Here is a 72089-nt window from a genome sequence, read left to right on the forward strand (position 1 = left end):
AACAGAAGAGAGAAAGGGGAATATTTTCTTCACTTTCCTTACGTTTTTACATACTTTCAAGCTATTTTTCCGTACATTAATTCCCTCGTTCCCCCCACTTATTTCCTCTATTATAAAGGAATATTTCCTTTAATTTCCTTACATTCTTCTCTAAATTAATTCCCCAATTTTCCCTACTTATTTCCTTACAGTTTTCCTAATAATATTGCATTAAAATCCATTTGGAATTTTGCTTTATGACGCAATTAACTACAATCCATTATCACTTAAGATCCTTTATTGTAAAACGTTCGCATTACGAGATGATGCAAACAATGTAATTCGGATCAAGAAAAGATTATTTAAGTATCAAATTATTAAACAATTTTATCTTTTAATTCTCTTCGTGACGATATCATTTAGTTTTAAACTAATTTAAATGTTTTGAACATCACTTTTGATGCAGATGCAGAAATAAATGGAGTCAGTACAATTGATCCTAGTGACAAAAGTAATTAAATACATCAGACAGGAAACAAATCTGATTAAAGTTTAAACATTATCTAAATAAGATGCGATAGTTTGCATAGAAAAGTACCCGTTGTATTCACTAAATGTTGTTAATAAAGAGAAGCAAGCTTATCAAACGAAATGACAGCTAACTTGTTTACTACGATAAACGTGACTGAATTGGGAATTGCTGTATATGACTTTAATAAATATATTTAAATGAATATTAATGCAACGAAGTTAAATAATTAATCACATTTTGAGTATTTCCCATTTAAAATACTCTCCTGTACTGTACAGTACGTTTATTAAATATTAGATTAATATTTTTCTACTAGAAAAATTAAATAGTTTTCTCCCGTTTCTATACAATAATAATTGAATCATCATCGCTTGTTACCAATGATAAGAAGGATGAATGAGTTGATTCGGAGAGACAGGAAGATAGTAATAACCAACAGAATGCTTGGGTAGATACGAATATGAATAATTAGAGAGATGAATCAAGTGATATGCCAGTTGCAATGTGAATTAGGGAATTAACCAAAGAACTCATTGCTTATTAATATCTGGGTTATACGTCACCGTTAGTGGAGAGAGTCGCAAACACAAAAATCCATATCGGGTTTGGGTCAAACTTGTAATAGCTATTCCACTAGCAAAATTGATCACGCGACAACGTTGCATCAAAGCGAATGTCAAATAAATCACAAGTTTCTTCACTTTTGTAACATAATTAATCACACGGTAGAGTTTAACTGCGATATAAATGTTCACGTGACATAATGCATCATAGGATACTTAATCACACGACAGCGAGTCACGTCAGTATTGAATCTCGTTACAATTAAGACCTTACATATGTACTAATTCGGAAAAAAAAGAAATCTTTAACCCGGCAATCAGCTATAAAATTTTGGCAAATTTTTGACGATTCGACGTTGTGAGTCACAAAACCGGAATTTCTATATTTAGTAAGGATTTTTTTAGAGAAATTTATATATTAAAACAATAGAATAATAGGTAAATAATTAATTCGAAGCATATACTTGTAAAGTAGAAGGAATTTTCTTGATTTTATAAATAATTTTTATTGTTATTCGCTATTGTTTGACAGTTTGTACAATGTTTGTTATCTACTGTTTATATGCCTTCGAGGATACTGAAATAAATAAATAAGAGAACTAACAAAGTTACTAGAAGATAAATAAGGAACACCTAATACAATTTAATAGAATAAAACTAAAAGAGGAGGGTATTTTTTCTTCTTATCCTTCTTCTCTTCTCTCTTTCAGGATCCATGTCTAAGGCTGTTAAACGTTGAATTATAACTGAAAGATTGAATAATTTGTTTAAGTTTTGCTTTCAGAAATAATTAAGAAAATAATTAATATGAGTAATACTTTCATTTTAGTTCTTTTTTTTAGTACTTTCTGCTTAAGTAGTGAAGCAACGAGCACACACGGTTTATACGTCCAACCATAAATTTTAATGAAGCTAGAGATACACAGAAGAAAGTTGGATGGAATAGAAAGAAAATTACGACATTGAATAGACCTATAAACTTCAATAAATGGATATATAACTGCAATAAAAGATGTCACAAAAGATTCTCTACGAAAAAAACTCAAGGTAATATCAAAAAAAACCTTTTTTTATATGTATAATTATGATAATAGACCATAGGTTTATAGACTCTGAAAATAGTTAATAGGTTGGAGATAAGATATTTTTTTAAATTAAATTTTGAAAATAACATTAAAATATTTCATTTTTTTAAAGTTTAATTACTTAGTTTTATGTCGGATTTAAATTTTAAAGTGATTCTTACCTCACTTTTTTCAAGTTTCTCTTCGAAAAATAAATGAAGTTTTTATTAAAAGCCATTCCTCATTTAAGTGTTTGATCGAATTTTTTTAGATGCTAAGCAATTTTTTTTTGTAAAAAGTGGATTTTTTAGTATTAAAAGTAACTATTTTTTTAAAAAAAATATAAGTTCTAGAAGTTAATAACTCTATAAAAGTTTTCAACTGTATTCTAGAACTGGCATAGAACTTGTTATTGTTTCAGATACTAGAGTAAAAACAAACTGTTTCGAGATAATAGGCTCTCTTTTTTTATTATAATTAAACATTTTATTACTTTAATAAACTTAGATTTCGGTTGTTAAATCAGTTTTAGTATTGTAGTGATGCTGTCATTGAAAATAATATACATATATTTTTGAAGACAATTAAATATAATTATTTATTAACTTAAAAAATATTAATTGAATCTTAAAAATTAAATTATTAACTTGAAAAAACAGCATTATTTTAAATTTAGATGAATCTTTTTCGTGTATTTTTTTTAGCTTAAATTTAGAGTGCATCAAGGAGTTCTTTCTCACTCTGCAGAAAACTTTTGATGAGTGATAAATGATATTTTATATGAAAATTTATATTAATTAATACATTTTCTGTGATTAATACACTATATTTTCACTCTTACATTTTATCATATCTCTTGAAGAGTGTTAAATAATACCCTAAATGAAAGTTTACGGTGATGAAAGTAAGGAAAATTTTATACTATTTTCAACTTTTTATCAATTACATCTTATTTAAAAATATTATTAAAGTTTTAACTCTTTAATAAATGATTTTAAACTGTATTTACCTCTAATTATCATCCATTTCGCCTGAAAACTTCTTTTAAAACGTAGAGATGCGCTTAATCGAGTAACACACATACACACACTTCATAAATTCGCTTGAATTTTATATTTATTCATCTTTATAGCAAAGTTTTAATTAATTTTATTAAAATCTTTTATATATTTAACGTTTAAACTATACAAATATTACTTTAAAATCCGCATTTTATATCAAAGATTCAGAAAAAGCGATCTCATTCTATAATCTGTTTATATAGTCTATAAATTCAAGCTACTGTATATACAGTAGTGGACCTATCACTACTGATGCATACAGTTTCGGAATCTCTTCTAAATCCAAAAAACTTAGTATTTTATTAGTACTATACAGCCAAATCTACGCAGTAAGCGTTATAAATCCGAGACTTTTTGTAGAAGAAAATTTATCAGAATTTACTTCTCTAACATTGAAATAAACGTTTCTTTAATGCTCTTACTTATCATACATCACCTCACTATCAGTAGCAGCACACATTATAGAATTCACCCTTTAAAAATATCCAAAATATCATCCAGATATACATATTTGTAACAGAAGAGAGGTGTTAATTATAGCTTAATTTACAGCCTTTCTGATTTAACAAAACAGATGAAAACTTTCAAATATTTAACTTTACTCCATTTTAAAAGAATTTTTAAGTTATTTTAAGAGAAAAAAATAATAATAATAATAAAATATATTTTCTAAAATATCATTCGTTAAGAACTCGATTCAGTTCAGGACCACCTGTCATCTAAAAAAAAGGAAACAAAATGCAGACGATTGGAGACATTGGCGTTAGAGTCACAAACTTTTGTTAAAAGTAAAGAAAAAAAGAGCAAGAAGAGACCTTTTTTTAAAAAAATAGTATATATATATATATAATACATTTTCTTAGGTTCTTGAACTCAATATCATTTCGTGAAGTTGAACTTTAGATGCAGTCATTTTGCAGTAAAATTATACGTCTGGAGTGCAATGGATTGACGCCCCTAGAAGGTGAATTAGGGGTTGCACGAGTCAGTCAGTGAAAAAAAAAGAAAAAATATAAAAAAAAAATAAATCGAAAATCATCGATTGAATCCAACTGTAGACAAAAGAAACTGAGAATGGAAGAGAAGACAGCTTCAAATGGCTAAAATTCGAGTCGGTGTTTGGTGAGATCCTTTTTAAGAGTCTTGAGTTACTCGCTGCTATTCATCTTTTATTTTATTCTATTTTTTTATATGTTTGAGAAAGGGCTTAACCTTTTACTAGGATGAAAAGTCAAGATTGAGAATGATTAATGAGAAACATGTCGATAACTTTTACATGGTTTGAAATGTGTCACCAGTTCACACGAACATATACTTTTCTGATATTGCCTTAACTCTAGCAAATTTTTTTGGGATATATATATATATATAAGATCTCTTGCTTCTTCTACAACGAAATCTTCAGATAATTATAGTATTTTATGATTTTAATGATTAATTTTTATTATATCGAAAAGCGAATTTTACGCATGGACGAGTGAGTAGTAACGTTAACAATTATGATTTTTTTTAAAAATTTGGAAGGTTTAACTTAAATTTTATTAGAATAAAATGATGTTTAGACAGATAAACACGTAAAGAATTATATAAGTAATTGCTATATCTGCCAAAAATTTTTGTTTGGAGTAGTATATTTTAAAATTCGATAAAGTAGAAAGCAATCTAAGCTGTCAAGTAAGACAGAAAATGAAATTGGCTAAAGTATAATGAAAAATTCTGATTAATTTGATGTCGATGTTAATTAATATATAAGTTAATTAGTCAAATCTGTCTTTTACACGTTGAGTGCTGATTTTGGAGAGTTGTCTCAGTTATCGACATGGTTAAGACGATAGAATGAAGTACACTTCAACTTTATGTTTGATTCGAGTGGTATTAACTTGCAAAAGATTAAAGAAAATAAACAGAGTTTGAAAATTTTCATTAGAATTTTCTATAAAGGTGACTCTTTCATTTGTTAATTATTCTTAAAAGTATAAAAATTTCGATAAATTTATTTATGTTTAAAAGATTAAAAGGCTTTTTACAAGGTTACAAACCGTTAAAAAGCGGATGCTTTAAAACTATAATATATCGGGTTTTTTTTATGTTTTAAGCCTTAAAATCTATAAATTTAAATGTAAAATATTAAAATTATTCTTAAAATATTTATAAATAATAATTCACGAGGTTAAAACACCTTAAAATATCACGAATCTTAAAGGTAGAAAGAGAGAGTATAAATGACACTATATCTTTCTCTTTCTTTGTCGTTTAAAGTCTCGATTTTTATAAACTTTAAAGCAACATATTATAGAAAAAAAATAACATTTTTATTTTTTAAAATTAATCGCTCCTGATAAGGAAAAAGTGAAGTAGAATAAAAGCTTTACTTATCTGGAATCAAACTCTAGAAAAGAATTGATGATAGTTATCACTCAAAAACGAAATAGACTAGAATGAAAGATTTTGGTAAACAGGAACAAAAAAGTAATAGAAACAGTAGAAGAGCATGAAAGCTTTGCTTCTAACAGTACATTGGCTGTAGAAAAGGTTTTTAATATATCAGCAAGAGCAGTAGAAGAACTTAGAAAACCTTTATCGCTTGGAGAACTTTATAGTTAAGAGCGTGAAAACTTTGTTAACATCAATAACAACAGAGTATATACTTTATAAATTAATTACTTTAAAGAAATAAAAGTCGTATAAATTTTTTAAAAATTCCGTACAGGTTTTTTAAAAATAAAATTAAAATATATGTGCAATTACAGAACTTGTATTGATCGAATTAATCTGATCATTCGGGACTTGATAATACCTCGAATAATAAGATATTTTAGGATGTAGGAACCTAAATCCTAGATTTTAGGTATTTTTTGTATTTTCTAACAATAATAACTTAATATTTTAGGTGTTAAAATTAGATTAGTGTTAATTTTAACAGCGGAAAATAGTATAGGAACCTGAGTTACTAACTCAGGTTCCTATACTAATAATCTTTAAATGACTTTACCCCTAAACACTATACTAATACTATACCAATTCCTATACTAATAACTCGTGTATATAAATTAATTTTAAAATAATAAAATAATGCAAAGAACATGGATAAATAATGATATAATTTTCAGAATGGAAAGATGAAAGTTTATAAAATTCTTGAGATAATTTCTATAATTTTAGAGTAATTTTCTAGTTTTCTAATGTAGAAAATAATGTAAAATTGTGATTTCTTTGAGTGATAAATGTTTAAGAAAGTCAATATTTGAAAATTATAAATGGTATTATTTAAAAACATGACTAGATAGAGAGGGTTCATCAAGGTCATTTGGTCTGCGAGCCAATACAAAAGGGCCCCCAAAATTTAATCTTTTATGTAAAAAAAAAAAAATAAGGTACGAAAACGTGATATAAATTAATATTACACGAAAAAACAATTTTAAAATTTATCATAATTTAAGCATAATAATCATTACATTGTGTGTACAGTACATACAACCAGCAAACAAAATCATACAATGTATAATATGCATCATGTTTATACTATTTTAATAATTAAAATAATTAATTATTTTAAATAAGAGTTTTAAAAAACTAATTATGCTTTATTCTAACTTATTTTTAAATTTTTATATTATAAAATTACTATAATTTACAACTCAAGGGGTGATAGATACATTTACAAACTTCTGTGTTCAATAGCAGAATAGATAGAGCGAATAAAGAATGATTGACTTGATAGTTGCTCGAAATTGACTTTTTGTAACTTGACTTTTAAAATATGTCAAATTTTATAAAGATAAAGTTTCAGAATTTTTTCAGGTTCATACATTTTTTCAGGAATTTATACGTAAGCTTATATACATAAATTCCTAAGTTTCTATATAAACTGCGTAAATATTTATGAATCTATCCTCCTTTTAAATAAAATTATCGAAATTTTATGCTTGAAATAAAGAATATAATTAATTTTCAGACTTCTGAGAGCATTTTTTTAAAGGATTTTATGCGGTTAATACATATATAAGTTTTCATAAAAGTCGGCAGAAATGCTCGTATAGACGTTACTACATAAATATATTAATATTACAGGCTTTAAAATTGTATAAAAATGACTTTAAAATTTAATTTTAAAGATGTAAGAAGCTTAAAAAATATTTTTAAAATTCATAAATACAGTATATGTAAAGTTAAACTTGTGAACAACGGCCACTGACGGAACGTAAAAAAATGGCCGTTGTATAAAGGTTAGGGTATTTTGTATGCATTTCTTTTCAGAAAAAAATGGCTACCTCTAAAAAGCTTAATAATTTAAATATTATAAAATCCTTTTATAAACTAAAAATAATTAAATACGAGTTATAATAATCTTTATAAAGGAGCCAGGTAAAAGTCGAACGTGTCGACGACTTACAAAAGCTTAAAACCTAATTTTAATAACATAATTAGCAGTTTAATTGGCGTATTTAATAAATAAAATTATAATTTTTAATTACATAAAGCATTTAAAATTAAATATTTTACATGGTTTTGAATTTTACATCGAACTATAATTAAATAAAGCGTAAGGATATTAAACAATATTTTCAACTTCATTCATGCGACGGGAACTAGTTATGGAAATGATTAATGAAAAGACTAATTTAGATAAAAACATTTTACAAGACGTTAGATACTAATTAACGTACTGAAAGAACAAGTAATAAGAGGAAGAAGAAGAAGAAAAATTAAGAAAAAAGATGAAGAAGAAGGCCATACTTGAACCACTTTAATATCTTCATTTTCAAGTGCAACTTCATTAAACATAATCAAATATGTCGCCATTTTGTAAACAGGTAGGAACTAATTCAAAATTTTATATATGTATTTAACCTTAATTCGATTTTATGTTAAATAAGCTGGAAAATTAAATCGGTTATTTGTTCAATTTAATTCAGTTTATTGCGCCTTTTAATTCATTTTATGTGGTGTGTAGTTTGATGTTTACCAGCAAGTAAGGTTAAATAACATTAGGATGGAAGTTATCCCAACTTGTTATTAATGAATAGTTGATAAGGGAGATTCTTTATGAGTAAAACGTGATACTTACAATAGGTTCGTACAATAGGGCACTCTTAATGATGTCTTTCCTATCTTTATTTTAATTATCTTTGTAAAATATTTAAGAATTAATTTTCGTACTGTACAACACAGTGATAAAATTATATCATATTTAATTTCATTTACATAACGGCAATTTGCTCTTTAGTAATTATACGGTACGGACTCGCTTCGGCTAAATTTAATTGTTAAACAATAAAAATAACCTAATTTGTAATAATTTAAATGGTTTTTTTAAATAGGAAATTTAATGTATAAATTAAAATTTTATTAATATTTATCGCGATTTTATGGCATCTCTAAACTTTAAATTTGTGGTTCTTTTACGCTTTTCTATGCTTAATTTATTCGTTTTTAATGCGTAAATTCTTAAAATTTACGTGTTACGTGGCTGAATATTTAAGAAAAAATATAAAAATATCACTGAAAATCTACTAAAAAATGCGAAAATTTACATAAGATATATAAATTACCCTACTAAATTAGCCCCATATTTATGTAAAAAACCGCCGTAAGATGAGTTTAAATTGTTTAATTTATTAATTAGATTGATTTTTTTACAAAAATATACCTTATATTGTAGAAAAGAATGAAATTCTCTCAAGCGAAAACATCACTAATTCTTATATATACACAATTGATTTAGAAGGAAATTTGAAAGAAAAATAAATAAACTAAACGAGTAACAGTAATCTATGTCAATCATTCTATGTTACATTCAATGGACAGTAAAAGAAATAACCTTTAAATGTCATCGAATCTGTCTTTTTAAGGCATTAAAAAAAGATTTCCCGAATTCCATTCGGTTCGTAATTTCTCCGGACACGCTATGACGTCATTCCACTTCACTTAATGGAAAAGAGCGAGGATGTGACATGAGACTAGTTTGACACTATTTCCCCCACTTAGTTAAAGTGCTGACAACCGTAACTCAGTTACAACCTCTGCTAGACAGACCTAGCATCAGTATCCATTATCATCGATCAGTTTGAAGTCCCTTCATCTGACACCATCAACGATATCGCCCACAGATTTTCAACTTATATTTAAAACTCTTCTTCAGCTTTACTTTTCTGATTATTCTCTTCTTTTTTCCTCCTATTTTAGAAGGATTTTTTAAAGATAAACTCTACTTCTTATATTCACAAAAGACGTAGTTTACCATTGCAGCATCCCTACGACTCCACGTTATCACTTTACGATTCTCTCCATCCTCACTGATATTTTTTTCGTTAATTTTATTAATTTACGTTATATTTTTTTTTAAAAATGATTAAACTTATTAATTAATATACTCTTTTTTAAATAGAATTAGTGAGTTATTTAATTGAATTTTATCTCATGTATTATTGAAAGAGAGAGAGAGAGAGAGAATCATTGGAATTTTAATCATATACATTATCCATTTCTTTCTTTTATTCATAATTTTTTTTAGCAATCTTCTTCTTCCTTTTTGGAAAATGAAAGTTAAAATAGGAGTAATCTCATCTTCATATAAACACTGTATTTATTCAGTTTAGTTTCAATGTTCCATACCGTACCGTGTTTGAATAGCAATGAATGGAATGGAAATAAAAATTATGCAAATTTATAAGCCAGTTTTTAAAGATAAATACATACGAAATCCCGAGAACAAAAAATGAATATGATTAAGAGAACCAAGTGAATTTTATTTCTTTGAGTCTCCTCTTATTTTTCTTATTATTTTATTTTTTATTTTTTATTTTCTTCTCTCTCTCTCTTCCCCTTTAACTTGGAGGCAATATCATCCATTATTCAAATACTAATTGCCATATCGTTTTTTAAAAGAATTTATGAAAGTAGAAAAGAACCGAATGACAAAGTTTAAAGTACCTTAACCTATCTAATACCTTTTTAAGGTTTCATGAACTTTTAGATGATCTTTTATGAAATTTTATTTGGAGAATTTTTGCTACTAGTCAAGGTAATTCTCTTCTCCTCTCCTCTCTCTCTCTCTCTCCCTCCCTTTCTCTTTCTCTGATTTTAAATTGTAAATAAACCCTTAAGATATTTAATGATAATTATTATAATTATCTTTAAAAATAATTTTTATATTCTGTTTGTAGAATAAAATATTTAATTTTTTCTTTACCAAAAACCTAAGTTTATAGCTATTTCAATAAAACAATTTTTATGCTCTTTAATTCCTCGTGCTATTTTTCTAATTATAATTAAGTAATAAAAATCTGATTATATTTAATTTACAGAATAAATTAATGATATATATATATTTCATGTCTACAACTTAATTTTAACCAAATTAAAATTAAATTGACTGAATTATTGTATTTTCAGCATTGTATTGGACAATGTTGTTCTATAAGCGAGCTTTTACGCTGCTTAATTATAATAAGATTAATATTATTTTGCTTAAATATGTTTATATTTTATCTGTAAAATGAAAAAGTGACCTCTTTTCTGTCCAATAAACCGAATTTATTATCAATTAAATGAACTGAATTATTGTATATTAAGCTTTTATTTTATGATATGATTATTGAACTTTAAACAATTTTTATTCTCTTTAATTTCTTAATTATAATTAATTTATCTTTATTATTTTATTTAAATCCGTTTAAATGTCATCTATAGAATGAAATTATTGACTTTTTCTCCCCATTCAAAAACTGAATTTATAGAAAATTGAATAAACTGAATTACTGCACTTTCAGCATTTATTGTATGATGTAACTTCATAACAGAAAAATCAATTAAATTCCAAAGAATGTCTGGAAAATTCTTCTAAAAATTCCTTTATATTATCATTAAAATTAGTTAATTTTTCTTTATTATTTAATTTCATTTTAAGTAAATTTATTTAAGTAATAAAAAAACTATATACGATTAATTAATAATTAAAAATAAAATTAAGTTGTACTCAATTTTCATTTTATTGATGAAAGATAAACAGTTATTTCGAATAATTCAATTAAATAAAGGAATTAAATTACTTTAAGGAATCGATTTGAATTATTTTAATTTCCTATTTTCTTATGAAGAATCTCAAAAAATTAAAACAAAAAACAAAATAATAATAATAATAATAATAATAATTTTTAAGTTTACAAATTTAATTGAGTTATATGGAAAAAGTAATTATTTTTATGGTAAAAAGATGTTAAAATTAATTGATTTTATTGTCTTAATTATCATAAAATCAAAAAAATTATTAAGAAAAATTCGATTTATATGCCTTAAGAAATCGTTAAAAATTAACACAGCTAATAATTTAATTACAATTAAGTTTAAAAATGAACACAATAAAAATGAAAAAATAAAATTGTTTTTAATCAAATTTTAATTGTGTTCATTTAATTTTATTATTATTTATAAAATTAAAAACAGCATTAATCAATGTTTTCTGTAATTGAATTTTAAGCTTCACTTCCTACTTAACAGTAAGAAAAATTAAGGAATTTTCTTATCTAATTTAGTTGTAAATATTTTTTAAAAAATAAAATAAAAATTTAATTAATTATAAATTTTACTAAAATTAGTATACTTAAATCGATTTATTTGTAAGGAAATTATTTTAAAAATATTTTATTTTCTAACAATCAAATTAAATCCTCTTATCTTTCTTATCATTTCTGATTATTGTAAGAGAATGATGCGGTTTTTTTATAATTAAAATTTAATTCTAATTTATAGTAATTAATGAAAATATTTATTATAGATTTTACCCCATTTTTATAGAATTATTCGAGATTTAAGTGTAAAATTACTATAAGAAGTGTGCTTACTTTTAATTTATGTTAGAATCTATCCTTAGAATTACATATAAATTAATTATAATTATGTTTATATATTATTTAAGTAGCTGGAATTACTGAAAAAAGTCGTGGGTTCGTATTCGAATGCGGTCCGAACCCACTCCTTTCATATTTTAGTTAGTAAATTGGATATAAATTAATTATAACTTTGTATATTAAGTACCTGAAATTGTTAATGTAGATTATATAAGACGTGGGTTCGGACCCTATTCGAAGCTCAAAATATATTTTTTATATCCGGATCTATAGATGAAGCATGATATCGATTGAAATTATTGGTAAAAAATATAAAAGTTGTGGGTCCGAACCCACTCCTTTCATATTCCATACGTATATCTTGTAATTCTCATTAGAATCTCTTGAAATTGGATGAAATTACTAAAATTGTTGATGTAGAATGTGTAAGGAGTAGGTTCGGACCCCATTCGAAGTTCAAAATACCTATTTTTTGTTTTTTTTTTTTTTACTAGATTTAATTTGTTTCATTAACTGAATCGTGGTTTATGCACTATAATTGATACTTTAGATATTATTTTATATATTTTGTTGTGTATACGGAATATTTACATGAATCTATCTTGTTAATTTCTCATCAGAATGAGAAAATATCGATAAGAAAAGAAGTTATTAGAAGAAAAGTGAGAAGTAAACATTCTCTTCCATTCAAAGTATTGGTATGTGATATTAGTAGTAAACAATATTACCTTGAAGGACGTGATAAGAAACTATTTTACTTCTAAAGTGGTATTTCCTTTCCTTATTTCCAACCAGTAAACGGTATTTAGGTCACAAATGAAAAATAACTGATTCTCTCTGGGGATCTAGTTTCTTAGATGAAAGTAATTGTCCCGGTGACAAACAGACAATAGATGAAAGTTACACAGACGTTCCAACATTCTGACATAGATGGATATAGAGGACAGTTTGCAGGACATTTGCAGAGTCAGCTCCTCACAAAGATCCATCCTTCTATGTCAGGAAGGAAACGGTAAAATGCAAATATACCATTTTGATTTGACTATTACAAAAGGACGGAACATCGAATTTATTCCGTTTTGTTCTCTTATATTGATGTATATACATGTAATGTTTAAGTTTCGAATTATTAAATGTACTTATAAATGATTTGTCTTTAAGAAAATGGATGCTGTAACCATGGTTTCTGTCTCCTTTCCCAGTTGCGGAAATTGGGTAATAGATGGCGTGTCTTGTCTTAAATTAGGGCAATGATAAATGGATCACAGGATAAAAAATTCTGTATATTTTTTGTGTATTTATAGGCCTATATTAAGTTATATATGAAACTCGAATGTAACCTTTAACCCGGTTACAAACGTTCTAGTATATTAAAGATCTTCTATCTTAAGTTGAATATGGCTTCTTACGAAAAATATCGCATTGTTACTCCTTAAAAATATTTATCTTTAACGTTTTATGCTGTTATATAGTATTTCATACGATAAATTATCATTTTTATAAGCTTAATTATTACGTCTTCTAATAAATAATTATAACAAAATTTCAGTTGTTTTAGTTCATTTTACTGCATAATATTAATAAAAATTATTGGAAAAAAATTAATTCTTATTTTATAAACATGCTTTTCTTTTACAGTTTTTTAAGTATTTAAGCTTATTTTACTCATTAACATTTATAAAAATTCTCATTTTACAAGCTTAAAACGTTTCAAATTAGCAACTGCAACACATTTTCACTCATTAAACACTCTTTTCTTTCTCTACTATTTTAGTTTTTCTCATTTTATAACCTTAACGATGTATCTAATAAATAATTCTAACACAGTTTCAGTGCTCTCCTTTAATATTTTTTCTATTAATTTAGCTTAATTTACAGAATAATACTGAAAATTTCTCTTCTTGTAAGCGTAACACGACTTCTTTCAAGGAAGTATAACGTATATCCATCACTTAAACACGCTTTTCTTTTATTTGAGAATACTAAAAAATGATATTATAAGCTTAATATAATTTCTCACGATCAAAAATAATACATTTTCATCCTTTAAACACGCTCTTGTGCAAGTTTTGAAGGACACACTTCATTATCTACAATAAATGAAAGTACGGTATTGTAGATAATTAGATATTATCAAATTAGTTTTTTTCTTTTTCCCTCCATTTTCCAACGGAGAAAGAGAAAAAAATATATAATCTTTAATATTCAATGTAATGCTTTTTATTGTTATTTAGATTCAGAATAGATAGACAGACAATTACAGAAATTTCTAAAATTGTATTTACTAGAAAGTAACGGGGAAAAGTATTTGTCTTTATTACCAAAAAATACAGATAAGGAAAGGAACATAAAAGAAAATTATTTCGTATGTAGTTAAAATAAATAAAATCATTGCATTCAAAATGAAAATCACAAAAGATAAGCAGGAAAACAGACTCACAATTGTTTATATCTAATTTTAAAAAGTAGTTTGCATCTTCTTCTTCTTTCTCCTCCTCCTCCTCTTCTTCCTTCTCCTCCTCCTCCTCCTCCTCCCCTTAAGGGTCCCTACTAAAATGTTATTAAGATGGTTGGTCGGTAGCTGAATGTTTCTAGCTTTAAAAATAAATATATATATAAAATATAAAATTATATATAATAAGTAAAAACATTCTAAAGTCGTTTCCCTTTACGAATCAACTTACTTTCAAATAATAATTTAGTAAAATGCTTTGGAAATGCAACATCGTTTTATGGGCGGAAAAACTCGTAAAAGTAAATGAGGCATAAAAATTAAGAAAAATTGAGGTAAATCAACAATTCCGTTACCCTTTTTTTTTATAGATATAAGAGAAAAAATCCGTTATTTATGGATGAATATATCGATTATAGTCGTTTGAAAATCGGGCAATTGAATTTAGAGGGGGGAAAATTGATTCATTAGTGATTTAGAAAATAAAATTTTACATTTTTTTTTTTAAATTCTTTATTGATTTATTTGCTATTTTATAAAGCTATTTTAATTCTCTGCTTGATTTCTACTTGATTGATTTGTTAGCTAGTTATATATAGCTCTGCTCTTGTTTAAAATTAGAGAAATTAAATTTAAAGTGTAAAAATGAAATTTAAAAAAAAATTGATTTATTAATGATTAAGAAAATAAATTTTACTTCTTTTAAAGAAAAAAAAAAATTACAATTTGATTCTTTATCGATTTATTCGCCATTTTGACAACAGCTATTTCGATTTTTAAGTTGATTTCTTAGCCTGTTATTGTTCGAAAATGAAAGAATCGAATTTAAAAAATAAAAAATTAAATTTTAATTTACTTTTTATTTAAAAGGAGAAAAGAAAAAAAAAACAAGAAAAAATTTTTATATGTAACAATTTGATTCTTTATCGATTTATCCGCCATTTTGGTCGAAGCTATTTTGATTCTCTGCTTGATTGCTAGTTGATTTGTTATCTGGTTATCACTTGGTTCGGCACTTGTTTACCACATAAATTGCAGCTTGGTTACTTCTGATTCGTTGCTTTGTTTTTATTTGATTGGCTGCCGTTTATTTCATCAATCACTGATCGTTTCCTCGTGAATCTATCTGTTTATCACTTAATTCTCATACAAAACTTATCATGAATCATCAATTTGGTGTCAATTTAAGTGACTTTCTTTTGTTACCATCGACGTCATTTATTTCTTTTCAGCTTAATTTCTTTGCTCTAAGATTACATTTTATTAATTTTTCAGCTTTTTTTCTGTTGCCAGATCAATTTTTCTTCCCTTTTTTTTCTATTTTTTTAACTCATTTTATTGGCTAGAAGATTATATTTTTTATATTTTTCTTAGTTGCAAGATTGCTTTTTTTATAATTATTATTATTATAAATAAATTTTTAAAGTTATTGGCTAACAAATTATTATTTTTTTATTAAATTTTCAGTGGTTTTAATTAATTAAATCTGATTTTTTTATTCAGTTATTGAACTTATTTATATATTTATATAAAATTTTTTTAATTTATTTCTTAACCAAATTAAATTATTTGTTTTTATTAATTTAATGATTAAATTTGTTAAATAATAAAATTATTTTTATTAAATTTTATTTTAAGTGAAAGATAATTTTTAAAATTTTTAAATAATTTTATTAATAAGCAGATTATTTTATTTGTCTTTATTATTATGTAAAGTTAATTATTATCGATTAAAATATTTTATTTTATTTTTATTAATTTATAGAGAAAGATTTTCGTTCTAAATATCTGTAAAATATAATCAGATTTCGACTTCTGAGGCCTTAAACTGTAACATATAAGGCCCTTCACACTTCACTAAATAATAAAGTTAAAAACGTGAAGATCTAATAAGCTATATTCTTGTAGAGTGAGGCCCTAAGAATTTCATTAAAAATTACTAATTTTATGATAAATTGACATAAAAATTATTTTAAAATAGAAATAACTTGAGAGATGTAATTGAGGCCCCTTCTAGAGACAAATGTGGGCCCTCTTCTGCCTCCAAAGTTCAAAAATATATATAAATAAAGTCATTAAGACAAATTTTTTTAAAACTTTTCATTGAAACAAACTTTAATTTATATCACTTTAGCATTGTTTTTTTTTTAAATATAAAGTACTATATTTGGGACCCTCCGTGTTCGAGGCTTTGATCTAAATTGTTTTGTCGGCATTGATTAAATTAAAAAAGACTGATAAAAACAGTAATTAGATATTAACGAGCAATTATTTACTGTGACATCATCAATTTTAGTAGTCTTTCCCCTGCCCCTGTGCATCACACTTCCCCTGTTAACAACAGAGTTATAAGATTTTTCAATTAAAATAACGTAACTTTCGGTCTAGACTAGAAGTTTTTATATAGTTAATCGGGGCCTGTTGCCCCTAAGCTTTCCATATCTCGTCACGACTTTCATCGATCTAACTCCATTCTAGAGATTAAGAGAGGACAGACAGATAGACAGGCAGAAGCCAGTGGGAATTTATAGATCGGCAATTTTTGAAAATTGCAGCCCAAAAATGTTTAATGGCCTCGAAATTAGAAAAAAAATAATACAGCAATATTACTGTTTACATTGCTTATATCATAATTTATAATTATGTATAGGGCCTCAATCTTCTGTGCCTAGGAACTCCGTAAGGTCTCAATCCGCCACTGACTTAAAACCACAATAAATCGAAATCTAGCCCTAACTTTCAAGAGGGATGGGACCTTTTATTTACTCCTCTCCTAGGCCTTATCTCATATCTCTAATTCCTTAATTTAGAGTTTAGAAATGTTAAATTTGTTACTATTTGATGGAGAATGAAGAGCCTCATATTTTAGGGCAACAACAAGTTTAATCCATCCCTAACTTTGGGAAGGGTATAGGGCCCTTCACGTATAACTGATCCCGATCTTATATCTTAATTCACTTACTCTCTAATTTATAATTTGCGAGAAATTTTGAGCTTGAAAGCCTTGATAATGAAAATTCTTGATCTGTCGATTCAATTTAAAATTATTTAAAATTCATTCAACGTTTTAAATCGCACGACTAAATCTACTAATCTTCGTTTAGTAAACGTTATACAAACGAGTAACAAGAATCATTAAAGTTAATTTAAATTTATTTTCGATAACGATAAAGGTAAAAATAAATCAATAATCAATTTAAACTAATTCAAAACGAGTTAACTCCAACTAATCGCTAATTAATTCGATTCAATTAAATCTAATATAATTTATAACAATTATAGTCATTAATATATATTTTTTAAAAGTACAATTAAAACCATTCTAGAATTTTAAATCATCATTTAATTAACATTAATCCTTATAGTTTCGGACGAAACTCTTAATTAAACGTGATTAGCATTTGAAATAATTATTTTAAAAAATTCGTCTATTATGTCATTAAATGGATTAAATCACTTTAAATATATTTGGTGTATGTCTTTACTTAAAATAAAATGTAATATATTATATATATATATATATACATATATATAATATATTATATATATATATATATATTTTAATTTAAGCTTTAAAAAATCAATTTAAAAGTTTAAAAAATTTGCTTAAAAGCTTGGAAATTGGACCTTAGAAATTAATATTGAAACTTAGAACATTTAAGAAATTTGGAAATCGAAAATTGGTGTTGGAGCTTAGAAAATACGTGTAGAAATTTAGAAATTAGATCTTATAAAATTAGATTTGAAGCTTAGAAACTGGAGCTTAGAAAATGAAATTGTTTTAAATCGATAATTACTATAATTTTTAAAATAAAATTCGTATCATGTATAGAATTATCTTTATACGTAAGATGAGTTTTCATAAAACAAAGTCATTATACTTTCTGAAACAGTAAAGTCATTAAGCAACTTCCTTTTATTTCCGGCGGGAAAATGCTCTTAATTTGTTTTCTTTACCTTTTTTTTAATTATTTTTCTTGGTCTTTCTTTCTTATTTTAACTAACATTAAACTTAAAATAAATCAAATAAGCTTTTAATTATCGGTTTACTCGATTTGTTTCTTAAGTTTTTGAATGTTTAGAAATCGTTTTAATGATTAACTAAATCTTTGGCCTTAAGTTACAAACCTCTTCTCTTTTATTTAGTTAAAATAATCTTAAAATAATTTCAAAGGAAACTTTAAAATTAAAGAAGAAGAAGAAGATATTTGCAATAACCTTTAGGCTATCATTTATACAAAATGAATTCCTTTAATTGAAAATTAAAGGAATTTATTTTGATACTTAGGAATAAATTCAATGATAAACATTAATATTATAATTCTATTATATATATATATAATTTATTTACGTTTAAATTAATAAAAAATTGTTTTTAATTGGTAAAACGTTTAATAATTAAAAAATTCTTTTTTTGTACATTAAAAAAAATGTTTTTCTTAATATTATTTACATTTACGTACTGTACTTTAAAATATTCAATATATTCGCAATATTAGACAATGTTTATTTACTTTAAATCATAACAGACTAAACAATTTACATAAAATTACTCACTGATCTTCTAATTAGTCATCATTTAATATAAATATAATTATAAAATTACATACAGTTTACACTAGAAACTATATAATATAACCAATTACCAATTATTTAATGTTTGTTAATGTCGGGTGGGCCAAAGTTAGTTAATCAGTCTTCTGTTTTAGTGTGTTTCGGGTACATTTCATCATTTCATACATTAAACTTATAAGATAATCTCACGAAATAATTTAATAAAACAAATAGAAATGTTTTTTTTAAACATTTATTAAAAGAGATTTTAATGTAAACATATAAATTTCGGGACCGTTCGGTGTTTGGGGTGTAGCTTTCTTCCCCCATCTACGTGAGCTTGTTGACATATAAATGAAAAAAAATAATAATAATAAGTTAAATGTTAATAGAGATAAATAAATTAAAGTTATATAAAGATTAATTAGTTAAAATTCAGTTTTAAAATTTAAGAAATAAGCTAATAAAGTAATTAATTAAAATCTTTTGATTACATAAAACACACCCGCTTAGAAAACTTTAATGACCCGGAATTATAACGTAACCTATAAAATTATGAAAATCATGAGTAATTTTTAAGAAAAACACTCGAGTATAAAGTAATAACATTAATTAACGCCTTACTTATAAAATAAAACGAGAATTTATTCCAAAAATCGAATATATAATGCGCCACAACAGAGGAAAAATCTAACAAAATTTAAATGGTATTTGTATATATACGTACTGTACTGTACGTTTTAAGTATTTGAATTTATGAATGAAATTTTATCAATAAACGGAATAATTATTAAAATTGTATTGTCCATTTATATCAAATTATCCATCAAAGGTTTAGACTTAAGTTTAAAATTGAATTACTCTATCGTATGTCATTCGGTTAATTTTCTCACGTTATTATATCTCCCGCGGGTTACTTTAGTAATTGATAGCAACTTTACCCATGCGATGTTACGATCGTTACTCTTTCTACAAAGTCTTCGACACTCGTCTTTCGTCGTCCGAGTGCCAACATGGGAGATATAAGTGTCCAGATTTAAGCTAAGGAAGATGCAAGAGATGCTATCAACTGCAAATGGACGATGGACTCGTCTTCTACATTGGACAAAAGACTTTCCTCTGATGAGATTTAATCAAATTGTCTATCCTTTGCTTAATTGTTATCATAAAATTGTTCTTAATATAAGATTTAGTCTTTTCGTGACAGTCGTTAAGATCTAAATAACCACTCGGAAATTTATTTCGACTTTTATTGATTTCGAATAATTAACCCTTCATTCATTTCTATATAAATAAAAATTAAAAAAAACAATTATAAATAAGCCTAATTATATTATCAATTAATTAATTTTTATATGCTTTAATTTCTTTAATTATTTAAGTTTAATTAATATAATTACGTTTAAAATAACGTTAACTTGAACACAGATCTAAGCAAAATAATTATTATAATTAAGCAAAATAAAATAATTATTTTATAAATAATAAAAATAAATAATTAATTATTTATAAATTTAATAATTAAATTTTATTTTTTAATAATTTACTTAATTATTTATTCAAATATTCTTAAAATTATTAATACAAATTAAGTTTAACAATATAATTAAAATAAAAAATTAATATTAACAGATTTTTAAATAAATTGTTTAAAAGAATTTTTAAATGTAATAATTCATTATTATATAATATATTATTATCGTTTATAAAATAGTTAATTTTTATTTTCTTTTTTTATTAATCATTTTAAAATTTTCTTCTGGATCTTGAAACAAGAGCATTGAAGAACATAATTAAGTTTAAAATCATATTCAAATTTATAATAAATATTAATAAATTGTTAAAGAAAATGAAAAATTAATTATTATTTTATCAATTGTAATTAATAATATAATTAAGTTGGAATTTTTATGATTATTTTTCGTTAATTTATTTTAATTTCGATTAAAGTTTTATATTATTTTTAATGAATTATTGATTATAAAAATCATAATTAATTTAAAGTTAATTACAATTTTTATAATCAATAATTTATAATAATTAATTGACTGATTGAAATTTTATTTAATAAATTTATTAAAATTTTGTTTTAAAGTCTTATTAACTCTAAAACAAAAAAAAATTATTTAATTTTTTATTTACATTTTTTTACCTTAAATATTCTTATATTTATTTATTTTAAAATTTTATTTAAAAATTATAATTGAAATTTAATTAATAATTAAAATGAATTCGAAGACAATTTCGTTAACATTATTATAAAAACAATTCCAATTGTAAGAAATTGTTTATCTTATAAAAGTTTTGAAATTTTTAATTAGAATAAAATATTTTATCGTTGCATAATGAATACATTTTTATAATTAATTTTTTATAATTTATTTCAAATTTAAATTCTCTTTATTTCTTTTGTATTGTTAGATATTGTTTCCAATAATTCTTGTAATTGTTTTATTGTTTGTTCTAATTCTATTGTTGTAATCAACAATAGTTCCATTGTTGTAATTGTTTTAATAAATCAAACGTTAATAAATATTAACCTAAAAAGGGGGTCTACAGTGCCCGAGTGGATAGAACCACAAAACACTGGAAGTTGGTAGTGGGTTCGTGTTTCACCAATAGGCTGGCCACGTGGAGTTTTCCGGGTTTTCTAATAGTTATAAACCTAAATAGTAGCCGGTTTCCCTTGGGATAATAAGGGTTTTCTTAAGGTTATAACACCTAAATAGGAGCTAATTTCCATAGAAAGTCTTTCCGAGAGAAATCGCAAAGTGTCACATTGCCAAACAAACAATAAAATTAAAATTTATAATATTTCGATTTCATTTTAGCTTAAAACTTCTTAATTTTAAATATTTAAATAAATAATTTGATAGAGGTAAGAGGCTGTTTGTATGTTATAACTTGAGTTCTAATTAGGCCCAAGCAAGTCTTTTTCCCTTTCACTAAAGGATTGAAGCTTCAAACGGTGATACACGAGAGCCTCTATCATCAAAAAATTAATTGCTTGTTTAGCTTATAACTAAGCTAAAGCTTAGTTTAGTTTATACATCTTTATACACGCTTGTAGCTTGTATAAACTACAGCTTACCTTTATGCTACAGCTTATTTATCTTTTAATTAAGCTAAAAATACTGCATTGGATAAATAATTAAGATGTACAGTACAGTACTGTACTTATTGATTATTTTTTTATCTTTTATCAAAGTACAAGAAAATGTTTATATCATAAGATGATTTTAATTATGTTTTGTATGATAGATAAATTCTCTTTTAACTTAATTAAATTCGATTTGATAAAGAAATTTTTAATGTCACAGAATGTAATAAAATTCATAAATATTTTTATTAATTTACAGGATCATATTCTTAAAATAAATAAGAATTTAAATGTTTTTAAACGAGATATAAGGACTATAACGTATAAATTATTAATTTATTGTTTAATTTTAAATAAATTTTCGGTATATTAAACAACTTTAAAGGATTAATTCAGTTTCTTACAAGAAAGGTTATTACAGATGAAGGTGATTCCATTATTTTAAACGAATAAAGTTCCTGTATAAAATTGATATTTTGAGTGATTTTTTAACAATATAACCAATAAATAAATATATAAATTAACAAATTATTATTAAATTTTTAATATTCTTAGATAAATTAAAGAATAAATTGAGTTAGAACTGAAGAAAGGATAAAGGAGGATCCGATCCTATTTTCCTAGAACGAAAGCCCATATAGAATTAATAATTTAAATATTTTTAAGCAATATATAACCTGTAATTTAATAAATTATTAAATTTTTAATATTCGTAGATAAAATAAAAAGATAAATATAGTTAGCATTGAAGAAATGATGCCGATAAGGACTATTTCATTTTCCTAGAATGAATACAAACATATATAAAATTAATAATTTAAATATTGTTTAAACAATGTATATAATCTATAAATTACTGTTTTATTATTTAATTTTTAATAAATTTCTAATATTCTTAGAGAACTTAAAAGACAAATTTCGTATGCATAAAAGAATACAGACAGAAACGATTCCATATTCATTTATTTATTCAAAATATATATATATTAGAAATGGGGGGGAATCAATTTGAAATATTCTTATAAAAATAAAATAAATATTATCTAATACTTTTATACAGTTTGGTAATGATTTAAGAGCCGGTAAATTATTTGTAGTAAATCTGATTAAGGAACTTGTTCAATTTGCAAAATTGAGATTTAATCCAATCGTCTGGGTATCTTTATCCGAGAAAAGCCGCTACTTAATGTGATTTGCAATTTTTTTTCCTCCAGAAAGGAAATATAATGTCTGGATATCGTCAGCATCACTCCTGTACCTTATCAATATCTACAGAAACCAAACTGTTGAGTTATTTCAACACATTTATTTTACAAAGAACAATAAACAAATGTATCCTGGGGGTAGATAAGATTTAAAAGTGAAATTTTTACTTTAAAATCAATAAAAGTGAGTAGAGAGAATATTGAATAAGAAAGAGAAGGGAGGAAGAAAAAAAAAATTCTGTTTTAGTGTAAAATCTACTCCATAGATGGCTGGTAAAGTTTTAAAAAAAAATGTAGACCTATAAATTCCCACCATCTGTCTGTTTGTCTGTCCTTCCTTAATCTCGAGAACGGTTCTAGTAGATTAAAGACGAGACCATATATTAAAAAGTTTAGGGACAGGAGACCCCAATTAACTATATATAAACTTCTGATCTAGAAAGAAAGTCACGTGATTTCGATTTTAAATTTTTCCCACAACGGATGACTGGCATAACTATGTTGTTATCAGGAAAAGTATGATTTACAGGGGAATGACACTACGAATTTGAGATCGATAGCATATATTTTAAATTAAATAAATTAAAAATATGATTAAAAATTTCAGAAAAAGTAAATTAAAATTTTTTTCTCGTTTTATATGATTATAAATCTATAAAACTATATATATCTTTTATATTTTAAATGAATTTTTCAAGTGCTTTCAGTCAATTTTTTTTTAATTATAGACCATAATCTTTAAGTGTTGATTTCGAAAATTAATGAGTATAGATGCGGATCTGTTAGTTATTATCTATAAAGTTATTGTTTCTTATCTAAGACAAACGAAATAGTAAAACTGTAAGATGTCTGTTATCTATCTATATAGGATGTGGTTGTCATAGAAGTCTTATAAGATATCATCGATGGCAATATTTCTATTGAATTTCTTTTTTCGTGGGTGATACTGATAGAAAACTCATATTTCCGTCACAATTCTGCCCTTTGGCTAAATCATAAAATACTTTTCTTAATTACTACAAAGGTATTTTTCGAAAAATAAAGCCTTAAAAGCCTTGAAAACATACAAATAAAGCAATTAAAATGAAAGAAGACATTTTATTTTTCTAGAAGTATATAGAAAATTGTAATTCACAGTAAAACTTGTGTGAACCGAATATTTTTTCCCTCCGATTTAGGCAGGTTTCCGTTTTGAACAGGTTTTACTATATGTATATTATGTATATTCAAAATATTATGGCTTTAAAAGACTTTAAAATATGCAAATAATTCAATTGAAATAAGAGACGAGAGCATTTTATTCTTCTAGAAAACTATAATTAATATACATATATAATAGAAATTTGAAGTAAAATATTAACGTTTAATAGGTTTATTTTTAGTGTTTATGTTTGTTGTTTAGTACAGATTTAATAAGCTGTTTCCATTGTAAACAAACTATAAAGAGTCTATGCTAGTTGTTTGGTACTAATTATCCTTTACTGGAAAATATATATAAGACTAATGTAGATATATGTTTATGACTGTTACACAACAATGTCGTATCTGAAAGCGACATGTTTGAATTAGCATGCTGTATCTGAAATCAACGTGTGTTTGAAATTGACAATTTTAATATGACATTAGCATACTTGAAATTGGCATGTTTAATATGAAAGAGACGCATTAAAATCATAATATGACATAATTATGAAATCAGAATGCAGTCGAACCTCCAATAACGACCACCTCCTAAAGGCCATCTCTAAAATTCGGCAATTTTTTTCAGTAATTTTGAACGAAATGCGCATAAATAACCTTCAAACAACGGCCATTTTTCTACGTTACTGTCAGTGTCCTTTGTTCAGAAGTTTGAGTGTATACATAAGATTTATTCCTATTTTTAAAATATTATATTAATAAAAATAATTATATACTTAATATAAAAATGCACAGAATATTTTTTTAATTATTAAAAGTATTTACAATGAGAATATTAATTACGAAAATATATATTTAAGAAAAATCTAGAGATTTCAATACTAAAAATTAATTTAAAAAAAAAAAAACATTTTTAAATTACAAAATTTCATTGAAAAAATTAAAATAAATTCTGTATACAAGATATTTAATTTAAAAATATTTAAATGAAAATAAATAATTTATTAATTAAAATATAATAAAAAACAAATACTCATTTATATAAACAAGAATTTATTAAACAATTTTTTTAAATAATTAATTTATTTATTAGATTATCCTTAAAAAAATTAAAATTAAAATACTCCTGCACGTAAAAGTAAACCGAAAAAATTTATATTTTTAAATATTTAAAAAATTAATTATTATAATTAAAATTGTTAGAAATATATTTAGTTTTAAGATTTTACTGTTGCAGTTACGTAAAGTTCTTGCAACAATATGAAAAAGTAAGAGAGATCCTCCTCCCCCTCCTCCTCCTCCTCCTCCTCTTCTTCTTCTATATTTCCATCCCACATTTTTTATAGATTCTTTTCAAGAACGAAAGATTGAAGTTTGTCGAAGTACACTCGAAAAAAGTTGAAACTTTTGAAGAAAATCTTCAGGTTGTACCTATAACCGCTTTTATAGCTATAGTATCACTATCGATAAAATGCTAAACTTAAAAAAAAGAATTAAAAATAAAATTGATTTCTTTAAAGAATTTAATTGTGATCAATAAAGCTATTACTGTATAAATTTTTTTTTTTTAAATGGAGGGATAAAAGTTGTTGTTATAAAAGTTGTTGTTATCTGATATCTTTGTGAATGTTTGATTAATCAAAATTTAATATTAGATAGAATAAAAGATTCTAATTATGAAAAAAGGAGAGAAAGGGATTTGAAAAAAGATATCTTCCATGCAGAAATCTATCTTAACTCTACGTGATTATAGAGTTTTTCTTGTGAAATTTGACTACTTAACTAGAGAAAATGTTCTTCAAAAGTTCCATTTACTTAACACCGTAGAAAGAATGGAACAGTTTCGAATTGAATAAAGAAAAAACAGAATTCCTGACAGCAGTTATCTAAACTCTACGAAAAGCTAATTTTTATTTTATAATCATAAAAAAAAAATACATTTTAAAATTATCTTTTAAAAAATTGCTCATAAAATCAGAACTTATTCAGATATTTTTTATTATTACTTAAGTATTAAGAAAAATTAAATTTCAGTCGAACCTTTGAACAACGGCCACTCACGGGAAGAGAAAAACTGGTTGTTGTTTAGAGGTGGCCGTTTTATTAAATGTTATGCTAGATTTATTAGTTTAAACACTCATTTTTAATGTAAAATGTAGGTAAAGTTTGTAAAACAATACACACAAAAAAAAAATATCTGGACGTCATTGTAAACAAATAAATTTTGGCAATTTTCACACCGTAGAAAATAAAATCGACCATTAAACTATATAAATTTAGAAGAAAATATGATTTAACAAGAGAAAAAATATGGCATTTTTACGTTTCAAAAATCCGAATCTCATCCGAATAAAGGATAAGACGAGAAAAACTCTCGTTTTCGCCAATAGAAACCAAATTAAACCAATAGAAAACTGCGCCAACCAATAGAAAAATTTGATAAGACGACTCAATTTTCGTGTTTATTTTTATCTCCGCGCCATTGGTCGACATAAAACTCTCGACAAATTACTCACCCGCTCCACTTTCGATATATCATATTTAAGGGACGAATTCGAGAGGGGGGATCGATTATAAAAATATTAATCAAGTATTAAAAAAAAAGGTGGAGGGAAAGAAGGAAGAAAGCGAAACGATTCATCCAAATGTAGACAATGCATTGGCTTCGACCACATTGAGCAGACTCGACAACCGTTTACAAGAAAAACTACATGGTTCTTAGTGTCATTATTCTCACCCGTTACCGTGTACCATACAGTCGATATCGTTGCTTTTCGCTTCCAAAGTGGAAATTTAAACGTAGTCCTTCCATTCGATTTCCCAACGTTTTCTGAATAGTTCCATCGATTCCGAGTATGCTTGGAGTGGGGCCAAGCTCTGATGTGATAAATGAGATCTTCACTTGGCCGCCATATTGACAGGTTCCAACGAAATATTTCGACCTATTGTGTAATATTTTTACCGCTACGGGGTGGGTGACATTCACGTGTTACTGAACCCCCCTTTACCACTTCTTACCCCCCAGCGCTCTTTTATAACGACGGCTGTTCCTAGAATTGTACTGGCTTTGCGAGAATCGATGGCATACTGATGCATCTCCTTGGCTGATTTCTTTACACTTTTCTTCTTATTTTTGTATTCTTTTTATATTGTAAATAACAAATTTTATGTAGATTTTCATGGTTTAATATGATTATCCGAGAGTTCTTTTTTTCCCTTCTTCGTATCGTGCTAGGAATTTGGTTTTGTGATGTTTTCTGATGCTTTTATCGAATTTACAATGCTTAAATTATTGTTTAAATTATCAAATAATAGTTTTACAACTTAAAAAATATCTTATATTTTGTTTTTAGTATTTTAACAAGTTTATAAGAAGTAAAATTAATGAAATATAAAGAAAGTTTTGTTAATATTTTTTAGTAAATAAAACTAGAATAAGAAGCAAATATGTAAATTTAAACTCATAATATATTTAAAAAATACATTCTTTAATATACAGTTTAAAATTATAGACTGTAAACTTTACTTATAATTTAAAATAAATGTTGTAATTCCGCCATATTTGTGGTTTCACATACAAGAATGCAGTAGTGAAGTTTTTAAAACAATAAATAGCATTAATTAAATGTTAAATATATTTATAATGGAAGTTCTATGTCAAATATGTGTGAATTTAAGCTTAAGATAAGTGAAGTTGGAATTTCTTAACACCGTTAACACTTTCAAGTTTAACAATATTCAAAGTTGTAAATCAATTCAACAATGGAAACAATCAACGAACTCCATTCTCGGATCAATATTGGATGATATTAAAATAAACTTTCGACAAAGACGTTTCCCAGTAGCTCGCCTACTATCACAATGCCTATTGTGGAGAATATATATATTTGGGATCATTTCCGAAGATTGTGTATAGTAAATAAAATTTAAAATGTCCCGGTGGTTTCATAAAGTGTTCGACTACTTCCTTCCAGGGCTGTAGGATCGTAGTGCTGAGTAAGTTGGTCTGACAGCTGATTGTCGTTGGTCTGTCCTCCTGGGGACTGCGGCCGCACCACACAATAGACCCCAGGGTTGATTTTCAACTCCTTCCTATCGACAGCAGATGCCTACCAGCTGACAGCAGATAAGACCCCATCGTTCATGATAATCTGGATGTTTCACTGCAAGAAATCTACTCTGTGCCTCATCCTGCCAAACTTTTTGCCTTCTTTAAAAAAGTATTTATCGATTATTTTCTAAAATTTACATATATTTCTGATATATTTTCTATTTTCTAGACGATAACTTCAATTAACAATTGCTTAAATCTCGAGGCATTTTTCTCGTGCATGATGCAGGGATTTATGTAAACACTCAGTAACATTTTCGAATAATTGAAGTAAATTATAATAATAAATTAGATATGAATTTTAAAAAAAACAAAAATACTAATAATAAATTTAGAAAAGTCTGAAAATTCGTCGTGTAAATGTTAATTATTTTAGATGTAACCGAGATAATTTAAGTGAAGAAAATGAAGAAAATAATCACCAAGATGAGAATGGATTAAATAATAATTTATACTCCATTTAAATTATGAGTAATAACGTATATTTTTTCCCTTTTTTTAATGATAATTCACGTCTATTATCCTTATTAATAAAGGAGAAAGATAATGAAAATGAACATAATTAAAAAAGTATCATCAAAACACGAATTGGGTAACTTTCTTAATCCCATTTGATGCCAAGATGGATAAAATTAGAGCACCTATAATGAATAATATACTGTTTAATAGGGCAAAAATGAGAGATATTAATTGTTTAGGAGATGTAATGATTTGTATGTCAAAGAAATCCCCATCTGCTCTAAGTGTACCTCTAAGTAGCTTTATGTGGTTATAAAAAAGTGATTGTGCACATTACCAGGGATAGGTTTGATTTGTAGCTCCTGACATTATTAACGCTGTAGTCATTTATTAGAGAATAATGTGCTATGTGGACGAGAAATGAGGATTACATTCTTACAAGCAAGAGGATAATGGATCCTTTTGGATTTCTTCTGATGGTTTAGTGATCTGATGCTCCTCTTCCTGCGGATGCACTCGATAATTTATTTATTTATTTATTTTTACAATTATTTTCTCCATCTTTTTAAATATTTTATAACACTACATCTATCCTTTTACGCCATCTGTGGACGTTGTATCGAACTGTACAGTACCATGAATTTATGCATATAAAAAGAATTTATATATATATATATATATATTTATATAGAATAACGATCAATATCATCGTTTTAATGTTTAATAACGTTATTAAAAATCTATAACAGCTGCAGTTTACGCGTAAATAGTTCATATTTTCCTAGAAAGTGGTTAAAATTATATGCCTTTAAATATATAAAATTTAATTAATAATTAATATCTCTGTTATAATCAGTGCTGGATTTACACGTAAGCTTAGGGCCTCGCGAGGCCCTAAGCTTATATATAACACAAGACGTCCAAGAAGAGAAGGGAATGAGCCTCTTACTTGTTACATCTTAGGGCCTCGATAGTTTTAAATTTTAAATTTTAGATAATTTTTAATGGTAACTTTTTTAATTTAACTGATGTTAACCATTTTTTTTTAATTTGAATTTTTTAAGCAGGAATTTGAAGCACGTAAAAGAGGATACATTCCAGTCTTACAAATATTTTTACAGCTGTGGCCAACTTATTAAGGCTAATGGCGTTAAAGGCGCTAGAAGCAATTTATTCGATCATTACCAACAACATTATTTCTAAGCATCTATGTAGAATCAATGATGGCCGGATAGGTGATATTCAACTTCTGATTAACGATGTATGGATGCTAAACTGAGTAAGAACACTATACACTTTACCTTTACTAATATATAAATATTTTAATGATATACCAGTAAAACATGGTCGATTTGTTAGAGATTTTTGTTTTATTAAATGGTTTCCAACAATGGAAATTTTATTATTATTATTATCATCATTTTTTTAATGTTTCCTCCTCCCTTCTTAGCATCCTTCTCTTTCCAGTAATGATTGTCGAAGAATTCTTTCTAAATTCTAATTGCACCACGCCACGTTACCAAAGTAAGATTTTTGGCTTGGTTTCCGGTTTAATTAAGGAATTTTAAGATAATTATTCAAGAAAATTTTCAATTATCGCAATTTTTTAATTTTTGTTTTATTTTATTTTATTTATTTATAGTTTTTTTTCCTTGGCAACTCAAATGCTGAAATGGCTTTTCCTCCCTTAACGGAGTGCATAAAGAATTATCTAATCTGCATATTATATATTTTTCTTATCGGTAAGATTCTTAAAGAGGAGGAATGATGTCAAAATTAGAAAGATTTTAATTAAAATTCGAGTTTTAAAATCATTTGTGAGTTTTCCACTCTGTGAGTATCGTTTCCAATAAGCATCTTCGTTTCATTTATACAAATTGTAATGACGTGTATAAACGAATAGTTACTAAATAAAGTATTGTATTTATATTTACGAAATTTAACTAAAATTTAATTAAATAAAATATATAATAAGAGCGTTAGGGAAAGTATAACTCGCTTCCTTAAATAAGTTTGTGGTGAGATTAATAATAATAAAAACTAAAATTTAACTCTTAATTTCATTTTTTTTGGTTGGAAATGAGAAATAAAATTACATTTTTTCATTTTAAAATAGCTTATTTCCATGTTATTCATCCGAATTATTCGTTTAATTTGTATAAATATTCCGTATTTTTCATAAAAATAATATGCCTATTGTAACTTAAAGCAACGTAAAAAAATCTATAAATAATTAAAGCTTTTGTCATAATAAATATTTTAACATAATTTTAATTATTAAAAAATTATATATTTCTTGATTTTTATTGATTGAAATTAAGAAAGAGATAATTAAAAATGAGAAAAATAATGGAGTTTTACACAGGGAAAAAAATTAAATAAATAAAACACTCCTTTACACAATCATTCTTTTTTTTAATTAATTATTTGTATAATAATTTATTATAAAACAATTTAATATTTGCTTAAAAATTATTCATTTTTCTATACAAAAATTGTCAATTAATGATTCGGTGTATTACATCCCAAAAGAATCTGCTAAAACACACTTCAATGTTTTAATTATCAAGAAGAGAGAGAGAGAGAAGAGAGACTCTCTTTACATAATCAATAAGGTGATAAATTCATTTAGGAAAACATTCTGCCTTTGTTACACAAAGAATATTTTTGTAATGTATTTTCTCCTCTCTTAAAAATTACGATCGAATTAAAATGATGTTTTCAAAGTTTTTGTTCATTTTTCTGAAGCTTTCAACTTTAATTAGTTATAAATAAAGTTGAAATTATTTATAATAAATTAATTCTGTATATTTTAAAAGAAAATATTTACATCTTTTACAAAAATTAAAGTAAACTTTTACAGATACAATATTAAATAAATTAAATTAATTTGCTATGTAACTCCTGTTCGTGGGTGTGGTTGTTTGTCGACGTTAATCTAATATAGAAAAATAATTGAAAATAATTTTTAATTAATACGTTTATTTATATTTTTATAAACACTATAAATTATATAAATTTATAATTAAATCTTATAACTGATTACTAAAACATAGGAGAGAAATACAGAAAAGTCTATTAATTTGTACTAAATTGTACAGAAGATAAACGTAATATATATATGTATATTACACATATATAGGCCTATGTATATGATATGGCGAGGTCTGGACTTAGACTCGCTGTGGCCTTAAGCTATAACATATAACATCCACCAAACGATGATACATGTAAAAATGTGAGGCCTTAAGCTATAGATTTATAACGCGAGGCCCTAGGCTCCAGCTTGTTTAGATTACGTGTAAATTCGGGCCCGAGGGTGGCCCATAAGTCTGTGATTTGTTTCGTTTAGAGTACGTTTACGAATTTTTCAAAGCATTGTAAACAAAAAAGTTCTTACTTTGAACATAATTTACAGTGATTAACTGGCTTTAGGGCCACTCTTTACAGATACACACCTTTACCTTTATAAATAAAAATCAAAATACCGTACAAATTCAGAAATAAATATTAAAAAGAGAAAAAAATAAAATAAAATAATAACAAATAAAATTAATATTAAACGCACGAAAACAGATAAGTAAACATTAGACATTTGAGTTTACAAATATATAAATCTTTTCTTTTGTTGAAAAATTTGGTCGTATATTTATTGTTGACTTCATTTAATTTCTAAACAATTTCTCATTATGAAATTATACGCCGTAACTTATACATATCATTAATTATTTCTAAATAAATAAATTACTGAATAGATACCAAAGGTATTCAACAACAGCATGCTTTTTAAATCTGTTAATTAAACAAACACTACGCTTTATTCAATACATTACTGCCATACACTACATAAACAAGTTGAATTCTTAAAGTATTAAAGGGGATAGCTATATTCCAGACAACTCGACTAATGTTGTTTACCAGTTCTACATCATCTAGGGAATTTATAAATTTTACAAGTAACCTAGGATTTTCGAATTAGAACACATTGGAGCAAAGCAGTTCGAATTATTTAGAGTGGGAGGAAAAATATATTTCTAGCCCAATAAAATTCTATAAAATAATTGATTTATTTTAGAAATTTTAATATAAAAAATGTTTTACTCCACTCTATAATTATATAATTAATATATAAATAAAAATAAGCGAAGATTTTCCTGATTTAAATACGTTGGTGCAAAGCGATTCGAATTATTTCGAGTGGAAAAGAATAATTGTGGCATTATAAAATATTGATTTATTTATTATCTATAAAAATCGAATAGATTTTATATATTTTTTTAAAAAGTAAAATTAAGAAATAAATACGTGTTGTTTTTTTTATAAATTTATAATGTTGAAAAGGATGAAAGTTTAGTGTAAAAAAAAATTTAAAAAAGTAATTTGTGTTAGGAACAATTTAAATTTACTAAAGAGATTAGAAATTGCGGTTTTGTTTCGTTGTAATTTACAATAAAAATAATTGAAAGCTACAACGTAATAATGAAATTTCGATATGTGATTGTGTAGATTACATCCAATGAATTTAAAATTTGCGTTACTGAAATTAATGACGTAATTTACGTTTTCTGTTTTCGAAAATAACGATTTTATAACGTTATTTTCGAAACAAGTTAGTATAAACTACCATTAAAAAAAGTACAGGCTTGTAATTTACGATCACAAATTACAAGTTTAAATAGAATTGCTATCGATTGTAAAATCTCGAACCGAATTTTGATTAAATGGTGAAATAGAGTTAAATCTTAAATTATAAAATGTTTTAAATGTAAATTTTTATAAAACACGGTTTAAATTTATCGAAAACACGGTTTAAATTTATCGAAACTGTTAGAAGAAATTAAATGGAAAGAATCCACCGCAAATATCTGAATTGTCTCCCTCTCAAAAAAATAAAGAAAAAAAAATATGTGGGCTCAGCAACAGATATTGGAGGCTGATGTTTATACATCCATCGATATATTTATCTTGATTGCCTGACCATGTATTAGATGAGTAAAGAAATCTATGTCCATTGGCGCATCCCCTCTTAATGACCTTTCTTCCTTTCCACTTCAGTGTGGTTGGAGAGTTGCGGTCATAAATTACGTTCACTCCTATATCTTTCACACAGTATAGAAGGGCAGAAGACGTAAGCGGTTGTACGGTAACCATTGAGAATCTGCTATAAAGAAATGCCTTTTGCAGCCATCGTAGCAATAAACGCAGTAGAAAGAGAGGGGTGGATATGAATGGAGGGGAATTGCTGGTACAGACACCATGCCATGCTAGCAAATAGAGGATTTCCAACTGCTTACAGATGCTGTACATTGCGTGTGATGTTATTTCGAAGTGGTAGAGCCTAGGAGAAGAAATGTGAAGATAACGGTTGCCTTAGGCAGTAACTTGTACGGTTGTAGTTGCGCCTTTCCTAAGGGAGAGTTGTAGAATGATTCTGATGGAAAGTTGGTGATTCGACGGTCAAAGTTTTCTAGTAATAGGCGCAGAGTTGAATAAAGTTTTTGCATATTTCAATTGAACTCAATTTTTAAGAAGAAGAAGGAAGACGAGGAGGAGAAGGAGGAAGAGGAGGAGAAACTTTCTTCAAAAGCTGAAGTTATTTATAATATTACGAAATTTATCAACGATAACATTCACATATACATTTTCTTTAAAATAAAATTTTAAATTTTAATTAATTTTCGAAAAGAAAATGTAGATAAATTTTTTTTTCCTCTTTTACTTTTAGTGTTTTCTAAATGGAATCTTTGATATTTTAGAGTTAACAGGATAGCAATTAGTCTTTCTATACTAATTACATTCTAGTTAGTTACATAGGTCATTAATTAACCAGTGACTTTTCCTTCTTAATTGCAAATGACTCATTTTCATTTGTTAACTTCTTTATATGATGAATCATATATCATGCACGTTTCGTTTAATTGGAAAAGTTAAGTTTTAGGAGAAAGTTTAATTATATGAATTATGGATTAGTATAATATTTAAATTTGGCATAAAATTTTTTAAAAATTTATTTCATTTTTGTAAGCAATTTTTTAAATAATTTATTAAAAATTCCTATTTAAATTTATTATTATTATTATCATTATTATATTGGGTTTAGTGGGTCGTTGTTGTTATTGTTATTATTATTATTATTCAGTTAAAGATAATTAATTTATTAATAATAATTAATTTTATTTACAAGTATTACAAATTTTCAAAGACAGAAATTTGATTAATTTCGCAAGTTGATAATAATTTTAATTACAGTTAAGTTGTTAATCTTAATGATAATTAATTAACGAAGAAAGAAATTGAAATAATTATAATTTATAATTATTTAATCGATAATTAATTTTGTATATATTAAATTAATTCTAATTATTATTAATAAATTTTTTGTTCTTTAATAAATTTTAAATCTAAAATTCATTTAAATTTTAAATTTGAATACTTAAAAATTTATATAGATTTTATTATATGTAATTATCTACATTTAATTTTTATGATGTTAAATTTATATATTCTATTTATGTTTATTTTATATATGTATAAATTTATTTTTTTTTGAATAAATTTAATCATTAAAAAGTTATTAAGTCATCATAACAGTTAATCATTTTAATGATGAACTTATGCAATTAAACTTTATAAATAAATTATAATGATTTAATTTATGCAGTCAACACATTATATAATGTAATACAACAACTTTAAACTTAATCTTTAATGTAATATAATTTGTTGTAAGATTTTAAATTTTAATATTCAACACGTAAAGGAGAGATTCTTTGTATAGGCCTACAACACGTTGATACAATTGTAGGCCTATAGGCCTATATATATATATGTATACTTTATGTACAGTACAATACGTCTTATTTACAACATGTGAAAGAGATATTCTTTATATACAGCATGTAAACATACCTATATACACATTCTTTATATAACATGCTTTGACAGCTTGAGAGTTACATTATGCTTGAGACGTTTATGTTTTAACACATGTATTACTGTAATAAAATATATACAAATGTACACGTTCCGTACAGCATGAGAATAAGGAATATACAGCACAAATATTGTATATACGTATATACACCTTATTTCCTTATTTAGGACATATATATGCAAGGTCGTCGAGAAATTGTATAGGGCCTAGGGAAGAGCGGGCCCCTTTTGCCATTTTTTTAAACAAATGAAATATGTAGAATGTTTCTTTATTAATAAAATGTAATTTTTAAAATTTTATTATGTTTTAGTAAAAATAGCATTAATTTATAGGGATAGGAACCACCCAGTTTTCTTCAAGCTCAGGAAAAAATTTCCAGTTTCCCTCTTCCTGGCGGTCCTGAATGTATATACAATGTGCACGTTCTCTATAGAGAACATCTTATTTACAGCACGCGTATATATATATATATACATACTATACAGTACCTTATACACAACATGTAAATACAAGGCATATACACACGTTCTCTATAACCTATAACATGTCATATTCACAGCCGGTTTAGACTTGTGGGCCTAAACTACAACACACAACAGGCCCTTTCTCCACCACATAATAAGGCATTATGTATAAACTATCTTTAAGAATAGAACGAGGCCCTTCGTAAGGCAAGGCCCCAAACTATATCTTACTTAGCTTATACTATAAATTCTGGAATTTAAAGCATTTGTACTTGATTTTCTCTGTATATATAACACGTCTGTACGGCATGCCTTACTTTCAATACGTAAACGAACGATCCTTTATTTTATATTTGAAAAAAAAAGTTTTAACGTATTTTTTAAAATAATTTTATTAACGTTTTATATATATATATATATTGCAGTTTATTCAAACTTTTTATGTATTGATATTCTGTAGTCATTTTTAGAGTCTTATTTTTCATACACAGTACATGAATAAATTTGAAATGATTTCTTTCCATTCATCAAAATTCACATCACGGATAACATTTCGATCAAATAAAAGACGAAAATATGAAACTTTTTCCTTTATTATTATTATTATTATTATTATTTTATTTAAAATTATTAATATTATTATATATTTTTTTTTCTTATTTTTAATTAATTTTTGTAATCGTATGACTTTGGAAAGACAGTAAGCTGTTTCATGTATTAAATGAAAGAGTAATTATTTTTGGAAATACAATATTTTTACTTTTACATGAATTTCCTGTAATTATAGAGAGGAAAATAAGGTAGCTAGAGAGGAAATGAATTTTGTAACGCTATTAAAACTTATCCAATATAAATGATGAATGTAGGCCGATAATGTATCTACTCTTTCCAGAAATTTTGACAGAATTTTGTTGGAATATAAGCTTTTTTTTAAAAAATATTATTATTTAAAAAATTCTTTGTTAAATGTGAAATTTTAATATTTTATATTTTGGAAGATCCTATTACAGGGAGACTAAAAAGACCGTTTGGCTAACATCACTTTTTTTAGTATTATTTAAATCACAGTTTTAATTTAAGATTATTTGAAACTCAGTAAATATAGCCGTGTGATAGGACTAGATTTAAGGTCTTATGAGGTCTTAAAAATTTTGACAAAAGTTATTTATTCCCTCGCATTTATCAAGAGAAAAAAAATCTTTACTTCTGTCGATTTTTAACGCTGTTTTATGTTCTTAAATATATCGACAGACTCAAAAACATGTCCAGGCCTCTCTTTACTTTCAAAAAGGCCTTATCCGAGAGGTCCTGGATGTAAAAGTAAAACATTTTAAAGGAAAAAATTAGTGACGTGTCATCACTATTAACGTGTAGAGTTTCTCCAAAATTATACGTCTACTCTATCCAACATCATATAGATTTATTGTTATACATAATACGTCTATTATAACAGTATAGTGTAATCGTTAAGACATTTTTGGAAGGGATAGAATCATCGCGGACATCTGTCGACAGATTTTTCCATCGATACTAGCATATTTTACAGATATTGATGTTATTGGAAGAATTATGAGCATCATTAATCTTTACTTCACCTTTAGAGAGTGACAAATTGTAAAAAATGATAACTAAATTTATAAATTTCTTTTATATTCCCGATCGTTTGATGGAATATATATTTATATAGTCCTATTGAATCTGTTATACTTTCAAATGTTATCTTTCGAATTATATATATATAATTTAAATTAAATGAATTTAAATAGAATTAATACATGCGTACGTTAACAAATTAATAATTCAATTAGAAAATAGAACTATTTGAAGTGAAAATTTGTGGAAGATAGAATATTTGTAATGTTATCATCTTAACGCATCCACAACCACATTCAATATTCGGTTAACTGCTGTCACAATTAAAAATCGAACAGGAAAATAACCTTTAATTAACGCAAAGAAATTAAATAGATAGAGTAGGAGAAAGAAAAAAATACACACATATATATATATTTATATATACTTAAAGGCATCCATACTTCCTTCTTCCCCGTAACTTTTAGTAAAATGGAATGGTCTCATTTCTTTTTAAATGGTTCTTCCTTAATTACAGTGGAAGAGAAAATCACCGAAACAGAAAATTACTAGGCAATGTATATCTGTAAGTATGTAAGTGTTTGCTTAGACGTTTCTTCTAATGTCACTAGGTACTAGATGGAGAAAAGATGACGTAAATTATAAAGCTCTGGAAAATATAGCTTGTTGACAGGGTGTGACGAATGGAAAACATTAAAAGGGATTACTTTATGACAGTTTGCTGAGAGAAATATGTTAGATTTTTAATCTCCAAACGATGATTTATAGATATATATATATATAAATATGCACAGGGATAAACATTAAAATTACTGAAAAACATTTAAAAACTTTTCCAGAGTTTTGTATACCTGTCACTATGAGAATTTGTTAAGTTAAATGCTGTAGTGACTAGTAATAACATACAATTTTTATATACAATTTAATGATATTTTTAAATATATTTACGTATAAATAACTTCATGCTAGAATTGTAACTATATTTAACAGTTTTATATCTTGTAAATATTTAAAATTTTATAATTAAAGGAGATAAAAGTATGAATGAGATGATAAATATCTTAAGGATAAGATGCACGTTTGTACTGTAAATCACAGCTTTATTTATTTTTTAATTTTTTTCTATAAATTCACAAAAAAATATTTAATTTAATTTTTAAAAAAAAGTCTTGTTCTAATTTTTATAACTTTCCAACTCGTGATTTATACTAATTATGATAACTTTGCATTAATTATGATAACCTCACATACGAAAACCATTTAACCTGAAGGGAAAAATCGTTGCAATAGCTATATTTTTATTTAATTAAATTTTAGGCACTTACTACAGTTATACATTATTAAATATGTATTTTAGAAGTTTTTAAAATATGAGGAAAATATTTCATAAGTACTGCATTTATTCATTTTCTCTCTTCTGACAGCATATTTATTAAAATAATAATTAAAACTGCTCGACGTCTAAATTAGAAAAATTCATACAAACACACACACACACACACACACACACACACACACATACGTGTATATATATATGTGTGTGTGTGTGTGTAATTCGGAGTAGAAATTAAAAATAAAAAAGTATGAGTTTACCGCTTTATGCAAATATATTTATTTAGAAAATAGTAAATTTAATCACGTGACAGGAGCTAAGTTCTCATTTACTTAAAGGAGACGTTTACACTAACGTACTGACTAATATTCTGCTTGTGTTTTCTGTTAAGATTAACCTTCTATAAAAACAAGTCATTCGTATACATGGATATTAAGGTTTCTGATATGTAGAAACTTCCAAAAGAAAAAATAAATAAATAAAATATATTTTTTCCTAAGACAGAAATTTCAAAAATTTAAATTTAATTTTTTTGCTTTTTCTATAGGAAAAAACTCTCATATACTTTAATAAATCTGATATTTACAAACACACATATACTTTAACTAACTTTTTTTTAAATTAAAGATTACTTTAAAAATAATCAAATAAATAAATAAATAATAAGTTTCATAACAGTTAATTTTTAAATTGATTTATTGGAAAGTTTATTTTATTTTTTATATCTTGTATTTTTTATGATGTATCAAAATTATGTTATAAATTCTTAATAAATTTATATCGTAGTATACTATTTTTTTGATTTGATCGAATTCGGGTTTATTTTTATGGTCTTTTTATTTTATTTTTTTTAAATATTTGATCATTTATTTTAAAAATGGAAGAAGAAGAAGAAGAAGAAGAGAAAAATAGGTAGATAATTACAACACAATATAAAATATATATATAGGGAAACCTCTGTAAACCGGACTAGTACGGTATCTAATATTTTTTCTATTTGGCAGGTTTCCATTTTAAACAAGTTTTTTAACACAGGAAATCGTTGTGTTTCAAAGAATTTTTTCCGTTTAGACAGGTTTCCGTTTTATTAAGGTTCCGCTTTGAAAAGGTTTTACTATATATATAGGCCTATATATAATGTTTAATCATATTAAAATGAAAGAAAACATTTATTATCATTAAATAAAAATATTACTTACAACAATAAATAAGAAAATTTTATAAAAGAAAATATTTAATTCCAACTGTAATTTATAATTAAAACGTATACAAAAAAAAAATTGAATTCATTTCTATTTTCTATGTCTTCTATTGCTTCTATTTTTATTAACAATTCATATAATAATTAATTTTAATTAAAATGATAATATTAAATTTTACTTAATTAAATTTATTTTTTAAAAAATTAATTAATTAATTAAATAAAAGAAACAAGAAATAAACAAATATATTTGATACATTATAAATATAATTAGTAATTTAATTTACTATAAGATATATTTTATAATTAAATGTTTATTTTAATCTAGAAAAAATTATCATTATTATAAACCTTTGATGTAAATCACTAAACAAACATATTCAAACACATTTTATTCTAATATTTATCATATTTTTTCCATAATATGTACATTATTTAACTTTTATATATTCTATGATGATTATTTTTAAGAAAAATTCAACTAAATAAAACATTTATTTGGATTTTAAGCAAATATTCGACTTACATAAAGAGTAATGAGAAGATAAAGAGCATAAAATAACTTGTATATTATATTTATATATAAAAAATTATATATATATATATATATATATATAATTTTTAATGTAATATTATATTTAGATAATGTCTCTGAAGTGTAATTTATATAAATTTAGTTGTAAATATCTTGGTTAAATTAAATATTCTGTATAATTCTTTATGTGACAAGATGTGTAGTTAATCCCTTTCATTATGCAGAAAATTTGTTTCAATAGGAAGTGTGTATAAGAGAACAGGATCCTAATTTTCCTTTATATAAAAATAGCACAATTTTATTATATTTTTAATGTTTACTAAAGGATTATTTTAGATTATGCAAATAAGTATAAATAAAGTTTTTAACGATTATACAAGAACAAAGATTAAAAATCTATAAATATTCTTAACACATTGTCTTTAATATATATATCAAAAATAATTAAAATATATTTGCTAAAGGTGTAATTAAATTATATATTTAATCCACAATAAGAAAATATATACATCCCGCGAACAAATTGTATCAAATATTAATAAAATACACCCTAAATTCGTGAAATGTTTCGCTTTAAATAATTAAGATGAGAAAAATATAGAGAGGGGGGATGAACGAATTTTTATTTTTTTTTTAAAATATGTAAACTCCCAAAAGCCATATTTTAATTAAATAATCAAAATAATGTTATTGGGTATCACGTGATTGGAGCCAGTAAATCACGGAACCATTGTGCCTAGATATTGAGGAAGTAATCACAGTGAAAACTAATCTCCTGCCTTCTAACAATTAGTGTCACAGAAGGTTGATATATTCCCCAACCCGGATAACTGAGGTAGGTCAGATTGTCCCACCGTCAATAAGAAGATGTCACCCTACTATGTTCTCTAGATCGTTTGTATTGGCTTCTACGTCGGGATTTTACGATTTAATGACATCATTTCTGTAAAATAACTTAAAATAGCCCTTCTTCGTCAATTTCTGATGGCACTTTTTTTATGATTTAAATCTAAATTTGATCTCTCTTTCTCTTCTACGTTGTTGAATACAGAAACATCATTTTACCTATAAATTATCAAGCTAGATAATGAGCGTGATATATCTTTAGGTGTCAGTTTTTAAAATAATATTTATATTCTGTAATATAAATCTTCCTCTTTTTTTGACGAATTTAACACGGAACACGTTAGAAATTTTCCTTATTTTCTCTTCTACAAGAACTCAGCGTGTGCATTATCCATTTTTTAATGTATAGATTGCATTTAAACTTTTCTACACTAACAAAATAGTTAAGTCGAGAGGAAGAAAGAAGGAAAAAAAGAAAAAGAAAAAAAAACCGATGAGAATCGGTTTTTCTCTCACCCTCTCCCTCTTTCTAGTATATATATTTTTTTATTATTTCACAAGCAGAGACTTTATTATTGAAGTTTCTTCTTTGTCAAAAAACGAGATTTGAATTTATATCGAATTTTTGCGAAGTTTTAATGACGTTCGAATTCTGATTTTTAATAACGTTTCTTTTGTCAGACTTGTAGAATCGTACCTGAAAAATATTTTAACTTTTGACGACACAGAGGAGGAGAAGAAGAAGAAGAAGAGGAAGATGCGAAATTCATTTCCTGGTCGAAGATAGTGAAGAACAGAGTTGACTACCAAATAAGTTGAATCTTGACAATATTCGCATTCTGTTAGTTTTTCTATTTGACTTCTTTTATTCAACTTTTCTATAATTTTTTTTAATATATATATTATCATTATTATTCATTTTTTTCTTATTTTGAACTTTAAAAGAATGTAAAGAAGATAGGTTTATTCTTACACTTCATATGCATTCTGTGTTTTTTCATCCTGTTTAATTGCTATAATTAAGATTTTTTTTATACTTAAAAATATTGCTAAAAATGAATTTTAAGTTTAAAATACTAAATTCGGGAATTAAAGTTTATTTTTCTGTTAATTAAGTAAAACTTTCGGCTGTTTGCAACATAAATTTAGCATTGTTTTTATGTTAAGTAGCCTAAAACCTGTCCAAAACGAAATATGAACAAAAACCTGTCTAAACGGGAAAAATTATTCGGAACGGAGCGATTTTCCGTGTTTTAATAAACCTGTTCGAAACGGAAACCTGTTAAACCGGCTACCGTGCGATTCCGTTTTACACGGGTTTTACTGTATTTATTTATATTTTCTAAATTGCTATAATTTAATTTTTTTATTTAAAAATTATTGTTAAAAATTGATTTTTTAATTTAAAAATCAATAATTTCGAACATAAACTCGCTAAATTCATTTATTATTAATTAAAGTTTTCGGCCATTTTCTGGACGTTCTTAGCTTACAAATGAATTTTTTTTGTCGGTTTTTTTAAATTTAAATATATAAATAATAAAAATTGTTATTAAATTTTACACAGAATAATTTGACAATTTCATTTTATCAAATTATTTGTTAATTTACAAAATTGGTTGCTTAGTATTCGGGTTGTTAACTTGTAAATTGTGTCACATGGAAATTTGTGTTATTTGTAATTTACGTGCGAATCATCTATTAATTAGTAGTTTAAGTTAAAATTGTTGTTTTAGTATTAAATTCTCGTTATTTGATGTTTTAATTTTTACATAAAGTTATTTTCCTATTTAAATGTTACATAAAATTCAAATCTCAAACGGAAAAATTTCATTGGATTATAAAAATTTAAAAATTTTAAAATATCTCTCTCTTATTGGTCAATTTTAAATTAGCTTTTAGCGTGCGATTTTAAACTTAAAATTTTAGAACTTCTTATTGGCTAATTTAAAAATTTCAATTAAATCACGATCTTGATTTTTAAAATTAATCTTAAAGTTTAATTTAATTAAAATTTAACTTAATTGAATTTTCAGGTTGATTAAAGAAAGAGACAATTATTCTTCACTTTAATTTTTTTATTTTAAAAATTGGTTCTATCGATAATTATAAATTTAAATTCGAAATTTAAAAATAAAGGATCCTTATTGGTCGTTACCATTTTTTAAAATTTGAAATAAGAACTCTTATTGGTAGATTCAAATTTCGAATTTTTTAATCGAAAAAGTACACGTTTATTAATAAATTATTATATACTTTATAGATATATTTAATAAAATTACAGAAACGAATTTGATTTTATTATAAATGTAATATTTATATTTAAAAGTTATTATTAATAATCTTTTACATAAAGTAACTTTAAAACTTTTTTCTGAGTACCAAAAATGCATCTACCAATAGGCGTTCTTATTTAAAATTTTTAAAAAACGGTATTAACCAATAAGATTATTTTATTTTTAAAATTTTGAATTTAGATTTATAACGTCACACACCGACTCAGTTACGTATTTTATATCACAAAATACATTTAAAAAAATTCAGTATCTTTTCATTAGCAGAAGAATTTTACAGTTTATTTACAAATTAAATTATTCACACTTCATAAATTACATTACACTTTAAATTAATGACGTTTAACCATTAATTCGATATACTATATTTTCTCCCCCTTCTTCTTCTTCAATTCACTGTTGGATCTTATGTTACCATGTTATAGATTTAAGAGAAATGCCAAAGAAAATTTGAAGTAAGAAAATCCTATTGAGTACATATAAAAAGGAAGAGCGGATCACATAACTGGTAAGAAAGGAATCACTGTGAAGTTGAGTCGAACAAAATCATGTTTTCAGCCTGAAACCAGAATTGACGAAGTTTCTGAAACAATCATCTGGTGCACTGGCCGTATATAATGTTAGCCCCAAGCCGTTTTGATGAAGCGTACCTGGTTCAAAACTTGTTAGCGAACCGCGTTAACACCTGATTGGTTTGTTTGCATCCAAGCCACGATTATTAACAACGCTCTGGATGTTTTAAAAACTATCAAAGAAATATTTTCAATTTTTCAAATTTATTTTGAGTTCTGCCTCGCCCTCTTTCTCTCTCTCTCTTAAGGCATATTGATGGTGGATTCTCTTCCTCTTTCTACAAATTGTAAATATGGTAATTGTATTAAGGAAATTCTGTAAGAGAATTCAAATACCTGAATGATTGCACGTTTTTTTTATTTTATTTTTATTTTTATTTTTTAAGTTAATTAGTTTGTCTGTTTTAAGTTAGTTAATGTGTTAAATTAAGAATTTTTGTTAATTTTTTTATAGCTTAATCGATCTTAAATTTATATTAAGCAATTTGTTTTAGAAAATATGAGTTGTATAATTGAATTTATTTCTTTTTACTCGTTTTTTTTGGCTTAGAATTCGCTTAAATATTTTAGTACATTAAAAAAACTCTCTCAAATTCTTCAATATACAGCTTTCTATTCGTTTGAATTCACTTATAAACGTGACATACCGTACTTTTATTTACAATTTCTATTACTTTAAATGGCACTCGTAATAATTCCAGCAATTCTAAAGAATTTTTAACGTTTCAATAAGCAAAGAAGGAAAGTCAACATTATAAAAAAAAGAAGGGAGAAAGAGAGAAAGTAAAATCTATTCCTTCTGCACCTATTATCGGAAGTCGAATACTAAGTACACATCAGCGTAATCTTGGTGCAGGTCACATACCAATCAGACATCTATGGAAAACAACGAGTAGACAACCGTTGAATGTTGACCAGGAGAGTGGTACAGATGCTAACAACGTGATCAGATCACCAACACTGTTGCCGAGGTTACGACCCATTTGAACACGTGCTTAACATGCTTGACAATTTGCACCAATGACATGTATCCTTCCTTCCTTAGAAAGGAGACGAATCTGTTTTTCACGCTTCACGTTACGGTAAATATAACTTTTTCTTTTTCTTGTTTGTTTACTTATTTTTTCGTCCAGAGTAAGACCATGCACACATAAAATAACAACGAGTTAACTAAATAAGAATCGATTTTCTTTCACTCGTCTTTATTGTGAGAAGAATATGAATTATGTAGATGTTATAGAAAGAATAATTACATTTGTCACAATTAAAAGTAATTATAAGAATTCACGAAAAATGATTAATTTTATCTGCATGCAAAGTTTAATCCATTTCGGAAAATTTACTACGTCTCGATATAGCATTACTATGAAACATTATAATGGAGAGAACATTCCTTACACGTAATTTCATTGCTCATGGCAACTAGCTTATTGGTGAATTTTATAGCAGTCTGTGATGTGCACATACAGTATTAAGTACGTAAACACAGCTGCGTCACTTGCGTTACTCTAATACAAGCATCCCTCTTTATGGAGTAACTGCGAGAAGCAATATCAGATTTTCGTTTATATTGTTAGATAAAACTTATTCATATATGTAAGAGAGAAAGAGAGAAAATTTTTTGTGAATAAAAAGGAATAATTCTGTGTTATTAATTTTGATAAATGACAAGTTAAATCACGTTAGAATCGCATAAATATACATTGTAAATCTCTTGATGGGAAGAATGAATAATATAAAAGTGGAATTTGTTGAATATTTTATTTTATACCCCCTCCTTTTTTTGCCTTTCTAGATTTAGAAATAAAACGATTTAAAATCCAATTGTAACTATATCAAAGAGGCGAGATGAACATAGAAAGCTGATTAGGTGTAAGTGTGACACAGAATCGTACAAATCCCTCCTGTTATTTCCTAATGGACTGAGGGATTTTGGGCATTCTCTATCCTACCGGATACACAAGCCAGGACGACAGCTTTAACGAATGGCGATGGTGGCCGCTTAATCGACATTTGATGGAGGGGTGACCCTGATAGAGAGGATCTGCGACAGTTTTCTTGTCTGCTTTAGAGTATTTCCAGTAAGGCCCAACCAACACTTGGATTTCCCTTCGATCTTTTAGAAATAAATGGAGTTTTTGAAATCGAACGACAATTTCTTTCCTAGAATATATAAAGAGTGTAAAGATTACGTTTTGTGAAAAATATCCGGCTTTAGATGGAATTGATAAAGTTATTGATCTATTCTTGTTACGTTGTTTTTTTTTCCCACCCTCCTTTTAACGTTTTAGATCACTGTAAAATTTTTCAAGAAAAAAAATTTTCCCCTTTTTTTATTCTTTATTGAATGAGTTGAAATGGAATATTGAAACGTTTTAAACTTTTATGACTTCCAACTTAAAGAATTCAACACCGCAGTAAATTACTTCTATAAAGTTTAAATTAAAAATGTAAGCTTTAAAGAGGATAAAATTGCTTGATAATGGATGAATTACAAAAATAAATCTATTATATTTTTCAATATAATTTAAAAATTTGTTTGTTGCTAGAACAGAATTTATTATTATTATTTTTTTTGTTTTGTTTTGTTCTGTTTTTATAAAATCGGCAAAAGCGTGATAAAAATACAATCAAACTAATTGCAATTTTTGGTTAATTTAGTTAATAAATTACTATTTATCTGTACAACGGTCTTCACTGTATACTGTCTTCACGCTTTCTGTACTAACTTTTGGGCTACACCAGCTACTAATCGCATCTCTATAATATAACTTAGAAAAGAGCATTTTAACCCAATTTAATGAGTTTATCAACTGTAAAAAATAAGTAAATAAAATTTTCAGTAGTCAAAATAAAATTAAATCTTTAAAAAAAGTTTAATTTATAATATTTAATATAATCTTTCGCAAACTTTCTTCTTTGAAGTTTAGTTAGACAACGCTATGATGAATTATTATTATAATATTAGCTTATTCAGCTATTAATTGAGTATTGGGTACCTAATAATTATAATTAATCAACTACAAATTACGATAACCATTAATAATTGTAAGTGAATTCATTCAACTTTAGAAATTTTGAAAGCAATAAAATTTTATATTTCTCTTTCTCTTCTTCTTCCTCATCCCAAGAGTTTTAAGAAAATGCTATTTATTGCTGGAAGGTTTTTGTCTAGAAGCACTAAATTTAATTGATTGATTGATATTAATAGCATAGATAAATCTATTAAGAACGTGTTGAAGTTAAATCTGTGGTAAAATTTACATATCACTGCATCACTGTAAGATAATAAAATAAAATTATTAAATGCATAAATAATTTTTATTATTATAAAAATAATATATGAGAATTATTTTATGTGCAGCGTCACAGTTTACACGTGTAAATAATTTATAATAAATGCAACGTCACACTTTATATGAATATACGTACAGCCTAACACTTTACGTAATGTGACGCTATTCACCGTTACTGTGTCATACACGATGCGTAACGTCATACTCTGTGTCGTGTATACACATAAATGAAGTGTGCACATATAAAGCGTGACGCTGTGTAGAAATGTATAATAACACCATACTTTGGTGCAAAGTATTTAAAGTAAAATATGAAGTTACCCTATAATTATGAACTTGTGGTGTATTGAATACGGTCTTCTGTGTATACAACGTCAAACACAATGTAATGTTGCTTACACATATTTACACGCTTGTGTGTTTATGTAAATAATTTAAAATAAAGTGTGAAGTGTCTATACAACTTACGTGGAAATTTATTGCGTGTTTATGTGATATTGCATGTGTATATAACGTCATATAAAAGCATAAAGTGTGATTTTGCGTACACGTAAAACACATAAGGATGAACTCAAAGTGTGACATTATACAATAGTTTATACTAACGTCACACTTTATTATAAATTACATGCCTACGTAAATATGTTAATAAGTAAGAAAGTTAAAATTTTCACCAAATTATTCAATACTAAATATACAAAAATGAATTTTAAACTTTTAAATATATTTTACGATAAATTAATTTAATAAATTTTTATAAAATTAAAAAAATGAAGTTTTTTTCTTAAAAAAATTCTTTCTGCCTTAAGAAATTTAAGAAAAAAGTGAGATTTATTAGAAATGAATTGTTAAATTTCTTCCGAAAAAGTTTTTAAAAATCTACAAAGAAATTCTCATACACAAACACGTGAAATTCATAATCCACAAATGAAATTCGTAATCGTCTTCACGTTTAACGCTCCATTAAATTTAACAATGATTCTAAAATCAAATTTCCATTGATTAACAATGAATTTAAATTGAAATTTACAAGGCAAGTAACAATGAATGTACGACAACGTTACGTTACGTTTCATTGATTACAAACTGATATTTACAACTAAAATGAAATTTATAGGTGAAGTGGAATTTGTAAATTGGTGAATTCGATTAAATTCCGATAGGAATTTTGTTAATTTTTTTTAAAAAGAATTTAATAAATTACTATTATAATTTTATGATAATCAATAAAGTAAAAAGAAATAGATGAAAATAATTTTACTCGAAAGATTTTTACATTGTTATCTCTCGACTCCATTTTCGTTCTACTGGAGAAAATTTCTTCACGTTTTATCGATGGGTATCCAATTTAAAAACTTTTAATATCTTGGAGATTCTTTTAATATATAGAAAATAAAAGTAGAGAAAAAGAAAGATATGCTGTAGGTCAGACTCGGAGCTTGTTACAGGAATGTATTGATTAGTAAAAAAGATCGTTGCAAGTAGAGTTCCTTCTTCTGTACTCTTCACTTGTGTCATTATTTTGATTTATATCCAAGCAAGACTAATCAATGTCTCAAGATAATACAATTTCTAAGGATAAAATGAAGAAGGAGAACGGATATTTCTCTAAGATATTATCTGTTATGGAGCAGGTTGGATTACAATAAAGTTCATATCACAACGGTGAGGTTTTAAAACTATTTCTTTTTTTTTTTCCTTTTTTCTGTAGAGAAATTCAACAATGGCGGATCATAAAACTTTTGTGGCTGATGCAGATAAGATATCAACAAGACTAAACAACGTCAGAACAGTTTGTATATAAGACAGCTCGTTTAAGGTAACAATGTTTTGGAAAATTTTCATTGTGCTCTTAGCAAATTACCCATGCTTGAATTCGTACAAGAAGTTTCAAGAATCTTTTATGGGGTCAATGTGGCTTCAAAATCGCTTACTTTATTGATTAAAAATTTTTTTTTAAAAAACGTATTTAAATACGCGTGTAAAAATTTACGATCTTTAATAGCACGATATGTAAATTAATCGCTATTAAAATCATTAACACGGGTTATAAAACGAGAATTTTCTCTAGTTATTTATATATTGATAATAATAATAATAATAATAATAAATTTGTATATTAAATAAATAAAAATTTAAAGATTTTCTTTTTTTCCCCCTCTTTTTATTTTTCGTGTGTAACGTTATTCAAGATCGCTGAAAATGATTTTATCGCTGCCATTTTCTCGAAAGTTGCACAAGCTGCTGCTGCTGCTGTGTGGGTAGGATATTGCACACCATCAAATTTCCAGACTATCTGTTGAACAATTCGACATCTTGTCCAGCAATAGCAACATGATGGGCTGTAAACTTTGTACTTGACCCTTGAGTTTTATTTCCGGTGTGTGTAGAAGACCGGAAGTGACGTGAGTCGGACAGATGGCGTCTTGACAGTGGTGGGCCATCGATTTCCGACATCGCCACTTGGGGGCATTTTTCATCGTATACTGTTTACTCGGAACGATGCTAACCTGATTAAAGCGATTTAATTAGTACATTATCGTATATTTCTTTTAATATCGTATATCATTGTCTAATGAATAAAATTTCCTTGGCTAATGGGTCAAGATAACTTGTTTAGGCCTATATTTAATTTTATTCAATTATTTTGTGCATAAAAAATAATTATTTAATAATTTTTAAAATCATTTTTTATCTTAAATCTAATATATTTTAATGTAAAAGAGTAAAAGTTTTAAAAATATTAATTTAAAATTATGCATTATCCTTCATCACCAGCCTTAAAATATCAAGAGAGGCCCTATATTAAGTGGAAATAGCGTCATAAAATAGTATTATATTTTCAAAATAATAAAATATAACAAAAATTAAGGTTTTATTTTGTTTAATACATAAGAAATAAACTGAAATAATTTGTAAGTAATATTTCTGAAGCCTCTTGCTGGTATCTAAGATAAGAGGACCCACCAGTAGCCGGGTGGATGAAACCACTGAACAGTTGGTTGCGGGTTCTCGCCTGACTAACAGAGTGGCTACGTGGAGTTTACCGGGTTTTCTTCACGTGTTTAACACCCTAAATAGGGACCAATTTCTCGTTGGAAAGTCTATCCGATAGGTAGATTGCCTAAGTGTTGCCTTGTTCTATCAATCCCTAATGGGGGCTGTCTCAGCAATTAGAAATGCATAAGAAGTTACTGTACAGTACAGTAAAATAAAGTAAATAATCTATAACAAATGCCATTGAGGCCCGGGCCCTGCTGGCTCCCTTTTGATAGGGCCTGCTTCTTATCAATAAAAAGAAAAAAAATGGAATGAATAATTTACGAAAATAATTTTTAAGGCCCCCCTAAAAGTGAGGCTCGAGTTCACAGTTTTCTTATGATGAATACTGCCTTGTAACAAGTAGAAATTATTTATTAAACAATTCTTTTATCGAGTTTAATCTATCAACAATAGGAATAATTTAGTATTCAATGAAGATAGCAAAGTTTAATTATGTATAAACATAAAATTTTATTTTTAGTTTCCATTACTCGATATCTGATTTAAAATAAGTTTTTATTGTATATATTCATGAAGTCGAATAATCTACTTGTAATTTGAAATGTAAATCCCGAATTTTTATTTTAATTTATAAATATATGCTTAAGGAAACCTTGCAAATTAGATTTAATTCTAAAATATTGTTTTATTTATTAACTTTAAAAAAATCGTAAGAAAAATAAAATAATCTGCGTTAAATATTAAAATAATAATAATAATAATAATAATAATTTTTATTTATCATCTACACATCTTGATATATTCATAAGATAAATGTTAATTAATGAATTATTTTGCATTTTATTTTCGTGAATAATATAATAGACTTTAAAGTAAATAAGCTTATTACAATTATAAATTTCTTAAAATTTAATTATAAATTTATTTTAATTAAAGTTTTATTAGCACGAATTATCTAGATAAGTGTATAGTTCTTCGATAAGTCTGAAATTCAAACATTGATTTTTTAGTATGAAGCCTGCAATTAAAGATATATTTTAGAAAGTAACGAGGAAGCAATTGAAGAGGTTTGAAGAAGAGATTGAAGTAAGCAATTGAAAAGATATTTTAGAAAGCTATTGCCTTCTAAAATATCTCTTCAATTGCTTACTTCAATCTCTTTTTTAGTAGGAAGCCTGCAATAAGACAAGCAATGGAAGAGATTAAGCAGATAAGCAATTTACAGGATATCTTAGAAAGCAACAGGGAAGCAGTTGAAGAAATATGAAGAAGAGATTGAAGTAGTAAGCAAGCAATTGAAGAAATAATTTAAAATTAAAGTAAAACAAGCAACTGAAGAGATGTGAAGAAGAGATTGGGGTAAGCAGTCACTTAAGAGAGTAAGAAATCGAAGAGATTGAAGCCAGTAATTGAAGAGATATTTTAGAAGGCAATAAGAAGCAGTTAAGCAAGCATTCATTTAAGCAAGTAAGCAATTTTACAAGATATCTTAGAAGGTAATCAAGAAGCAATTGAAGAGATATGAAGAAGATATTAAAGTAGCAAGCTAGCGATTGAAGATATACATTAGAATTACAGTAAGGCAAGTAATTGAAGAGGTATGGAGAAGCGATTGAGGCAAGCAATTATTTAAGAAATTAAGCAATTTAGATATTTTAGAAAGCAATTGAAAATGTATATTTCATATTACTTATTCATGGATATCAACAAAGCATGGACAATGATGAAGAAACTTGAAACGATGTCATGTGTCTCAAAGATTTATTGCATGTGCCTAAATTGTGATATATTATAATAAAACATAAAAAATTGAACTATATAATTAATATTTTCCTAGAAAATCTAAAAACAATGTATTATTCAGCAGTCATTTTTTAAAGACATCCTATGCATTTGCTAGATTCTATGGAAGAATGTTAATCATATTTACTGACATTAATTGATGAAGAGTGTAAGATAAGTCGTATAACTTACACAGCTATGTATTAAAATATCTTTTTATTTATTTTATATAAATTACTTTTGTATATTAACATTTTATTGAACTATAACAATAAATTTACATCGTATATTATTATTTAATGTACTTAAAATTGTACTAGAATCGATAAAACACCATTAAGAGTGGTATTTTTCTACTCTTTTTAATTGACAAATAAATTATTAAATAAAAATTTAATTGAATATTAACTGAAATTGTTAATTAATTTAAAAATTTCTAATTATATTCTATATTTTATTATTATTTCGCGATAAATTTCTTACTTATTCGAATGTTCATTTAAAGGATAAATACATTTTTTTAAATTATTAATTAATTAAAAATTTAATTAAAATTGTGTTAATTTAATTCAAATTTTTACTATTTTCTCATAATTTTTTTCACTAAATAGAAGAAATCACTCGTACAATTCCATATTATTTTCAGTTAAACAAAAATATGTTATTATAAAATTATTTAAAGAAAATAAAGTAAAAACAAATAGAAAATAATGTTATAAATATTAAAGATTTCTTCAAATAAATGGTAACACTTTCGATCAATTCAAATCGAGATATTTTACGATTGAAACAGTTCAAATCAAGAAGTAATTATAGATAATGAACTAGTTTATCTATAGAAATTATGCCTCCTACTAGATATTTTCTTATCGTAATGATTGATCATTGTGATTATAATAAGGAAAATCTTACTTGTCATCTGTATTATTGTCAACGGAGTTGTACTACTTAAAGACTACATCGAAACAGACTAATGCAACACAGGAAGACTAACAGCACTCTAGTTGGAAGGTGATTAGTGTCAGTTGTGACGTGTGCCTTGTGACATCACTAATGACCCCTGTCTTCATCCGTTTGTTTCGGCACTTGTGTTTGGATCTGACATCAATATTGGGAAATTAAGTTTGCTTGAGAGCACTGAAAAGAGTAGTAGATGGTACAGCATAGAGAAGAACAACATTGTCTACCATTAACACAAATAAAGCTTTTCCCAAAGATGAAACAAATGTAATCACTTACCTTTTACTAGAAGAAAGTTTGCTCTTAGAATCGACCATCATAATTGAAAATAACCCAATCATTTATCGAGATTTTTAGTATCATTGATAACGAGATCAGCGTGAATCAGCTGAAGGAAGAAATCAAAAACTTGTTATAAAATTCTATAGAAAGGCACAAGTTTTTTTTTTTTTATATATATATTTTTCTGAAGGACAATTCTTCAAATTTAAATTATTTGGGTACTTTTTATGAGAATATATCTTGTAAAATTTGAATTGGTTTCAAAAGTACTTAAGATATTTTAATAAGAATCTTCAAAGTTTATATAAATTTCAAGTGAATTCTTTCTTTATCTCATCCATGCTGATTTCGTTACAAATAACAGTAACCATCCTCATAAATAAACTTTAAAAATAAGAATAATATTTAATAATTAATATAACTTTCTAAATATATAATTTAGTTGATGAAAATTTCTATAGGACTGTGTATAAAACTGTATTAACATCTATTAAAATTTTTCTTCATCAGTAAATAATTTGGTGTTATTTAAATTAAATTATACAATATCGAAAAATCTGAATATTATAAATATATATTATTAATATAATTAATAAATATATTATTTAGTTTACAGGAACTTAGAAGTTATATAAGGGCCCCCTACTCCCTGAAAGCCATAAAAATATATGAATAAAATCGATAAAAAAGAAGATTCAATTTGGCCTGGGTTCTAGTCTCAAAGAGGCTCTCAAAATATAAATTTTCGGGCTTCTTTGTGAGTAGAACCCATGCTCCTCCTGCTAAGCCATCTATCTAGAACTTATATCGATATAGATATTTTAATAAGAATGATAAATTGTAAGTCTGTAAAATAACAGTTATGAGTCTATTACATAGTTGTTTATGATATATTTAATTGTAATTAAATAATTTAGTTAATGAACTAGGGGTAAGTTCGATCTAAAACAAGCTTGAAAAACTGATAAATATTTAAATATCGAATTTTTAAGACAATCTAAATATATTTCAATTAAGAGATCATAAGAAAAGATTGGAAATGTCTTGGAGCCATGTTTACCATCAAAATACAAAGTTACCATTTTAAAAAAATCATCCCAAAGACAGAAAGCAGATTGTTATCATCTAAAAATCGCTTTTAATTTAGCTTAAGTTGCACTTTCTTCAATGGAAAAAGTGGGGTGATTTTTTTAATTATTTTTGTTTTCCTTCAGGGTTAATTAGTATATTTACAAGGGAAAATACGCTTTTTCTCAAATTCGTAAAATATTAAGAAAAAAATCAATTAAGGTTTATTAATAAAACATTTTGCAAGACATTAATTAAGAACTTTCTTTTATTTTTCCTTAATGAGAAGAACTTTAAAAGGAAGATTACAACGTCCGTTTCTATTGGCTGAAAGGTTTTAGTGTCATGTGATTTTAACTTTTAAATATTTGAATTTTAAACTCATAACCGAAACAATATTATCGTTATTTAGGAAATATTAATTGAAACAAGTCATAGAGTACATCTGCCGGGATGTATTTAATGATCCCGCATTGCTTAATGATCGCTTTTATGACTGCGATTCTAGAGCCAAAATATCAAAATTAGGTAATTATTGTAGAAACTAGTTCATTATGGAAAGTTCAGAAAAATCTAAAAATATTGTCTTTAACTATCAGATTGCGTGATTGCTGTTAAGGCTTTAAAATGTGGCTATATACATTAAGTAATTGAGATACCAAAACATGCAATGCACAACGAATTAGGTTCGATTATATTGAACTAAATTGGGAACATTTCGTTCATGTTTCGTGACAGTTTCGTGACGTTTCCATTATTATTTTATATCTTCGCATCAAATGGTCAATGTACCCTTTCAATTGTTTAGTTTAAGTATTCCATCTTGCTATTTTTCCTCTTAAATAATGTAACTATGTTTACATGGAACCATTCTGATGTTTCAACTCGCTTCTAACGTTATTAGTTCGTTTGAATAAGAATTATCCATTCAACGTTGAAAAATGAAAGATTACAAGCTTTCTAGGAATTCGTAAAACGTTATTGGTTAGTTTGAATATGAATTAACCAATTACAATTGAAATTGATGAATAACGTTAGTTATAGAGATCTCTAGAATGTTGATTACTGTTTTGAATTTAGATTGATCAATTACAAACCGGATTAAAGAACGAAATGGAAATTTTTCGTTTGTTTCTTTTTTATTTTAAATTTTTAAATATTTTATTTATATAAATTTAGCAGAATTTATATATATATATATAAATTAATATAGACTACTTCTAGAAAAAGTCAGTACAATCTTTAAAATTCTACCAGCATTTCAAGCCAAATGCAATTAAGAGAAGAGGGTCTTTATTCCGAACTTTACACTTTAGAAAAAATAAATAAAAAGAAAAAATAAAATAAATAAATAAAATTAACCGGTTTTATTGTTCAGAATAAATTTTTATTTTTATAGAAAAAAGTTAAAAATACTTTTTCCAGCTTCGTATATTTGAATTTTAATTTCATAAGAGATTAGGAAGAATTTATATAGACATGTAGCAACTATTCACTTAACTCGCAGACAGAATTTCATTTAAAAAAAATAATAGTAAATGAAAGAAAAAAAAAGAAAACAGTTTCCCTCTAGAATTTCCATTCGATAAAACAGGAATTTTTGACTTTATTATTATTTTTTCTACATTTTTATTAATTTTATCAAGGAAAATAAAAAATTCATTTAAAATTTAAAATATAAATTTTAAAATATTCTTATATTGAAATATTACAATTTAACAGATGGGTTTTATTAATAAAAAAAAATTATAAAGGAGTCAACTAGAATAAATTATCGTCGAAGAAAAAGTACTCGTGATTGTAGAGTGTATAGTTGTGTTGACTGAAGAGTGTGCACCTGAGCTCAACGTAGGGGTTTTCTTTTAGATTGGATTAGCTACAGCATCGTTCTCTTGTCTTTTAAAAATCTTAGCTACGTCAAGTGACTCATGTTATATTAGATTACAGCTTGTCCTATATAAACAAGAAATGTTAGAATCAGTTGAACTAACATCTCCGCAATATTTCATATACAATAAGTTAAGTAGAAAAGAAAAGAGAGTGGTGGTGGGGGGATCGAGTTTTCCAAATTTTATACAGTTCTAAACCTTTTGTCAAATGACCGAAGGCTAAAAAACAAGAAAGAAAAGTGCATAAAATAATATATATATATATAAAAATAAAAGTGTTAGCAAACTTTGGGAAAAATTATTTTATTCAACTTTTGTAAAATAAAAATTGTTTTCTGTTGAAAATATATTTATCGTTCTGTCGTTTTCCCTACTGAATATAATGCTGATAAACAGAAAAGAATTTCTGTGGTGTAGAGAAAGAGAATATAGGAAGAATTACCCTCAGGAGATGGAACATTCGATTGTAAAAATAAATATATTATTTTTATTTTATTCTATTTTATTTTTTTTTTCCTTGAATTTATTGTGTATAGTTTACGTAGAAACTTTAAAACTTGTTAATTCTACGCTTTACGTGTTTTGTGTTGGGAATATGTCACCGACGTTTAATGTGTGTTTTGTTTTGTTGCGACTCTTTACTGTTTCTAATGGGAGTAATGCGTGCGACATTTTTGTTTATCTCATTTACCTGTGTCTATTTACTGTTTAATCTGTGCAGATTAGTTCCGTTCCATGTTACTTGTTAAAATGTTAATGTATTGTTTTTAATTGTGTTTGTTTTCGAACTTGCAATGTCTCGATCGCAATTAAACTACACGTAAAAAATTTTTTTGTTTTTTTCTGTATAATATAGCTTAAGCTTGTTTATTATTTGCCATAAATTGGTTTAATTTAAATAATTAAAATATTTAATAAAGTTTTAATTTTGCGATATTCATTATATACTGTACTGTACTGTACTGTACGGTTAAACCAGTTCAAAATGGAATCTTAATAAAACAGAAACCTGCCAAACCGAAATATAGCGTAACCTGTGTAAACTCGTACGGTGAAGTCCGATTTACACAGGTTTTACTTTAGTACTTTTTAATAATTTAAGTATTAAGAATTATAGCTCTAATATATGATTTAAGACCGTATAAGATAATATGGTACTGTATATAGTCTCATTTATAGATTACTTTTTGAACAAATTTTTTTTAATTATTCGAGAAATAATCCATTTTCTTAGCTATTTAAATTAAGAAAATTCTTATTTTTGGTTGTTTTTAATTTTTATAACATTTATATAATTAAAACAAGTAATTTTTTGACATTTTTATTATATAAATCTTCAAAATTCCCAGTTAGAATTCTCATCGTATTGAAACGAATTTATAAAATTAACCCCATAAAATACAAGAAAAATTGGGAACAATTTTTATGAAAAAAACAATTATTAAGATTTAAATATTTTACAAATAAAAAATTGATATTTTTCCTCCATTTGAAGGGATGTGAGAGTAGTGTAGATAAGAAGCAGCAAGTCTGCACAGTTTTAACGAATTCTCTTTTGATTTATTGCTAGAAAACTGTAAAGTTTGTTTTAACACGAACCATGACGATTTCATAATGAAGGAAGCAAAGTAAAAGTCTAAAACATTTCAACCTTTAGTATGATATACAGCACAAAATACTGTATATATATATCTATCTTACGTTTACAGAATTGCTCTCCATTACAAATATACTAAGCAAAGGAAATGATGTAAAAAGTAGAAAGTTAAGGAAAGAAATAGACGGTTATTACCTTTAGGATCACTGAATTTATTTTTTTTAAAACTGAAGAGTAGTATTAAAGAAGGGAGATTGGAAATTGAAAACCAACGAGGAGTCCAAAATATAAAAAAATGGAGTGGTCGAAACTCTCAGAAAGTAATAAAGCCATATTTCCATCAGAAGTTTTTCTCTTTCCATAGTAGTATTCTAATAGTAAGTTGGTTGACTGTTACCACCTGCGTCACGTCAACCCAATTGTATCTCATTTCTGACACCCTGACCAGCTGGTCGTCCCATCTTCAACACAAATCAATACACTAACCGTCTGCCTAACAGATAAAATTGCTCTGCAAATATCAAACCCCGTGTGTTTGTTCTTATTCACTTTTCGCCCTTTATTAGTTAAGTTTATTACAAATTTTCTATAACTTTACTTGTTTGCTCTTCTTTATGATCTTTTCTAATATTTATGACTTAACTATACATTTATATTTATTATATGGATTAAAAATAGATTTTTAGGAGGAGCAATTTTATGAATTTTAAATGTTTATAAATTTATGAAATTTTTAGTTGTAATTGTTTGTTAATCTGATATTTTCGTGACTGATAAATTTGCTTCCGATTTAATGCATTTAATGTTTTGTTTACGAAAAAGGTAAACTTGATTCGAAATTAAATTGCTTAATTTCATGTTTCTCGTATGTTCTAATATAATTTTATTTATGTTAAATGATTCAGAATTTCTATATTTTCTCCATATGTAGCGCAATTCAATATAAGCTAAATTGTTAATGAGCATCTCTCATGCTTACAATTCTTGGGGTTATCCTATGGGCAAAAAAAAAAGACAATTGCCTGGGACCCCCAACAATAGGGAATCCGAAGACATCTATTTATCCCTTTTATCAGAAAATCGTCTGAAGCTGTACACGGGGCTCCTTAATTCGAATATTCCTAGGCCCCGTGAAGCTATAACGTGCACTGCTATAATGAAGAATTCTCTGAAGATTCTGTCTAATGTAATTATATCTAATGCTACAGAATTTCTGCGTAAGAGAATTAATAAACAGATTTTTGAAAATGTAATGTTTAAATTGTCTTTTATATTGTGTAATTCATATATACAACAGAGGAAAGTTTAATATACTTAACTTAAGAGATGATAAAAGTAGTAAATGAAGTAAAATAATCAAGTTTTGACCTTTATCTATAATATAGGCCTATATTTAAATATTGAGCGTGTACTGCATAAAAATTAGCTTAAAATATGACTAACTTAACGATGATTGGTTAAAGAAATTTAATTAAATGTAAGTCTATTTCTTCTTAACTTTGTATTTTTAACCAATCATTTTTCAGATTTTTTAAATTATTTTCCAGTGAAATACATTCTACTTGTGAGATTTACATAGATATATTTTAAATATTTTTACTAATTTTTATTAAATGTAAATTACGAAGAAATCTACAGACTTATTATTCATCATTTTGCATCAGATTTAATATTATATCTTCTTAATATTAATTTACGCATAATTCTGTATAATTATTTATGTAGTTTACATGTATTACATATAAAAATATTAACTTTAACTAAATGAAAACATTCTATCACACACTCTTTATTTCAAGCCTAGGAGTTACTTCTTTACATGTTATAAGGAGAGTGTTTTAATGCTACTTGAAGGTGCCATGTTAGTGAAACATTTCTCACACAAGAAACAAAGTAAATCTCACTAAATTGAATAAAATTAACACACATTTTCAGTTTCTAATTACAGGAAGCTACTGAAAACTTGCCTAAAATAAGCAAAATATCTACATTCTTAATAAAACTCTTATAGTCAATACACGAAGGAGTATTTTAATTATGAAGACATTAACAGCAAGTTATTCATTAAAATCATTTGGAGCAAATCATTAATAAACGAACAGAATAGAAAAGAGCTCATAAAAATACTTGAAATAACTCTTTATTATAAAGTGATCAAAATAATTGAAATCATTTTAAAATACTAATTAAAATGTTGTAAAACTCATCATTATGTAATTTTCGAGTCAAACTGAAAAATATTAAAGATGAAGGATAATGGCCTGAAAATTTTTAAAATGTTAAACTAATGTTTAATAAATTACTTAAAAGTTAATCTTTTAAATCATTAAATGATCATTAAGTTTTGGGAAACACGAAACTGAAATTAAATTAAAAATGTTGCCCCTTCTAAATACTTGACATTGCTACGTTGTATGCATTTTATTATAAAATTTTCAAATTTAATATATTAATTCAAAGAAAAATAACAAGAATCAAATCTTCATAACAATATTTTAATATATTTTTTATAATTTTATTTCAGAATTTTAAACTTTAAGACAGTTTAAAAATTGTTTTGTGTTAAGTTTGCTGCTATCTAGCATTAAAAAAAATTGATTTTAGAAATTATAATCTACATAAAATGTTTAAAAAAAATTTAAAATTTTAAAATTTATAAGTTTATTCATTTTAAAAATCAATAATTAAGTTGAAAATCATTTCAAAACTTTAAACTTAGATCAAGTGAAAAAAGAAACAACAACAACAACAACAGTTAACCTAAATTTGATGCATAAAGCTCTTAAGAATCGGTAATTCTTTTAAAGTTAAAATTTAATTATATATATTTTTTCAAAATTAAATTTTATTAAATTTACTTATAAATAATATAAGAATCTTTGGAAAAATTTAGAATTTACTTCTAACGTTATTTTAAATATTAAATACATTAAACGAACGTTCTTCTCAATTCAATTTAACACACGTGAAAATTTATTTCTCTTACATTATTTAATTACGAAAATATAAGAAAATGCTTTTTATATCAACTTAAATTAATTAAAATTGATGCAAAATGTGTAAATATATATATATATAAATAAAAATAATAAAAAAATATAGACCAAGCATCCAAATAATTTATCAATAATTGAAGTCACATACCACCCCAGATCCATATTTGCAGCCACTTTTCAGCTGTGAATGGGGGGAGGATATGAGGGTTATCCAGCAGAAATTCTCATATAAATGCAGAGAATACTGCCTACTAGGTAATATCGGTGTGTTGTAGTAGCTGGCATGTCTGTGAAGATTGGACTATCCCATCCATACTGAAGCCAAGCGTGTAGTCGAACGTAAAAGTGCATTTTGTAACTTAACTTCATGCTGAATTTTTGTCTCAACTAAAATGCCATTGTCACGGTGTTATAGTTTTGGTATTTTCTAAAGAAAAATGCCTTTCTGAAGAACGTAGATTACATTTTAAAGAACTATATAAATTTTTTCCCATTTCTTTTTTTACCTTACACTCAAAACTAATCTAATAACACTAAACGGTGGAAGAAGTGGGGATGAAAATGCTTTCCAGTTGTAACTTTGTTTCATAAGTAATTTATTAAATTTCTTAAAAATTTCATACAGTTTTCAAGTAATAGATTTTTATAAATATTTTAGAAATTTTATAGATATATTTTTTTCCTGCACAAAGTTTTTTTGAAGATTATAGACGTCGAGGATTAGTTAAATTTTTTGAAGTAACTTTTCTAAGTAATTTATTAAACTTTTTACGATTCGTTATAAGTTAAAAATGAAAAAAAAATTGTAAAATTATTTTATATATTTTTTACAATTACAAATGCCGAAGATTAATTAAAGGAAATGTATTTTAATTAAAGTTGAACCTAATTAAATATTGGTTAATGAAAACTTGTATCGAATGCGATTACAGTCGAACCTGCAATAACGGTCACATCTAAACGGCGGTCATTTTTTCGAACAAAACTGCATACAAAAATAACCTCCAACAACGGCCAATTTTGTGGCCGTTGTTGACAGGTTCGACCGTATTAGGAAAGTTAAAATTTGTAGTTAGATTCTACATTTTTTAAACATTATTACGGTGTATACTTTCGTGTAATATTACTCTATTTTTACTCAGCTCTTACGTTTTAAGATATCTGTTTTCATCTCTGTATGAGATTAGTGCTTCTTTTATGATTTTGTCTACCTTTTGTTACGTTATATATTATATATTTTTAAAGCTTTGTAATAAGTAATTTTGTAATATTACACCCGAAATCGTATTTTTAATACCTTTTGTAATCCTGTGTATATTTTTATAACATTACATAATATACTTTCTGTGTTTATATGGTATATTTTTTAGTCATTTAATACATTTTTCCGGCTTTTTTCCAACGTAATTTTATACTTTAGTACCTTATAAGCCTATATTTTATATGTTAAAGACATATATATATATATATATATATATATATATATATATATATATATAAAGATGCTAGAATATAATGAAAGATGCAAACAAAATATAATATCAGTAAGCAAATTGGAAATTTCTGTTGAATCAGCATTTATTGCCAGTTGAATCCTGTCTGTAAATAGGGCTTTATATATAGACTATATATATATAAATCTACTAATCAATTATAGCAATGTCAACGTTTTCTTACTACGAAAATCACGGTTTGTAGAAGTTTAAGATATAAAATAATAATAATAATAATTTAATCATTATATCTACCTGTCTCACAAATAGTTTGAAGTTAACAAGTGACTTTCCTTAATCTGTAACTAATTACACATTTTAACTTAAGTTCGCTTGGCTGCAACAGAAAATGAGGTTTCTCACGAATGACTCTTCAATTCCTGATGTTTCGTATATATCACACTAGTAAGAGATGTGTCATGTTGAGTTAAACAAGAGTGATTTCATCGAATGTACCTTAACAGGAATTTACTGTCCTCAGAGAAACGAATGTACTGTACAACCTTTTAGAAAACTTCTAACTTGCTGATAGCCAACGTTGCAGATTATCAAACAGACCTTATCGTTTTCTAAGCACGAAATAACTCTCCTTTTATAAATATTAATGGTAATACTTTATCTCAAATTTAAATTTCATGAACTGATTGTATGTCGTTGTTTGTCCTGAAAGATTTATTAGGGAATGTAGTAAAATACACCAATTTTTATTTTTATTTTTTATTTTTAATATAAAATCTAGCTAGTTTATAACGTTTCCTACTTGATAAATTGTTATACTACTTATCTTTCACCATTGTAACTTAGTATTAAACTATTATAAACTTCCTGTATTCGTCTAACGTTATGTTCTAAAACTAATGTTTAGTTAGGTTATATTCATTCTCAGTGTTATATCTGGTTCCCTGCTCATGCTAAGCTCGTCGTACACGCTTTCGGAATTATATTCATCTCCATATTTATGCTTGGCTTGTTACAATCAGGTCTACAATAACATTGAACCTTGTAATCACGATTCGCTTGTTAAACAATTTCATCACTTCGAGTATAAGTTCTTTTAAAATAATGCAACAAATTCTTTAATATTTAAGATTAGAGAATATTTTTTTTTAAAAGTCTTCTAAATGTAATTAATTTCTTATACAAAATCTAATATTTTAAAAAAATAAATCATAAAAATAATCCCTGACACGGTTGAAAATCTCAATTTTGAGTTTTGAAGAAAAAAAAACAGAGTTTCAAGGTAAAAAAAATCAATGATAAACGATTGAATGTTAAATAAAATACGATTAAAAGTTATTACTTTATAGGGAAATTTCCCTTATTCTATGAGGGATTAAGTGCATTAGTGTTGCGTGTAGCGTAAATTTGGAAAAGCTTGTCTGATGGCTCTTCAACTATCATTCATTAAATCTTATATTTAATTTCGGATTTTTAAGGGCGTAAAATAAATATATCTTCCATTAAACAAACTTTTCATCAACATATTAATAAAAATTTCAAATTTAAAAAAGAAAAAACTCATTCAAAAAATATTTTTAGAAAATCGTAACCTATTTTTATAAATTTTTTCTTCATCCAATCTCAATTTAGAAGTTTCATTAAAGTAATTTTTTTTCAGATATATTTTAATAATAAATACGAATAAAAAAAATAAAATAAAATTTGTATTTTTGGAATGTTTACTGTAAAAAAAAATTTTTTATAATCCTATCATAATGAACATCACAGAGGATAATTTAAGTAAGAGAAAAAATAATAATAATAGATCTGACTTGAAAGTAATTTATCAGCATTTAGAAGAATTTGTAGATGCGCCTTTTTTAATGCAAATTGTTCTTGGTTTCTACGAAGAAGAAGAAGAAGAAAGAAAAAAAAAAATTTACTGATAACATTATAAATAATGAGATAGGTTCTTCGAATCTCTTCGAGTAGATTATTAAAAGAAGGTAAAAATAACTGATAATCATTAAAATGCCGGTGTTCGATGGCCTATGACTTTTTCGAATGTTTAACAAAACTTGAATAAAATATTGTTGAGATAATGAGACATGACGTGATAATTATTTTGGAAGAAATGAGAAATAAAAGTCAATCCCCGTCTAACAACATTTTTCAATGAGTTTTGACGTATATGTCAATCCTAACATTAAAAAAAAACGTCGCGGTTAAACTCATATATTACGTCAGACCGATACAAAAAAAAAGTTTGAAATCAAATATATACTTTTTAAATGTAGAAAAGTATTTATTTAATTATTTATTGTTAATTAATTTTGTTAAAATTGCTTTATATCGTGACGTTAAACCGTTATACGAAACACACAAGCACGTATATATAAGGTATAAAAATTGCTTATTTATAAATTTGAATAGAAAGCAGCACACAAAACAATTTTACTAAAATAAATATTAATAAAATCATTTTATAACATGATTATACTCATATATGACGTCAGACTACACGGTAGAAATATATTATTTATATATATATATATATATATATATATATACAATTTAATAATGCATAATTTATATATATAAATAAAACAAGTATAAAATAATATTTATTGATAAATAATAAATTAAAATATTATTTTACATTGTTTTGTTTATATATATATATAAATTATTCATTATTAAAATAATTTTTATACATTTTATAGTTAAAATAATTTTTATATACATTGTATATATGTACATATATATATATAAAGTGACAGATCAATAACGAGAATAGTGTAATTTTTCATAAACAATAATGTTTTCTGACATTTCAAAATAAGAAGAAAGGAATTCGGAGATAATAACAATCAAAATCAGTTAGTAGATTTTTTTTTTCTTTATACATTGACAAGATGGCAGATTATTTTAGAACAAAAATACTTTTTTTATATTATTATTATTTTTATTTTTATTCTACTTCTTCTCTTTTTGTCTAAGTATATCATTCATCTAAACAAACCTCTGTCCATTGAAAATATTTTTCTTAATTTCTATAAGAAAAATGTGACATTCTGTGAATTGTCATTTGTTGGAATGAGCTTTAAAAGATGGCATTCTTACAAGAATAAGTAGTCAAAAGACATAAGAAAAATATAAAAACTTGTAAAATATGTCTTTGTGAATGGCATACAACATGTCAACATCGTCTCTAATGTATTATTTTTATAAATATTAACTACACAAGTGACATTCTATACATATTTTTTTTTCTTTTATACTAAAAAAAATGGTAATAAGGAAATTCATTTTTGTTAATCACCAGTAATTTTTAAGTAACGCTTCTAAATTAAATTTTGTCACTTTGTTATTTTTTTTTATAACGAATTTTTCTTATTATTGAATTACGATTTAAGTAAATTATGATTAGATAAATTTAATGAATATTTAAAATGTGTCAAAAGTAAAATAATTGCCGATTAATTATTTAATTTATTTACTAAGCGCTTTACATTTACAAGAAATATAAACTCTTTCCGGTAATAAAATTTGAAAAAAATTTACACGTGATTATTTATTTTTCTACATTGTTACGTAAACACCGAAAGAAAAATCGATTGTTGTCGTTTGACGTTAAATTTCAATTCGGTTAGTGACGTCACGCGTGTAAAGTGGCGTAACAATATCGAGTTAACGCACGTTCGATATTATTACGTCATCAAATTAACAGAACGTTCGATATTCGTTAATTTTTTTATTGTTGCGTCACATTCTGTATGGTAGATTAAAGGGGAGGAAAAAAAGGAACGAATTTATCGAAAAATATTGTAAATAGTGGCGAATTCGTGCAATAACGTGACTCCTAAGAATGAATTTTTCATATTCAGACATCATATGAAATATGATGTTTCTTATTGTGACGTCAAAAATAAAATATTGCTGGCAAAACTCATTGGAAATTGTATTATCATGTAACGTCATAGATTGAATTTTTACGTCACAGGAGACGTCATCGATGAAAAATAAAGACAACGTGACGTCACAGATGAAAAATCTTTGACATCTGAAAAGTCGTAGCCAGATTTGACACGAAAATCAATTGTGATGACACGCACTAACGAAATATGACATCGGTTGTGACGTCACTAACAGACTAGCGAAAGTGACACAAAACTCGATATGACGTCACAAGTTAAATTAAATTCGACATCAGCTGCTGTGTCACAAAGGACTGGAAAATTGACATTTATGTTACTGAAAGTAAACGAAATTTGGCATCAAAAGCAACAATGACGTCATGGTGTATTTATGAACTTTCACGGCTTAATGTTTTTACACGCCAGTTAAAAATGACGTAATAGCGCGTTATAAATAAATGACGTAATAACAGTTTATAAAAGTACACACACCTGTCTCTGACGTAATAATAAAACTATAAAAATGACGTAACAATTGTATTTTTTAAAACCGTACAAAAACACACCAACAGGACGTAATCCTAACATATATAATATAATAAATGACGTAACAATGGCATTTTAAAAAAAACCATACAAAAATAGACCAATGGCAACTAATACAGCTGACGTAATAACTGTAACAGTGTAAAAATGACGTAACAATGGTATTTTTTTAAAAAAAAACTTATTGAGTAAGAATAAAATAAAGTAAAATTTCCTTTATTTTTATATTGTTTTTTTTTTTAAATTTTTCCTCTTTAAAAGTTCTGATTTCTATCAATAAATTTTGAGAAGTGGTACAAGTAGAATAAGAAAAAATAAATAAATAAATAAAAATTCTTTGGGACTAAGCAAAAGAAAAGAATGTTGCAAACTAAATCTATCTTTTCAATTCCGAAGTAAAATTGCAGTCTTTGTGATAGAATTCTCTTAGGTAGGTTTGACGTTACAACCATTTCAAGTCATCCTTTCTTTTCTCTCAGTAGATTGTTCTGGGCACGTGTTTCGCTGTTTTTATAATCGAAATAAAATCAATTTTTATTTTATTGAATTAACTTGACCATGGATAGAAAAAAAATTTCAATTATAATAAAAGAAAATTTCGAGTGACCCAAGAGAGAAAGAGAGATGGAATCGTTGAAAAAAAAATGCAAAGTTTAAGTAGGTAGTAAAGATAAAATATGATAATAGATTTAAAAATGACAAAAATGAAAAAATAAAACAATAAAGTAGCATATGTATTAATAAAAGAAGTATGGTGGAAAAACAGTATTTTAAATTAGATTTACAAATATTTTGCATACAAATTCGACTTTTTTTTATATCACAAATTCGTAGAAAATAAAATAAAACAATGTCTACGTTTTTATTATTTTTTTTAATATTTAACTTTCTCTCTGTGGATATTAAGAGGATTTTTTTCCAATGCCCATTACAAATTCGATCAGACACATGGGCATCTGCAGAGGGGGCAAATGGGACACTTGCCCCCTCTCTAGGATCGAAAAAAAATTTCATAAATTATAATGGTGAAAGTGATCGAGATGTGTAATCTTACACCCTTGACTATGGATAAAACATCGTGGATAAACACTATGGATAAAACATTTTGTCTGTCTTAAAATTGTATTATGGGTTGGCCAGTTTCGGTTCTCTGCAACTAAAAAAAATTAAGTCAAAGTTTATTGATGTAATTATTTGTCTGCAGGTTTGCTCTCCTGGAAAATTTTCTATGGATGACCATGGTTGGACCCCACTTAGAATAACATCTCTGTCCAAATACAAATTTCCTATGCCTATTACATGTTCTAAATTGGGCATGAACGAACGTATAATGGACAGAAAAAAATGTCTCTTAATATTCACACAGAAAAAGAATTCATTTTTAAATCTTTACATTCTGTGGACACTAAGAGGGCATTATTCTTAGTCCATTATGGATGATGTCAAGCTTGAATTAAACAACGTCTGTGGATTTTTTAAAAACTTTTAACTCTTCCCTTGAGAGCACTAAGACCTTTTTCCTCTCATTATTGATTCGATTAGGTTCCAATTAGAACAATGACGATGGCCTTTTTAATTTTCGATTTTTTTGACACGGGGGAACTAAGAAGGATTTGATTGGATTGAATTGATGGAAGGAGTCAACGCAACTCTTGGGCGATGTGCTAAAGAAATGCCTCATGAGAGGACTTTCTATGGAAAACTAATGTCTATTTAGGTGTTAGACACGTGAGAAGAACCAGGAAAACTTCACCTGGGCAGGTGCGAACTCGTGACGACTAGTAGTGTTTAGTGTTTTTATACACTCGACTACTGATGGATGCAGTGACAGGTTATGGTTTTATGGGGTCCCAGAAATATTTGAATTAGAAGGCCCCATTTATAGTGTTGTTTTTAAACATTTTCGTTCGGGGAATCCCTCGGTATACTCATTCGTTTTTTTAACGCAATCTTTGCGTTGTGCCAGTGCACAGTGCATCTACGCCAAACCAGCAATCTAGGATCCCCAGATATGGCTCAAATTTAAATTCCGATATTCTTACTACAGTAATGAGTTTATAAAAGATTGGTTTGGGTCCCTGTTGTAGTGCCCCAGGCAATTGCCCTTTTTTCTATAGGATGACACGCCACTGGGTGGATGAGCACCAAGAAGTTTTTCTTATGCCCATCATAGGTTCGGTCGAAACTACAATGGAAGTAATCGGTTAATGAGGGTCTGGAATATCCAGGAAAAATGCCCATGAAAATTCTAGCTAAACTAAACTCGAACCCGAATCCTCCAGAGCTGTAGGTTAGTGTTAAAACACACTAAAGATCTCGGCATCTTGCGATCGTCTAATATTGAAGTATTAACTTTCTGTAGTAAAATCTAAATTTTTCTGTTTATCGAAATAAATTAAATCGGGAATTCATGTAAAAATATCAAAAATTTGAAATTTGTTGCTTTCGGTACGACGTAATTTCTAAATTTCTTTACAGGTGTCACTAATGTCGAAAGTTTAAAACTTAATCTGTTACGTCACAGTTTTTGAATTCGCTTTAGTATGACGTAAATTTTGAAATCTAAAATTATAAAATCGTTAATGACATCATTTACACGAAAATTTATGGCAAATAAAGGGGAAAAGATTTAAAATTTAGAAGAAAAAACGAATTTAATTTACGGAAGGATTTAAAAGTGCTAATTTAAAGTGTTAGAAAATAAATGTATCAGTCTGTGAAAATGTTTATTAATTTCCAGGTGTCATTATTTTAAAATATTATATTGTGACGTCACAATTTTCGAATTTAAATTATAACGTCAACGATTTTTAAAATTTAAATTTATATACATTTTTTCAACTTCAAACAGCTTTCGAAACGTTATTTATCATCTTAAATTTTATTAAATTTAAATAAATTTTTAAAAATTTACTGAAATACCCATAAATTTAATTTATATACTTTTTAAACTTTTTTAAAAATATTAAAAATTAAACAAGCATTAATATTAATTTTCCATTTAATTTTCTACCACTATAATATAAAACATATAAAGTAAAACCTGTGTAAACCGGAATCACTCCGTACCGAATGTTTTCTTCCGGTTTGGCAGATTTCCGTTTTGAACAGGTTCTTTTTTAACATAGAAAATCGCACCATTCGAAAGAATTTATTTCCGTTCGGGCAGGTTTCCTTTTTATCCAGGTTCCGCTTTGGACAGTTTTCACTGAAGCTTTTGTATGAAAATAGAATACAGTTGTAATTACAAATACAGGCCGGATTCCTTTGATGCTCTTTGCCGAGTGTCTTGGGTGTCCGGCACGTTTACTTACTTTACTTACTTTACTTTACAAATACAGTATAATCTCCAATAACGGTGACCATTTTTTTTTTTAGGAACATCGAACAAACCACGCATCCAAAACCTCCAAACAACGGCCATTTTTAATTTCCTTCCAATGGCCGCTGTACAGAGGTTGAACTGTTTTAATTTACTGTAAAATAGGTTTTATTTATTTATTTATTTCTGCTCAACAAGCCGTAGTAACTGCTTGAAACCAAAAAGAGTACAAGAAGTATTTGTCGAAATGGTATAGCCCGTTTCCATTTTGCAGTTCATTCGTCATGGCTCCTATATATATATATATATATATAAGTTTAAAAGCTTTTTATTTTAGAGAAAAGAATGTTGGCGAAGCGTATAATGTGATAGAAGAAATTCAGTCCAATAGAGAAAATTAAGAAGCATAGTGATATAGCTCATCACTCACTCGCTGTTCCCGTCTTCGACCTATTAATTTGTCCATCCTTTAAAGAGAAGAATAGTTAATAAATGGTCACTTGTCTGAAAACTGATCGAAAATACGATGAGTATTTGAAATTTAATTTCGTACCGAATTGGTAAAGTTGCCGGTGATTACAACTGAAAGTTACAAGAATGAAAGAGCATTACTTAAAGCATAAAATGACATAGATAAAGGATACCGATGCCGGCAATGACAGAAAACTTAATTTTTTTTTATTCTTTATCTTCTAGACTTTACAAGAACTAAAGACGTTAGGAGAACTCTTAACGAATTTAATTATCTTCTAGTGGTTTTTTTTTTCTTTTTTTTCTTCTTTTTTTTTATGGACTAGAAATGAAGTAGTCGATCTAGAATTTTGATCAAATGATGAATATCAGCTTTCATTATTTCTCGACTTTTTCAGGAAATTATCTCATTTTTTCTGCTAAAAACTTCCCTTCATAATTTCGTGTAAAACTTTACGAAGACGGGACAGGAATGCAGACAACCGTTAAGTATTTTTGACATATACAAATTTTCCAAAACTGTTGAAACATTGATTCGACTTTTACTCTTAAAAAAAAAGAAAAAGAAAAAGAAAATAGTAATAAAAAATAAAGCAAGAGAAAAATAAAATATAAAATAATATATAAAAATATTTTTTAAGAAAAGAGCAACTTCAGATGCCGCCTATTCAGCATCTGACAAAGAT

The 72089-nt window shown here is 26.0% G+C and overlaps 1 long non-coding RNA gene across 1 annotated transcript; it reads left to right on the forward strand.

Annotated features, from left to right (window-relative positions):
* Positions 1-1852: 1852 nt before the first annotated feature.
* On the forward strand, positions 1853-42975 carry LOC136977098 (uncharacterized). Its single transcript, XR_010881030.1, has 4 exons — positions 1853-2121; positions 30137-30348; positions 30520-30593; positions 42657-42975. It is a non-coding gene; the product is annotated as an uncharacterized lncRNA (long non-coding RNA).
* Positions 42976-72089: the final 29114 nt, after the last annotated feature.

The sequence above is a fragment of the Centruroides vittatus genome, unplaced genomic scaffold, assembly GCF_030686945.1.
Source record: "Centruroides vittatus isolate TY-2023 unplaced genomic scaffold, ASM3068694v2 contig_439, whole genome shotgun sequence".
In the NCBI taxonomy this organism is placed as follows: domain Eukaryota; kingdom Metazoa; phylum Arthropoda; class Arachnida; order Scorpiones; family Buthidae; genus Centruroides; species Centruroides vittatus.